Here is a 72,089-nt window from a genome sequence, read left to right on the forward strand (position 1 = left end):
AATATCACGACAGCTATCCGTCATGTAGAGAGTGCCAATCTTCTTTCCTCGGCCAACTACCATAGCACCTTTCGCCACCTTCCAAGACCCATTACCAAAGTTGAGATCATATCCCTCATCATCAAGCTGACCTACTGAAATTAGGTTTCGCATCAGCTTTGGAACATGTCTAACTTTTGTAATCTTCCACGAGGATCCATTTGACATCTTCAAATTAATGTCTCCCGTGCCAACAACGTCTAGCGGCTCTCCATCGGCTAAATAAACTTTGTCGAGATTCCCAGCCACGTAGTTTGTCATTATATCATGATGTGGGGTGGTATGAAAGGACGCTCTTGAGTCAAGCACCCAAGAGTCTATCGGGCTGTCAACCAATAGCAACAACGCATCGCCAATGTCTTCCGTAGCAGCGTTGATTCCAACCCCCTTGTTGTCCTCCTTCTTTGGCGCCCTGCAGTTCTTCTTGAAGTGACCTGGTTTTCCACAGTTCCAACACTCAAATGTTCGTCCTGGTCTGGATTGACCCCTGCCATTCCTTGACTTCGATCTGCCCCTATTTCGGTTGTAGTTTCTGTCATAATTTCTGCTTCTGTTTTCAACATTAAAAGCAGAACTCGTCGATGCCTCTCCAGAATCTGTCCTGCGCACTTCCTCAGCAAGGATACGATCCCTAACATCGTTGAACTTTAGTTTTTCACTACCGACAGAATTACTAACCGCTGCTCTCATTGGCTCCCAGCTATTTGGTAGGGATGCCAACAAAATTAGAGCTTGCACTTCATCATCGAAGTCAATTTTTACCGATGACAATTGATTTACAATGGTATTGAATTCATTTACGTGTGCAGCAACATGAGCATTTTCCATCATCTTTAGATGAAATAGTTTCTTCATGAGAAATACCTTATTATTTGCTGAAGGTTTCTCATACATGTCAGACAATACCTTCATCATATCAGCGGTGGTCTTCTCCTTTGCCACGTTGTGAGCAACGTTCTTCGACAGCGTCAGCCGAATGACTCCCAGAACTTGTCTGTCGAGGAGATTCCAATCTGCTTGCTTCATCTCCTCTGGTTTCGGACTCAGAGGTTCATGAAGCTTTCTGCCATATAAATAATCTTCAATTTGCATTCTCCAGAACGCAAAGTCTGTACCATCGAATTTACCGATGTCGTGCGTCGTACCATCTTCGCCTCCCATCGTTTCTAAATCATAACACAACCTGTTGCTCTGATACCAGTTGTTAGGATTTGAATCCCAAATCCGACATTTGTAAGTAGGTTCCCAGGAAAGATTGGAGGGTCACAGCTGGACCACTTAAATACCAACCTCCTTAGACAGAACCTACTTACGCCGTGATGTAAGCGAAAAATAAATAGCACACACAGATTTATAGTGGTTCACCCTCAATGTGAGAGCTACGTCCACGTTGCTGCTGCAGATCTTATTAAAGAAGAAATATTACAAGTGTTTACAACACTCAACCTCACAACCCCAATCCCAATTACACTCAAGAATTTTACCACAGAAAATTCTCTCAAAGACCTTCTCTTACTTAGGCCTTTCACTAAGAGTATTTCTCTTAGATTTCTCTCTCTTTGGGATGTGTTGTCTTCTTCAATTTGGTGTGTTTTACAAATGAACCATAAGCTACCTATTTATAGGAATGAATTTCCTATGATGAGGTAAGCGCTTACATCACGACTATCATGAGGTAAGCGTTTACATCACGACTATGTGAACAAAAGAATTGACTTGTTTGGCCAATTCCACACCCAACGAAATGAACAGGGGGTTCCAAATGAACATCACAAAAATAAGAATAAGAGTATGAATATATTTTTTTCTTCCTTTTTTTCTTGAACAAAATAAAAAATCTTCTTTATGTGCTGTCTTTTGCTTTGTCTATTTTCTCATAATATCATCTTTTAGATTATTAAACTATTCCATATTATCTGTACGTAACATCCCTTTCATGCATGCATGGGAGACTTCTAACGAAACCGTATTGTCCATTCGTCCAAATAATAAATTTTCGGTATTAATTAAAAGCCAAGTGCTCTTTTTACCTATCCAATTTGAATTACCTTGTAGGTAGATACATTTAACATGGTCAGCATATATCCACTCGACACTTCAGAACTAAGTCAAAGAACACGTTCAACATTATTGATTGGATATGAGCCGAGGAGCCTGATCCACAATATAAATTGGATGAACTCAACCTTTTAGATATCGTTTGCTAGGAGGTATTAGAGAAAATAATCCATGCATTAGCTTTGTTTATTAATAATCTCTTGTTTGGTATACTTTTTCAACCTATGTATAACTAATACAAGTATTAGCATGATTAAAGACGAAATTGCCCTTAAAGTCCCTCAAAGTTAAAGAATGTGGAGGGTATTTTGTAAACAAAGGAGTAATTTTTAAGACATTATGCAATGCATGTTATTTTTAATATACCATTCTAAACAGTGGATAGAAAATAATCTCAACATAACTAATGTCTGCATTACTAACGCATGCATTACTAATACACCATAGTCAACATTATTCTTATATACCCTACCAAACGATCCCATTAATTCTTAGCATTATACACATTGTTCTTTCAAAATTATGGATTTAGAATTTAATATTTATTGAAATTTAAGTAAATTTTTACTTATAGATTTATGTTCAATGTGAATATTGAATTTAGTTGAATCCGTTGAATAAGGCTGTATCAACCCCTCTGGATATTAGTCGGTTCATGAATTACAACAATCATTCGAGACAAGTTCACATCCTCCCATAATTTTCTGCGGTTTACTATAATCCACCCAACCAAAAAGGTCGAATTTAACAGTTAAGATTTTATTTTAGCTTTTTAGTTTTTCTGAACTATATATAGAACATACATTCCAGACTTCTAAGATGAATCTTGATACAAGTACAAAGGAGCGAAAGAGAGTTGGATTGGAGGAGACACAGAGGGAGGCCCAATAAGGTACAGATCTTGGCCCAATACAGGCCAGAAGCAACCCATGATGAATTCGCAACAATTTTTTGCGCGGACTCTTCTTCTTTTGGGGCACTCTTTAATTTTTGTCCCTCAAAATTGGTGGTTTTTTATTTTTATCCTTCGCCTAATACCCCGAGGTTTTAGGTTCGAACCCCAGCTCAGTAAAAAAAGAAGAAATTTCGCAAGGCAGAGGTTTGGATTCACAAGGCAGATTTTTGCTTGAAGGCAGGCAGAATTTTGAAGGCAAATCAAATTAAGGTAGAGTTTGAAACTCTGCCTGAAGCATGCAAAACTCTGCATTGCGAATTCAAATTTTACCTTGTTAATTTTTTTTTAATTTTTTATTAAGCGGGGGTTCGAACCCAAAACCAAGAGATTTTTAGCGAAGGAAAAAAATTAAAGGCCACCAATTTGAGGGACAAAAATTAAAGACCACCCCCAGCGAAGGGAAATCCTCAAGTTGCCCAATTGGCAATGTTAAACATCAGATATAAGTTTCGAAGAAATTGCACGGTTGTACTTTAAATGAGCCGGTCTTTGGTTTTTACCCTTCATATGGGATGGTACTTAATTTTTTCCTTTCAAAATCAAACTTACGCCTAGCGAAACATAAGTTCTTTAAAGGAAAAAGTCATGTGGGACATAACTTGTGTGATATTATAATGTGAAAATATAAATTCATGCCTAGCGAAAAATTATTTATCTTGAGAGACAAAAATTACAGACCGGCACAAAATAGGAGCAAAAATGCAGATGACTAATATTTTTAACCACGTCACGGGTTAGGACAAAAGGAGAATAGTGATGGAAAGAATGAGCAAGGAAATTCACTTCTGACTGAAGTAATGAAAAAAAGGAATATTTCCTAAAGAAAATTTCCCTTCTTGCATTTTCTGTCACCTCCCTACCCTCCATGTGTTTCTTGGATTGGAGAGCTCAAACATACTTGTTTGAAGCTTGGAGAGGGCGAGTGTGTGTGTTTTGACTATAGAACCAAAAAAGATTGAAAAAAATAAAATTAATGAAAAGAAGTTAAGTTCACCGGTTGAAACCTATAGCAAGAGAGTAATGCCTAAGATCATCTCAAGATGTAACATATATGTGAATATTAACTACAATTTCAAAAAATATTAAATTTTGAATTTATAATTTTAAAAAGATAACCAGTTTGGTGCTGAGAACCAAAAGATTAAACCAATCAAATTTAAATCTTGTATCTGACTGTTACTTTTAGCAACAAGGTGAACAAACTCGATCGGTTTCATAAATTTATAAATTTGATTGTAATAGATGAGATTCCAGCATAACGAATTTTATGCATTTGGTAATCAAAATGCCAACATGACCATAAGTTCAACATGGAGAAAAAGCCTACCAAGTTTGTTGGAAGTTTTTTCCTCAGAATTGTTGGAAAATTAAGAGAAGATTGAACAGCATCTCAATTGTTTTTGTGCGGATGTGGCCTAGATGGGTTTTGATTAACCAAAAAGAGAAAAATGCAGCAAATATAATTTGGCCATCTAGTTTACAAAATATGTATATAGTATATAGGTAGTATATAGTTTATACTCCCTTCATTTCATAATAAGTGACTTTTTAGGCTTATGCACAGTCTTTAAGAAAGTGCTCACTTCTAGAAAATTAGGAGTGTTTTTAACACTAACTTACCCTTAATTAAATGCCTAGAAATAGAAAAGTTTAATGATTCTTGATTATGTAAATAAGGGTCATTTTTGAAGAAGAATATCAATTTCTTCTTGAAATCCTAAAGCAACATTTATTTTGAAAACAAATGAAAAGCCTAAAAAGTCACTTATTATGGAATGGAGGGAGTACTAAATATACATATAATAGACATACCTATACATATAATACTCATGTAATATCCGTACCTATACCATATCTATACAACTAAAGTGTATAGATAATGTATACTGCGGCCATATTTGATAAACTAGAAATGTTTCTAGATATCATTATCTTGATTTGATCTTTACAAATGTTTGATGCTTTTTCCCAATGATAACCACTTATATCTTAAAAATTACTTCTCTGTGATTTTAGTTGAATCAATTAATGTTGCGTTTGAGATGTCGTTAAATGTGCTATGAAGAAAACTATTAATTTACTATTTTGGTATTTAGTCCGAAAGAAAAGTAAATGGCAATATGTTTGTAATATAAAAGTTGGACAGAATTAAACTCACGCATGATATTAAAGACTTTCTTCAATCCCGCTGATTTATGAAGCTTTGATTTTGATGTTTACTTAAGGGGGCCATTGAACTAGACTTGAGCCCACATGTAGTCGAAAATAATTTTTCCTTAAATTCAGTAGAATGTGATTGCGACCACGTGTGATCGAAAAAAAAAATTCGACCTATCGATTAGCGACCTACGCGTGTGGTCGAAAAATTAGTCGAAATAAAGGCCTTTTCGATCTCGTGTGGTCGAAATTTTTGGTCGAAAATCCCGATTTTTTTAGTAGTGAACAGATGTCCCTTTTCATTTCCATTTCTCCTTAAGGACATGATATTTATGACCAATTATAATTTGAATAGACGAGAATATATATATATATTGTATTTTATATACTTAAGGACATGTCATATATTTTTTATTTTACTAATTTTGTTATATAAATGAACATCTAATTAAAAGGGTATCGAAATATAACGGGGCGTAATACCGATCCTTTCTTTTGACTTTCATTAGGGATGACTCCACAACATTTACGTGAATACAATAGTTTCGCTCAAGTCGTGCTATAATTTGTGAATGTGAGTCTTGATGCAATGACCAAAAGATCCAAAACTCTTGCATAATTATAGATATATTGTAGAACCAGATATATAGCTGCATTTTTAGCTAATGAAGGGGCTAAGAAGCAATTTCTTAATCGCCTTAGAGTTTAATAGTTCCTCTAGTGTTTGCAAAAGAGGTCGTGTGCGCAGATATATTAGGAATTACGTCCAAGAGAAATTTCGGCTTGTAGTAGTAATTTGGTAGTATTAAACAAATGCTACAATCCACGCAGGAAACACCACTACTCCCTTATTTTGAAATATTGGTGACATGAGCTTTTTTTAAACCAATATTATTCAGTTAACCCCCCAAAAGTTAATTATATACTAATTTGAATTCGTTATAAAAACTCAAATATTTAAAATTTTAAATTCGCCTCTATCTTTCTTGCATCTCCTAAAAAACATATTCCAAGAATCATGCAGGAAACACCACTGCTCCCTTATTTTTGTAATATTGCTGACATAAGCTTCTTTCTAAACAATATTATTCAGTTAACCCTCAAGAAGTTATTTATATACTAATTTGAATTGGTTATAAAAACTCAGATATTTAAAATTTTAAATTCGCCTCTATCTTTCCTGCATCTCCTCAAAAATATATTCCAAGAATCTACGGTCAAGGGTCTAACAATAATTAGAAGGATGTCATAATCAAGAAATCTAGAACTACACTTAATTAGTTGCCTAACCCTATCCGATCAATAGATTAAGACAAAATTTTGAGAGAGGCAGAGATTGTTTTTTGGTCTAACGTTAATGCATAAATTAATTTACTCATGGTAACTTCTGCAGTTTAGAAAGGTAATTTCGAATTGAGACAAGTCGTGTCCAACAAAGTCGAACCATTCAGTAGACAATCCTTCATTTGTTTCATTTTATGCAATGATATTTAATTGAACACAAAACAAATGATGATACTAATTTGACTTATATATTATACTATTAAAATAAATTGGAGAAAATATATAAATGAAGAACTGAAAATTAGTTTGATAGAGCTAATATTACTTGGAGGTTTAAAAAAGGTTAAAAATTTGAATTCTTGAAAATACTAGAAGAGTAGAAGTAGTATATAAGTAAAATAAGGCCAAATATTTTGAATGTCTGAAAATGATAATAGTTTCATATAAAGTGGGAAAAAACAGTATATATATTGCTAAGTTAAGGAAAGAATATTGGAATAACATTGAAATATCCTTTGATAAAGGAGTAACACAGGCTCAAGTTAATGCAACTCTATGTGAAAAAGATTAGGAGCCCGTTTGGATTGACTTATAAGTTGTTTATAAGCTGTTTTCAGCTTTTTTTGAGTGTTTGGCTGGCCAGCTTAAAGTCATTTTGTGCATAAAATAAGCCCAAAAAAATAATTGTGCCCGTTTGACTTAGCTTATCTAGAGCAGCTTATAAGCTGAAAACAACTTATAGGCCAAAAAAAATAAGTTAGCCTATCCCAATTTTTTTTTTTTTTTTTGCTTATAAGTTGTTTCCAGCTTATAAGCTGCTTATTTTAAGCCCATCCAAACAGACTCTAGTAGTTGTAAGGCTGAATGAGTAAATATAAATAAATAGGATAAGATGCAAATTTAGGAGTATTGGGTGGTATTAAATTTCATAATTGTGGTGGAAATACTTAAAGTTGTAATCAGTTAATACAAATGATATTTAAGCATACAAAAATAGGCATCGCAAGGCTCATTATGCAGCGGTACCTCCTGTAATATGTGTTGGATTCGAGGGTCAGATCAAATAAACTCTAGGAATAATGTACTTGTATCCCTCAATTATTGCTACAGTTTAATTTTAGTTATTATAATATTTGGCAAAACATATTCATCTCTTAAATATACATTTTTTAGTTCCGTTATATAGAAATAATATGATTTTTATTTATTTATAGAATCATATATTACTGTTAAATATGGAGTGATCGTCAAAATATATAATAAATCGGAAATCAAATAATTTTAGATTTAATAATTCATTAAATATATAAAGATTTATTTACAGATGGACCAAACATGCATATATAAGTAAATGAAGGATTAATGTTCTTAATAGAAATCACAAAGACTAATACTTCTTTTTTCCGTAGACATACACTGATACGTACGTACTAGAATTTATTGATATTTGAGGGAATAAAAGAAAAAAAATCCCTAAACCGAAACACGGCAGGGACACCCAAAGTTTGTCTTTCTTAAATGTTTAATATTTTTACTGAAGGAGGACTTTTCTAGATACTTACTTGGCAGAAACGACTCAATCCAACATTTTGTTACTCCCTTCGTTTTAATTTATGTGAAGGTGGTTGACTGGACACGAAATTTAAGAATGTAAAGAAAAAAAAAATTTATAATTTAAATAAATTATAGATATTGTGTGAATGTAATCATTTTATTAAAGATAAATTAAGAAGTGTAAAACTAAATTGCTACTGGATATAAAAATTTGTCATTCCTTAAATTAAATACTAGTAATAAATAAATATAAAATAATGTAATGTAATTTGATACGGAGCAAGTCATAGCCGCCACTATTCCTATCTCCTAAAGTCCACTCTGTTGAATTTTAATCCCCCCCTACGGGGTAGGGCTTAAGTTCGTGACATTGCCTTAAAATGACACCAATTTTGATATATACATACACTAGTTACGTGAGGTCCGGAAATCCAAGATATAAAAGTAGATATTTTAATTAAAGAAATATAATTTATGTTAGTAATAATTAAATTTCATGTAAGTATATTTTTAATATATAAAAATAAAACTTTCATTTCACTCCTTTAATAATTTATTAATTTTTGAAATTATTTACTTCAAATCAAATGCGGAGCCAGAATTTGAGGTTTATTTCTGGATCCTAATTTTTTAAAGTTATTTAGTTCTAATTTAATAATCTATACATAATTAATGAACTTTTAAGACATACGTGCAGCGGATGGGGCTATTCCTCCCTTAATCAGGGATCACAAGGTCAAACCTAGGTATGAAAAAAATCTTTGGAGGGAGCGCTTCCCCGAATGGGCGCTACGCAATGCAAATTATCTGGATTAATCAGACTCAAATGCGGATATCAGGCACGGAATAAAACACCAAAAACAGGGAAAATGAGGGAGGAGGTTCGATAACTTTTGAAAAGTAGACCTTAAGAACAAAAAGAAAATTGACTTTAAGAAATAAGATTAGGACCTAGAAGTAACTAATTGAAAAGTTTAAAATTTTATCGAAAACTTTTGTGAGAATTACGAAAGACTCTTAATTGTTCCTTATATATAGTAATAATATTGTATTGAATTATACTATCCAATTTTTATCCTTTCAAGAATCGAATATAATTTGTGTGAAAACTTGATCTCCTCATTTCCTCTTTTCAAGTCTGCATAATTTGAAAGAACATATGGCATCGAATGAAGTACTCTTGCATTCTGCCTCGAACGGATTGATCTTACTTATGGAATGAGATCGAATTGCCTCTTAAATGCAGCAATTATATACGGTCAGTACTTTTTATAACGGCATCTGCATATAACTGAATCTCTCTATAACAATCAACTTTTTTTCGAAACCGATTTTTTACGTTATATTTTACATCTCTATAACAACATTTCACCTATAATAGCAACAACCAACTTTATAACAGTACTCTCTTTGTAAAATTACCCCCATATAACAGCTATCTTCTTTTTTTGGTATTATAATAATTAACTATCTTTATAAAAAATAGAATATCTATGATTACCAATAATAAGTGAAGAGATTTTGACCAAATATTTGATCATTTAATACACTATTACACCAAAAAAATACCATATGAATATATATATATTTTCATCATTAAACAATTTTCCTTCATTATACAAAGTGTGATTAACCTTAGAATTTGGCAATTAAAAATGAAAATTAGATTTTATGCATTTTTTTTGCTTATAACAGTGAAATATTATTTAAATGTCAATGTTGTTATAGGTGTATAATAGTCATTCTCTATAACAGCTGAAAAATTTCGGACCCAACGATGCTGTTATCGAGAGGTTTGACTGTACTCTATCTCTCCCAATTTATGCGATATTTTTTGTTTTTCAAGATTCAAACGGTGTGAATTTTGACTCACATTTTAAAAAATATCTTTTCATCATATTGACATGAGAAGAATTACAACGTATAATAATATTTTTCACATAATTTTTAGGGTGATATATAGAAAAAAGACTTTAATTTGATGTATTAAAAATACTTTTATAACTTGTAATTTTAAATATTACATAATATTTGTTGCTACATTTAAAAGTAAATGAATAGTTTAAAGTTGAATATCAGTTTTCAAATTATAAAAATATATCCTTTTATTAAAATAAATAAAAAAGAAAGTAGTTCGGTTGTTCGCTTTTACTTGTTTAAAGTGAACTTTGGACTCCCGTTAAGAAATAACAAATGAGGTACCTATCTTACGTAAAATATTGTTTTAAAAAATCTTGGGAATGAGTAGTTAAACCTTTAAAAAAAACTGTTTTTCTCTGTAAAATGAATAAATAAAAGTGAGAATTTTTTTCGGCAAAGCCTCAAATATGCCCCTAACCTTTGCGAAATTGTACACATTTGCCCGTCGTTAAAAGGTTGGTGCAAAGATGCCTCTAACGTTTTTTTTTTTGCCATACATGCCCTTGAGTTAACGAAAAATATTGGAGGGTATATTTGTTCAGTTTCGCAAACGTTAGGGGCATATTTGAGCCTTTGAAATTCTTGAATATTATGGCACAAAATATCATTGCATTCCAAAACATAAAAAAATATTTGTAATTACAATTCATCCACCATTGCATTACATCAAAAGTATACAACTAAAAGAGCATATGCAATTACAACCATCTTTTAAAGACTGTTTTCACAAATAAGAGCACCATTTCCCCTTTTCAAAAGATTTTTTTTTTACTGATGATAATACCATTTTTATTTTTCAATTTGTTTATGATCTGGATAGTTCTTTATGGATATTTTTTTGTCTTCTCAATCCCAATATCTACACAATAATGGATGCAACAATTACTGCAATAAAACATAAACATAAAAAAGAAGATAACTTACATTAGATTTATGACACATGAAAACAATTCTCCCGCAGTGCTCAAAATTTTGATAATAATAATAGAAAGAGTATCACATTTTAAGCATTTATACGGTTTCTTACATAACATTCAATGTGGTTTGACCCTTTTGTGAATTTCACGCATGACCGAAATTTAGTAAAATTATTTGAAGTCCATAAGTGAGATGGAGTGCAGTAACTCCACGTCCACAAATCCTTCCACAACTCCACATCCACAAACCCTTCCGCAGCCATTTGAAGAACGCGAAGCTTCCGACATTTCATAAACAAGTGAAAGAATAAGAGAGAAAAGTGAGGGGTTGTACGATAAGTGTGAAGTTTCAAAATGCTGTTGAAATAAATCATTGGCTAGCATAAAGTGCACTACAAAAAAAATTGAGAACTATTTGTGCCATGATCTTCAAGAATTTCAAAGGCTCAAATATGCCCCTAATGTTTGCGAAACTGAACAAATATGCCCTCCAATATTTTCCGTTAACTCAAGGGCACGTATGGCCAAAAAAAATGTTAGGGGCATCTTTGCACCAACCTTTTGACGACGGGCAAATGTGTATAATTTCGCAAAGGTTAGAGGCATATTTGGACTTTAACCGGTTTTTTTTTTAGTAAAATGAACCAGTAATAGTCAACGTTATCATGCAAAATGAAACCAATGTAATTTGATTTCATAACCCAAATATGAGTCGACTTTTCAAACTATTTCGGTCTAAGCAGCATAACAGTAACATGGCTATCGCCCAAATTCACGGACGCACGCAAATAAGAAAAATCCTATAAAAACCCGTCACCACTATATCAGACTACATCAATCAAATTAGTACGTAACTCTTTTGGAAATGGAAAAGTTAACTACTCTTTTGCTGATTCTCTTCAGCATAGCCTTAGGTGCCAACGCACAGCAATGCGGCAGGCAAAAGGGCGGAGCCTTATGCAGCGGAAACTTGTGTTGCAGCCAATATGGGTGGTGCGGATCGACACCCGAGTACTGCTCACCTAGCCAAGGCTGCCAGAGTCGCTGCAGTGGCGATGGCGGTGGTGGTGGTGAAAGTGCGCAAAATGTTCGTGCAACATATCATATATATAACCCGCAGAATGTTGGGTGGGACTTGATGGCCGTTAGTGCATACTGTTCAACTTGGGATGCTAATAAGCCTTTGGCGTGGCGGAACAAGTATGGTTGGACTGCTTTCTGTGGACCTGTTGGACCTCGTGGCCGAGACTCATGCGGCAGGTGCTTAAGGGTAAGATATATATATATATATATGGAGTACTCTAATTTTTTATGATGATCATTGATCATATAACCGTCAAAGTGTTAAACTTCTCTATAATAGTCGTTCTCTATAACAACATTTCACTATAAGGGTCAAGTTTTCTTTGAAACCAATGACATTTATATTATGTTACACTAAATGTTCTCTATACATCTCACTATAGCAGCTAAAAAATATTTGGATTGACAACGTTGTTATAGAGAGGTTTGGTTGTATTACCTAGGAAAATTTGCTATATAACGCTAACCTTATGTGTAATTATATATTGACTTTCACGACTAAAGCTAGTCAAGAAGAAAGCAATTGTTATATATATATATACACACACACATCCCTCGTTCATAATCTAGGTTGTGTTTACGTTCTTATCTTGTTGTGAACCACTAAGATAGATCTTGTGAAGTACAATCATTTTAAGCTTTATTTCCATCAAGTAGTACTACTTTAGGCTTTTGTGACAACGTATGTTACGAAAATACACCCTAAAATTCTGTATTTTGAATGATCTGGAGATCAATTTATTTAATGGAGTACTATGTTTAGTATTTTATTTGCGAGCTATTGTATAGGAGTTGGGTTTACCTTACCCTATGCGCAACAAAAGGATAGCTACCGCGGGTTCTTATGTCATAAAAAAAAAATGCGGCTGAGGGTTCCCTCGTCATAAAAAAAATGTTTAGTATTTCATTAGTTTCTAATTAACAATATATTACTCAAGTACTCAACTAACACCATCACGAATTATATATATATATATATACACAGGTGACAAATACACGCACAGGAGCTCAAACGACAGTGAGAATCGTGGATCAATGCAGTAACGGTGGATTAGACTTAGACATCAACGTTTTCCGACAGATCGACACAGATGGAGTAGGAAATCAACAAGGCCATCTTATTGTGAACTACCAGTTTGTTGATTGTGGTGATAATTAGAATGTTCCTCCGCTATCTGTAGCTGATACAGCATCATGAGAAGCCATATATGGCCATGTTTATTCTGATGAGTATAAAATTCATCTTTGATCACCCAAATAAATGTAAAAGTACGAAATGAAATAAATAAAGTTAAGACTTGTTTGAAGCTTGAGACGGGGGTGTTTTGACTGTAGAACCTAAAAAATAAAATAAAAAATAAAGCCATAAAATTAATGAAAAGAAGTTAGTTTCATCCACTTGAAAGTTGAAACCCATAGTGTGGAACAAGGAAGTAATGCCTAAGATCTCATGAGGGTGTCTAGTAACACCTTTTAGCAAGTTGCGGAGGTATCTATGTGTGCGCAGATTGCGCGGGAGAGGTGGATTACTATTTACCACACAGGAAATATAAATCGCAATAGACAAGTCTGGTGCGACAAGCTCTGAGAAGGCTACTAGTGAGGGGAATCGATCTCAAGTCTCCTATGTGGAAATCACTCACCCAACTAACTCAGTCAACTATTGTGGGTTACTAAAATTTACAAATAAATAAAAAATTTAGTCAATAATTTGAAAAGGTATAATTAATGTAGTGCTAGGCATCTAAAAGTTGAATTCGCCTGTGCCTTAGCAACAAAACAAACTCGGTTCATAAATTTTTGAATTATGTTCTAATAGATGAGATCCCAGCAGAACAAATTTTATGCACTTGGTAATCAAAATGCCAACGGGACTATAAGTTCGAGATAAAAGCCCACCAAGTTCATTAAAAGTTTTTTCTCAGAATTGTTGGAAAATTGAGAAGAAAATGACAAAAATAGTCCCTTAAGTATGACTTAACCGTTTGGTCTTTTAAGTTTTTCAAAAATTTAGCACTTTTAGCTTCCGCTAAGTCGGACTTCATATGTTAGATTTGGCGGGAACTATGAAAAAAATGGGATTTTACGTACCAATATGTACATTCGGCCAAACTTGTATACCAATATGACTGGAATATACAAAACCTATAGACGGATTATGTATATTATATGAATAATATATGTATATAATGCGTACATTATACAAAACCTATACATTTGGTCATATTTTTGAACTAGATCACCCAAAGGCACTGGGTTGTAATTTTTAAAGAAAAAAATTAGCGGGAACTCACATTTAGAGGTACACTTTATGTTTTTATTTTTAATTTATTTCTAGAGTATGGTGCACTTTTTTGAGGTGTAATTTCTACTATTATTTTTTTTTTTAATCTTTTTAGCGTCTAGTGTAGTTTTGGGTTGTGGCATATTTTAGGGCATAACTTGTGTGATATTATAAGGCGAAAATATGAACTTATGCCCTAAAAAAAATTATTATAAGGGCCAAAAATTAAAGACCAACACAAAATAAGTGCAAATGAACCAAAGTTTTTTCCTCAGACTTGTTGGAAAATAGAGAGAGATTGAACAAGCATCCCAATTGAGTTTGTGGCAAATATTAGTTGAGCTTAATACAAAAACCAATGTAATTCTTTTTTTTTTTTTTTTTTTTTTTGTGCGGATTGCCCTTCATTTGGGTGGTCTTTAATTTTTTCCCTTCAACTTGGCGGTCTTTAAGTTTTGCCCCTCAAATTGGCGGTCTTTAAGTTTTGTCCCTCAAATTGGTGATCTTTAATTTTTGTCCTCTGCCTTTGCAAATTCTACCTTAATGTAGAATTTTGGACAGAATTTTGCAAATCTGCAGGCAGAATTTGGGCCCAAAATCTGCCTTAAGGCAGAATTTGCAAAGGCAGATGCCAAAAATTAAAGACTATCAATTTGAGGGCCAAAAATTAAAGACCACCCAGCGAAGGACAACCCTGCAAATTGCCCATGTAATTCAAGCTGCCCTGTTGGGTTTCTTAGGCCCATTACAATCTCTGTATAATGAAAATAGAAAATAGAAAGCATTTCGAAATATCTTTTTCTGATTTGATCTTTATCAATGTTAATTTGAGGCATTTCCCAATGATGGCCACTTATATTTTATAATTACTTCGCCTTGATTTAGTTGAATCAAATAATGTTATATGTTTGAGATGTCATCAACGTGTTACTGAATATATCCTCCTCTTAAATTATTTTTGTACTTCTTTTGTGTTTAATCAATAATAAAAGTAAACGTATATATTTTAAACTTGTAACATAAAAGTGGGGAAGAATCAAACTCACACATTGTGTGAAAGACTTTTACAGAAACCATGGGACTATAAATTGCTATTTTTGATGATTACGTTAGGAGTCTACTTAATTTGACTTAAACTATAGCGATTTAATACTAAATGTGCACTTTCATTTTGCATTTCTCTTTAAGAAAATGATATCTCTAACAAGTTGTAATTTTAATTTAAATAAAAAATAATTTACCAATAATTCAAGTATTTTATTACCAATTTCATAATTTATACTTATCGCTTATGATTATATATTAAAAAACATTTGTAATGGACGATCTCCTCTTTCCATTTCTTAGAAAAGCAAGTCCAAGGGTCTAATATTCATAAAAAGATTGAAGCATATCATAATCAAGAAACCGAGATGTGTACGCTACTTATTTGCCCAAACCTTATCCAATCAACCAAATATTTAAAACGAAAGGCAGCGAACTTTTTTGGTCAAACGTTAATGCATTAATTATTTGCTTCTGTACTCATCTTAGAAAAATATTTCGAATTGAGAAAAGTCGGACCATTGAGTAAATAATCCTTCATATGTTTCATTTTATGCTATGATATTTTATCTAACACAAAATTAAGTTGTTAATGTGGCATCTATATATAAAATTTGATTTTTTGAACATTATAAAAGTAGCATATAAGTAAAATGGTGTCTAATATCTTGATGGAATATCCAAAAATAGATATAATGATATATAAAATGAAAAGAAAACAATAAACTGCATGCGTTAAGAAAGAACATTAGAATAATATTGAAATATGCTTTGATAAAAGAAGTAGCAGCCTCAAGTTCATACAACTCTATGTGAAAAAACTAGTAGTTGTAAGGCTGAACGAGTAGAGATAAACAAATTAAATCGGATAAGATTCAAATTTAGGAGTAATGGTATACTCCCTCCCAATTTATATGTGGGTGTTTGACTGGATATGAAGTTTAAGAAATAAAGAAAACTTTTGAATCTTGTAGTCTAAAACAAGTCAAATAAAATTTTGTGGCTAGAAATCATTTCATTAAGGGTAAAATGAGAATTTTAGAGTTAAATTATTGTTAAATATAGAAAAATGTCATTCTTTTTTAGAACTGATTTAAAAAAAAAAGAAAAAAAAAGTGTCATGTAAATTGGGAGGAGAGAGTGTTAAAGTTCATAATTTGGGTGGGGGAATAAGCATATACAAAAACAGGCACTCGCTCATTTATTCAGCGGTACCAACTACTTATAATGTTATCGCATTTGTGTGGTTAGAAGAAGAAATAAACGTAAGGAATAATGACTTGTCCCTCAATTATTATTAAATTTTTGTTCATATAATATTCGGCAAAACATGTTGAACTTTCAAAATAATTATTTTATGTTTTGTCCCGTTATATAAGAAATATGTGATATTTACATAGGGCCGGCTCAATAAATTTGGTGGCCTAAAACCAAGTTGCAATATGAGGCCTTAATTTTTTTTTTTTGTCATTTATTCCGATGACAAATGTAGATGACCCAAAAAGATCTATATTTAGAGGTAATATAAAGATCTAAATGAGTTTTTTTTTTCAACACTAATATCAATCATGATTTCAAAAAGAAATTTATACTCGTTCCATCCCAACATACTTATCATATTTCTTCTAAACAATCAAATCGTATACATCTTGATCAACATTTTTAATTAAGATGTATTTTTTCATCATATTGATTATGAGAAAAGTTGCAACTTACAGTACTTTTCGTATAGTTTTTCAATATCTGACTTTTAATGTATTGAATTAATTAAATCTAATTTAGCTTCGAATATTAATCAAATTGACTATCGAGAAGTGAAAGATACCAATTATTTTGGAATGGAGGAAGTAAATATTTCAAAGTTTCTACATTATACTTTTTAATAAATTGTTTTTAAGAAAATAACATATACACATTTTATAATTAGAAAATGGGCCCCCCAAAATTTGGGGCCTAAAGTAATGGCCTTACCCTCTAGCCGACCTGTATTTAGTAGGCGTTTTGGCCATAGAAACCAAAAAATATTTCATTTTATTTGTAATTTTTGAAGTTGGAGTTAGAGTTGTGTTTCGTTATAGTTTTGCAAATAATATTTGGTTGTTTGAATGTACTTTTTCTAAAAAAAACACGAAATATGATTTGTACCCCGAATTTCTAAAAATAAGCAAAACCACCCAAAATAATTCATAAACATATCCAGTTAGTTGAATCAGAACAAGTAATTACACAATTATTCAAAACAATTGATAGTAAAAATAACTTTCAGCAGAATGAAACTTCAAATTCATATACCACAATCCTTCTCCTAACCCATCAACCCCTCACCCCCCCCCCCCCCCCCCCCCCCCCAAAAAAAAAAAAAAAGGAACCAAAACCTTTGAGGAAGAGGGAAAAAACAAACTCTTTAATCAATTGATGCAATCAATTACCACTAATGTATCGTCATTCATAAGATTTGAGCACATTTATTTTTATTGCATATATATGAAGCTAGAAAGAGTGACACTGAAAATAAGGTTTTGATTGTTTTTCAAATTTCAAATACAACTTCAAGTTATATTTGGAATTTTCATGACTAAACACTAGTTTTTGAAAAAAGTGAATTTTTTTCATATAGTTTTTGAAAAAAGTGAATTTTTTTCATGGCCAAACGGGTCGTTAGATTATATCTAGAATCATATTACCTTCAATTATAGAATCATATATATCATTACTATTTTAACATAACATCGATCGATTATATAAATTAATATTTACAAATACTTCGTTCCTTACATTTTCAAAGATAGACATACATATCAAATAAATGTTTCGATAAACTTAAATAGAAATCACAAAAACTAATATTACTAATTTATATTATTTTTAAGGGATTAAAATAAAAAATGTCCCTAAACAGAACCGTCATGGTAGGACACCAAATTGCATCCAAAGTTTGTCTTTCTTAAAGGTCAATTATTTTTTATTGAAGGAGGACTTTTCTAGATACTTACTTGGCAGAAATGACGCAGTCCAACACTTTTGTTAATAGCCGCCTCCACGTCATGCACTTTAAAAGCCGCCATCAGTCCTACTGCTGTAAATTCGTGACAATGCCTTTAAAATAGTACTGGAGTATGACTTACTAATTACTATAATACTCCATTTTCATCTTTTGAAGACGTCGATTACATATCTTTATACCAAAATGAAGTAATTATTTAATGTCAAAATTCTAACTCAAGACTTCTTACCGCGTACATATTATTAGTGGGGAGATGGTAGATATTCCGTGGGAGACAGTAGATATTCCGTAAATTAGTGAATTTGCGTGAAAACTTACCTGATACCACAATTATATAAAAGAAAAAGTTTTAACTCAAGATCTCAAACGGTGTGAGTCTTATAAGCCGCCGTAACATGGCCAGCATCCAAAGTTCACGGACACAGGCAAAACGTAATTTTTAAACAACAATATAATTATGTCCCAAGAAGCCTATAAAATCCCATCCACTAGATCAAACATGAAACAACATCAATTAAATTACAACTCTTTTGAAAATGGAGAAGCTAACTACTCTTTTGCTAGCTCTAGTCCTCTTCATCATAGCCGCAGGTGCCAACGCACAACAGTGCGGCAGGCAAAGTGGTGGAGCCTTATGTAGCGGTAACTTATGTTGCAGCCAACATGGGTGGTGCGGATCGACACCCGAATACTGTTCACCTAGCCAAGGCTGCCAGAGTCGCTGCAGCGGTGGCGGTGGAGGTGGTGGTGGTGGTAGTGGTGGTGGAAGTGCGCAAAATGTTCGTGCAACATATCATATGTATAACCCACAGAATGTTGGGTGGGACTTGATGGCGGTTAGTGCATACTGTTCAACTTGGGATGCTAATAAGCCATTGGCGTGGAGGAAGAAGTATGGTTGGACTGCTTTCTGTGGCCCTGTTGGACCTCGTGGCCAAGCCTCCTGTGGCAAGTGCTTAAGGGTAAGATATACACCTTCCGTCCGCTTTTATTTATCCATAAAAACAAAATTTTATCAGTTTAAGCATGTCAAGAGTAAAATATTTTTTTTTTCTTATTTTACCTTTTAACGTTAACTACTTATTTCCAAATCATTTCTCAGGTCTATTGAAATCATACACCAATTAACATTGATATATTGATGAAATATACACTTCATTTTGATGATCATGCTATTAGCTAGTACGAATTTGCTTTCTCATAGAGTAGTGGTACTAGGCATTTTTTTTTTTTGAGTTTAAAATGATTTCTTTTACTGAAAAATATGATGTTAATTAAAATATTTCTGGATGAGATTGTTCAGCCTTCACCGGTTTTGGAAAATTGATATTCTGAAATATTTAGTGAAAGGTTAACTCTTTATTAGAAAAGTCAATTTGATGATTTTCCTGCAATTAAACTGTCTATTCGATAATCTTCTGAGTAATTAGTTTGTATTTTAGATATGTATTGACTTCAAGACCAAAGCTAGTCACGAAGAAAGCGATTATTATATATAGAAAATTATCCCTCTAGACAGTCTAGGTTCTATTGATCTTATCTTAATATCTTATTGTGTGCTACGAGATCTCGTCAATTACAACTGTTATAAGCTATATTTCCATCAATTATTACTTTTAGGCTTGTTTTGTGACAACTTACGTCGTGAAAATACACCGTAAAATTCGTAAGTTCGAAGCATCGTGACTTTTGGAGGTCAAAATTAGTACTACTATGTCTAGTATTTTAGTATTAATTTATACACAATATAACTCTATATATACAGGTCACAAATACACGTACAAGAGCTCAGGCGACGGTGAGAATCGTGGATCAATGCAGCAACGGCGGACTAGACTTGGATGTTAACGTCTTTCGACAGATCGACACAGACGGAGTAGGAAATCAACAAGGTCACCTTATTGTGAACTACGAGTTTGTTAATTGTGGTGACAATGTTAATGTTCCTCTCATGTCTATAATTGACGAAGAATGAGAAGCTAAATGGTCTGTTTAGTCTGATGAGTATAAAAGTCATCTTTGAAGGTTCAAATAAAAGTAAAAGAACGAAATGAAAAAGAAAATAAGGTTACTTTGAAGGGGTACTCATGAATGTCTTCATTTTGGATAGAATGGGTAAAATTTGTTTCATCTCTGTGATCATTGTGTACTCGACTATTTTGAATTTTAAATAAAGAATTTCAAGTACTCTTGTTTGGATATCGCATTGGGACGGTATTTGTTGACCTCGTATTGGATGAAACGGATTGGGATCCCTCTGTCCCAATTTAAGTGTCTTATTTTTTATTTTGGTCTGTCCCAAAAAGAGTGTCTCTGTACATATTTAGTAAGCTGACATTTCAAACATCCTATATCATAAGTTTAAAATCACAAGATTCAAGGACATTTTAATACATCATCATATAAATCTTTAATTTAGAACCACAAAATTCAAAAGTCTCTATTTGTTTATACCAGGTCAAACTAAGACACTTAAAATTGGGACGGAGAGAGTAAAAAATATTGTTCTTCAATTCCAAATGAAACGAAAAAGATTACTATTTTTTTTTTCATTTTTTTCTAAGAAGAAAAATAATAGGGAAAAATTATTTAAATTCATTAATTAGAACTAGAGCTTTGAACTTAAGTCTAACAATAAAACTGTAGAGAAAGAACTTTTCAAGAAAATTACTCATTGGAATGTCTAATTGGATCACAAGTTCAAGCAGCATACACATAAATTAATGTCAATTGGTCAAGGACGAATTAAATAAAAGCCCGAATTAAACCTTTTTATCAATGAAATCGCATTCCTATATGTGTCCCAGATAAATAACCCGAGTGCAATGAGTTTTAAGTCCCCTCTAGATCACATGAAAATTTGAGGCATTAGATATGAGCGTGTAGAAGAAAAAAAGAGGAAAAAATAACAAGTAGGGAGGTCAAAGTTACAATTCTCTAGACTCTAGTCAAATGTACAAGTAATCAAAGCAGGAAATTAATTAGTTGACTAATTAAACTATTTACCTGAATATAACTCCCAAACACCAAAATGTTATCTACATAAACAACTAATAAACCAATAGAACTAAGTCATTTTTTTTGGAAGAGATGTAACATTGGAGAAAGTACTAACTAGGGAAGACTAACTTGAAATGCAAAAGAATGTACTCCTCAAAAGATTGAAAAGGGACGAGTGCTTTTGTGTCCTCTTTAATATTGTTTGGAAGTACCATTTTGTTAGTGGTGAAGAATTACTACCGGTTTGATGCCGAGTGTCATTTTCAGCTAAGTTAATCTCACATGTAATTTTGGTTGGATGAATAAAATACACCTTTTTTTTTTTTTAATGTAAAAAACTAAGAAACTAGATGGTCACATACTTTTACAAGAAAATGTCAAATTGGGCAACAGTAATAGCTTTTCGAACTTGTGATACTAACGGTTCATGTAATTTGCCTTTTTAATTACTAAATTCAAGGGTCTTTTGGTTCCCACACTAATCATTTTTTTTTTGTGGAGATCGCCCTTCAAAGTCACTTGTCTTTAATTTTTGCCCCTCAAATTGATGGTCTTTAATTTTTGTCATTCGCCTAATACCATGAGGTTTGTGATTCGAATTCCGGCTTAGTAAAAAAAAACAAAAATCGCAAGGCAGAATTTCGTAGCAAAATTAGGCCTATTCGAGCAAAAGTTAGGCTTTAAGGCAGAGTTTTGCAAAATTCCAACTGAGTGAAAAAATTTTTGCTAAACTCTGCCTTAATTAAGTAGAGTTTGCAGTCAAGCCTGATCAGGTAGAGCTTGATTGCAAACTCTACTTAAGACAGAGTTTTAAACTCTGCCTGAAGGTAGCAAACTCTGCCTTGCTAATCCAAACTCTACCTTACGATTTTTTTTTAATTTTGGACTGAGCAGGAATTCGAACTCGAAACCAAGAAGTTTTTAGAAAGGACAAAAATTAAAGACCACTAATTTGAGAGGAAAAAAATTAAAGACCACCCCCAAATAAGGAATATCGTTCAAATTGTCCCACACTAATTAGCAGGTATTAAAATATAAGAACCATTATATGATATAAACGATAATCATTTTTTGCAGTGAATAACAATGCAAAGATCGTCATGCAGTGAGTAACAATATAGAAATTGTCACGCAACATTTATCTGTATAAAATAATCTCCTTCAGTCTCAATTCGTGGCACGGTTTCTTTTTAGTATGTTCAAAGGAGAATTTAATCTTTATATATTTAAAAATAACTTAACTTTAAAATTCTCATTTACCCTTAATAAGATGATCGTTAGCTACACAAATGTCTAGCTGTGAGTTTTTTAGATCATAACTTTTAAAAGTTTTTGTTTTCTCTTAAACTTTGCGCCGACCCACATAAATTGGGAAATATATAGGGAGTATATAAATGTCGCGTGAGTTATGCTGGTCTTAATAATGAAAAGAATTTTATTTCATAAATCAGATATCTTATTAATTTTTTAACCTAAAATAAGATTTTTTTAATTAATAATATGTATTATGAAACTAACTACAAGACGAATTAAAATTTATTTATGAAGTAAAAAGTGAAATTTAGTAATCAAATATACAAGTTAATGACGCTGAATAATGAAATAACAAACAAACTAAAAGTTAGAAAAAAATAATTTTCTCATATAAGTAATTTTATTAATAGCTTCAAAAACATAATTACATAATTGAGAATAAAATATATAATTTCTATATTAAAATTTAGAAAATATTTCGTTAATGGAAATCAAAACAAAATACATATAAGTGAAAGAGATGGTGAAACTTCAAAGCACATAATATCAAAAAAAAAAAAATCATATAAGTGAAATTAAAATATTTTAATTATGCTTTAAATTTACTTTAATTACCATTTTTAGAATAAGATATAACTTAACTTAACTTAAGTTCATTAAGTATGGTTAAATGATTTTTAGACTTGAGGAAATAAATTACGCGTTTCGAAACTTACCATATTTCGTTCAGTAACAAATCAATTTTGTTAGTTTAGGAAACTCTTGCACCTCATCCTTTACAAAATCGGACAAGGTTACCGTGTATATGTTAATGTATATAATAGTGCGCTTAGTTACTCTCTTTACTACTCTCAATATATAGATCACCTTTCTTTCATTAGCAGTAGAGCTTAGGGTTACCACTTCTTGTTCATTGTTACATTAATCTGATCTCTAGAGTTTAGTTACTTATGGCGATGCTTTGTCATAATTCTCAGCCAAAAGTACTTCTTGGCACTGAGAATATGGCATATGGTAGGAAGAGGAAGATTTCAATAGATGATCATCATCATATTCTTATTGATGTTATGAAGTTGGAAAAAGATAACAAGATCCTTAGGGCCGCAATGTTGAAGAAACGGTACGCTAACGTGATCATCGAATCCCAACAACTAATTCTTGGTGAAGCGTTCGACGGGGAAGAGATGAAGAAGAAAGCTAAGCTATGGGAGAAACAGTTGCAAGAAGAGAAAGCCAAGTCACAGCGGAAAAAAGATAGAGAAGCGGCTCGAATTGCTATTGCAAGCATAAAAATGACAGTTGATTTTGATGATAGTCTTCAAGCCGGAAAAGAATTGTTGGCCATCATCGGTGCTGCAAGTCAATAGTAAATTAAAGAGTTTCATGTTTACTAGAAAAGAAAAAATATTTGTCAAGATATGTTGTTAGTAATTCAGTGTCTTTCTTTGCTTCTGTGAAACAAAATATCATATGTAAAAATATATGGGTACGGAGGAGTGCTGACTTGTGGTTTAAACAGATCACTGTTGATATTAATTTGTAGAATAATGTATAGTACTATTCTATTAGTTTAGTGCAGTACATGTTCTTATCGTTACTAATATTCTTGAAACAAATCATACAGGGAAATACCTGGTAATATTATTCCAGAAACCTTTAATATTCTTGAGCAATTTTCATATAATTTAAGCTATTTAACTAATCCCATCATATATCAGTTTCAATTTAGGCATATGAGTTATAGCGTTGCAGCTAGGCAGTTGATCCAGAGAAACTTTCCAAAAGGACTTCAAATTTTAGTTGGATTCAGTCTTTTGTCCAAGCCATAGCACTTTATTAATTAGAAGTTTCTGTTTCCTTAAAAATGTACAGTATATTGTTTGTGGTTGCATGTGTTACAGGGCCTAGAGGTCTTATAAGCTTGGCCAAGGGGTGATAAGAAGATGATGCCAGACAATTGATATGCATGTTTATTGTCACGGGCCGCCTCCTTCATAGTGTCATTGGTACACTAATGGCCCGTGCGGCGCCCGTAGTCCAGGCGGACTACGAGCCAGCCTAATGATAGTCCCAGGACCCATGGCACGACCTTGTGTCCATGGCTTCGGAGGCTTAGCTTCAGCGGTGCTTCTGGGTCGATGTCAAGGCCTTGGCCTTGCCTTGCTCGTATGCCCCTGTGGCATGTTTCATATGTTGGGTCTTCGCCTGCGCACATACCTGGGGTTGGCTACGGACATGACAGTCCCTCACCTGGTGCTGAGCGTCGCTGGTGCGCGCACAACCCAATCCTCAGGCTTGACACTGGTCTGGTGCCTGTGCACCTGGGCGGTGCGACGCCTGAGTAGGGCGACTCCTGAATCCTTGGCCGGTGTCATGTGTGTCCTTTGTAGTATGCCTATGATGAGGCTTTGCCAAATGTAGCCCTCGCGACATACTTCCATCTTGCATGGTGCAGCGTCGCCCCACGACTGCACGTCTAGGCCAACGGACCCTTGCTCGCTAGGCTGAACTGAGCCAAGCTCACAAGTCAACACACGAGGCTCTTAGGAGAGGTGCCTCGAGTGTTCAATCGGCACAAAGGGCTTTCTCATTCTCAAGGATAGCCCGCAGGGCATGGTCGATCCATACGTCAAGCCTCCGGCTCTTGTTGGGCGCCCAATGCTGGCCTGTGGCCGAGCGCCGCCCATAGAGTTGCGTAACTCGTATGGGTACCTAGGACCCTTTGGGGATGCCTAGGCAGGCCCTTGAGGTTGGCCCCCAAGGATGCTCACTTGGTGCGGCTTGATGGTGGCACGCACGGGGGAGGCTGGCTGAGCTGAGACACCTGTACCCCCCCTTATATATGCTTTAAAAATAAAAGCCCAAGTTTTAGCACTGGACATGATTCTGCCCGAGAATCATACTTGGTCTTTCTCAATGATCCGAGCTCCAAATGAGGCGCCGTCTGTTCCTAACTCTTTCTCTTGACTTCCTTCACTCCTCCATGAAGTTTCATCTCATTCCCATGCTCGTGGAACGCGATATGGCCTTAGGGAGCTTTGACACTGACACTGCTCCTTGGCTAAGTCAAGTCCTTAGGTAAATGATGTTCAAATGACGCCAAACGTGGTAAGCACATTCAATAAAATCCTAGGAAGGGTGTGTTCACCCGAAATCCCAAGATTCCATCCATAGCTTGGAAACGCTCGGGACTGACATTCAGGCTCGCACGGGGTCACTCGTGCGTCGACGACCCGTGGGCTCATCCCGGATGCTTGTGGAACTTCCTTGCTACTCTTAGGATATGCAATGGAGCATATCTATGATGATTGTGGACTCCCGTCCGTCGGCACCCATGTTGGTGCACGTCGCCCGCGCGGCCGATACTGCCTGTGGGCTGACACTGCCTGTGCGGCTGACACTCGTTTGGCCCGCTCAGGGCGCGCGAGGTTACGGGCGCCGAGGCACAATGAAGGCAGCCCGTAACATTATACATGGACTCGTTGAAGATAACATTTAATTTCTTGTAGCAACAAATATATGCCATCTTTCCATATCAATAGAATCCTGAAACCTTTTCTTTCGAGAGGGATATATAGCTAGCCTATAAAAGACATAGGAATTGGTCTGTTAATTAGATTTTACTTGTTCCTTTTGATAAGAAAAGGTAATTAAGAGGAGTAGAGGACATATGTATTGTAAGAACTAGACATTCACTGCGTTACTGAGTTTGAATGGGCAAGTTAGATTGAAAAAGAAGGGCCTAGAGGCATAAAGCAAGTACTTGTGTGTCCTCTATAGCTCTATAATATTTTAATTTGTTGTGGTGTACTAATAGCATTAAAACTGATGCAAAATGCCTATTTGAGCTAAGAGAGATATGAAATTATTTTCGTTCACATACTTAACATGAGAATATCAAATGTACGTCCTTTACGTGTTTTCTTAATTATTCTTACGGTATGTATATAACACCTAGTAATCCTATATCATGGTTATGATTTTCTGTTCTTGTGTATACTGTTTGTTTGATTTTGATTTCAATTTATCAGTTTTATGTTTTATTGCTTTTGAGAATATGAATTAGTGTAAATTGAATCGCTTCTAATATCATATCAAAAAAATTGAATTGAAAAAATCGAAACCGAACCGAACTTTAAAAAATTGAAACCGAAAGAACCGAACCGAACTAGTTTAGCTTGGTGTTCGGTGTCCACCTTCGAAAAACCGAAATCGAAATAGCCGAACCGAAATTTGATAAAACCGAACCGAAGAACCGAAGAACCGAACGCCCACCCCTACTCAAAAGGTCATATAAACTATCTAGCAAAGTCACGTTTCTTTTATTTATAACAGAAAAATCACTTAACTATGCTAATAACATTCAGCAATCAAATGTGTTACCAATAATTATCCTTTTCTTTTTAATAAAAATAAGTTTTTTTTTTTTTTTTTGTATATATATATATATAAAGTTTGCACTAGTAATGAAGATTTTTATCACAAACCAAATGAGCGCACAGAAAAGTAATTTTCTATGGTTTCGAGCCATGTGATCATGATCAATGAATTTATTGAATTTTATATGTCCTACAGATCTAATAATCCACAACTGATCCACCCATATTTGGTCCACTCTTTTCTTGACAAAAAGTGGAGGCAAACAAACAAAGCATAGCAAAATCCTAAAAATGAAATTGTGAACTGAACGAGCGTCTGCCACGTCAGCTCCGGCAACAATGAGATCCAGACCACCATTGACTCGTCGAAGATCACCTATTCATTATCCCCAAGATAACCCCATCTATCATCCTAATAATGGTACTCTTTATAACCCAATTTTCAATATCCTTTCCACTTTCCCTTAACTTGTCTGCTGTAGATTTTTTTTTTTTCTGTTTTGGTATATGGGTTTTTGTTTTCTAGTGTGTTTAGCTTGTTTTTGATCTGGGTTTCTGCTGAGAAGTGTGGAAGCTTTTGCATACTTTGTGATGGAAGAAATGAACTTTCTTGACACCCAAGGGTGTGGCGTAGTGGTTAATGAAGTGAGTTGAAAATCGTGCGGTCTCAGATTCAATTCCCAGTGATTTCTTCCCATCTGTCTGGACAGAGTTATTGGTACCTGTTGCTGGTGGGAGGTATCCTGTGGAATTAGTCGAGGTGCTTGCAAGCTGGCTCGGACACCATGGTTATCGAAAAAAGAAAAAGAAATGAACTTTCTTGATATCTGTTATGGGGTCTATAGTTAGCGAGTTCCAAGTTTTGTAATTTTTGCATTTCTAGCTCTCTACATTCTTGAGATCATCTATCTCGGGTGTTGTTATGATTGCTGCATAAATAGGTACAAATGTGGGTAAAGGTTTAGTGATGAAAATTCATGCCAGCAATGCTTAAGTCTTTTTGTTGGTATTACCGAAATACACTGCCAATAGGAGTATCGATGATTGACTAGGAAAGCGGGAGAGTATTTGATGAGGGACTACTTATTAGGAGAAAGGAAAATTCTTTGTTCTGACAGAAAGGGATACCTAAGAGACTTGAAAATTTCACTTTCATCGAGACCTGTTGGTCTTAGACATAGTTGTTAGATCATGATATGTATTGTGCATCAAGGTGACGGTTATTTGAATCGTGTATTGTGTTGAAATCGTATCATAAGATGCAAAACATACTAAAAGATACATAGAATTTACTGGTTTTGACAAACTGTTAAGTCGGTACTAGATCAGTCGAGTTGAGCTTTGTACACCTGTTGTTAGACCATTTACAGCTATAACCATTGATTAAATATATCTAGCGAGATAAAGGAGGTAATTATAGTTGCAATTGAACTTGTGAAATTGATCAAGGCACACATGTGATTAAGTTTCTTTTTCTGTCATCTGGTTTTAATTTGTTGGAGCCATTAGTTACTTTATTGAATCTATTGTTTGAAATGACGGGTCATGTTCATCTTTCGGTTTGTTGCAACCTTCCTATTCAGACCTGCTATAGACTTTGTTTTATCTTACAGTAGGGACCTGTCTCTTAATTTATGGGTCTAAACAAGCCAATCTAAATAAGCAAATTGCCATTTTAAGCGCTAATCCAACTAGGATGGTTGTTATGTTGAACTCTTTTGGAAAAGGGAGATAACTTTGAGTTAAGATGTGAGCTATGATGGCAAACGGAGATTATGTCAGTAAATGGTATTCTAATGTTAATGTGCATGCTCACTCCTTGTTGAAACAAAAATATTGGCTTATTTCGAGATTCAAGCATTATTAATCCTTATTATCGCTCCTTGCCCATGCAAAGACTCCTTTGGGGTGGGGGGTTTTTTGGTGGTGGTGGTGGTGGTGGTGGGGTGGGGGGGGGGGGGGATGGTGAGGTGAGATGAGAATGATATGAATAGCAGAATCTAAAAGAGGATCAGCTTGTCAGGGGAAAAAGTTCAAATAGAAAATATGATTTGCATGCACAGACCAAATTCTTTCACATTCTCTATCTCCATATTGTACTTCACATTGCGGGAGGTCGTTAATACTTATATCTCCTTATCGGAGGATTTTCTGTACTCTTTAGGAATTATATTTATCATGGAGCTAGCTCTAGAATAAGCTCACTGGATAAAAACTAAAAATGGTCTGTGCCACACTTTGTTTAGACATAGGTTTCATTGTAACGTTCCATTTTGTTGAAGAATTAAAATAGGGGATTGCAGAGCTAAAACTCATTCTTTTTCTTCCTCATCTCTTGCGTACTTCAGATTCCCCACCTCTCATGCTTATTTTAAGCTTATTAAAGGTTTGAAAACTTTCGAAGTGGTCCAACACATCACTTCAGCTATTGTTTAAGGCACATTTTGCTGTATAAGATTAGGTAAAGTGAGATTGATCAGATTGGCTTCTCTTTTGTATGCCCTTTTGTGGAACAAATTTCTACATGGTTCCTAGTCATTTAGTGCAACATTTATCTCAATTCATTTTTGATAAGGAAACTTTAATAAATGTTAGTATCTCATCTCTTGGTTTGATAAAGAAATACTTCTTTGAAAGCTGCTGGATTCATCAGCAGTTCAGCACTGACTCTAGAGTTAAACTTAATGCTCGGACTCATTCTGGCAAGGGGATGAATTATAGCAGAAAAATCATTATTTCATTACCTATAAAATTTTATTAGCCATTGTAAAAACCTTATATAGACGTTGCAAAAGAATGTCAGTGTTACATTCTATAGTTGTTTACCAATGGCTATGTTAGCTTCATATTGATACTGAAGATGTGTGTTAGCTTTGGCCATTTTTGATACCAAAAGTATATATGGACCTAAGATTCAGATTCCATCTCACCATAATCAACAAGTAAAATCATAGCAAGCTCATTAGTATGATTGTTTTAGTTGTAACTGTTTTGAGATGATGGGATGAAGGAACAGCAGTGCGTTTGACGGGGAAGAGATAACACATTGATGTTATTGGTTAGGGTTTCGCTTTTGATTTTGGGATAGAATCACATGGTCTGCATGTATTGAACCAATTCCATCCTTTTGTCGGGCCTTGATGCTTCTTTAACTTTTAGTTCTAAGTCCACTTTGCTAATTACTCTTTTCCTGCTAGGCTTGTAGTTGTATACTTCTATGTAGCATGCTTATACACATTCCGGTGAATTATTGACTTTTACATAACTTGTACTCACATAATCTTATACAGCAGGCATAATATATTTAAGTTGGAGTGGGAAATCTGAAATGATAGGGATAATTCTGACAAGCATAATCACTATTCGAGTATTTTTTTGATCAAGAAAGCAAAAAAGCAAGCATTCAGAAACAGTTTGAGTATTGTTTATATACAACCTATTGCGTATGCTTAACAGTGATGCCGTGGGTTGTCGTCGATATTACATTTATAAGTAGTTCTTCTAGCTAATGCTGGGCATAAGATTTTTGTTTCCTCTTTCTTGAGAACGTTGGATAGTGGAGAGTGCTTATACGAGGTCAAGCTAAATTTAACTGCTGTCACAGTTTTTGCGGTTTAGTCTTGTTTACTGCAAGTGTAATGTTAATTCTTGACTTCTTGTCCTTAGAGAAAGATATTAGAGAAAGATTTGTTTTCGATTATTTTGTCCCATGGGCCAATCTTCTCTGAATTTCATTTATGCGGGTTCATCAACCATCAGAGATTCCTTTCTTGTAATAAACACATAATAAAAATTTTGGTTTGTTGTTAAAGATCACTTGCATTTGTGTTTGTTGGCATCTTGCTCATTGTTTTAGTTGATTGATATGTCTGCATCAAACCGTGAAACCGAACATGTAAATACATCTGCCCATCTCCTAGCATTTTTTGTGCTTAACATTAAATTTTCTTGATTATTATAGGATTGGACCAAAATGACCTAGATAGTGGGGGAAGGAAGACAAAGCACAAGGGGAAAAATGTTGTATGGTCTCCGGCAATGGACAAGTGTCTGATTGAAGCACTTTCTATCCAAGCAAGAAATGGAAATAAAAATGACAAATGCTTCAATGAAAATGCATATAACGCTGCTTGTCTTGCTGTTAATACGCATTTCAGCTTGTCCTTAAATAATCAAAAGGTTGTTAATCGTCTAAAGACTATCAAAAAGAGGTACAGCATAATCAGGAATATCCTCAGTCAAGAAGGATTCTCTTGGAATCCAAATACAAATACAATAGACTGTGAAGATGATGATCTTTGGAAGAGATATGTTGCTGTAAGTTTTAGTTTGTCATGATCGCTTTATGTTCTATACGTTTTATTAATTCCTTTCTTTGTGTTTTGACGTTTCCCTTATCAATAGTAGTTTCGTACCTCTTTAAGTTCCATATAAAATACTTTAAGTTGTTCCGCTAGTCTGATGCCTTTAAATATTATCTAATTTATCTGGTATGTTATTAGGCACATCCTGATGCTAGGTCTTTCCGAGGGAAGCAGATAGCCATGTATGAAGAAATGAAAATCGTATGTGGAAATTATCAAGCTCCTAACCACTGGGCTAGAATGTCGGGCAAAGTGACTGGAAATCCAGTTATAGAGTGCAAGTATGAACAGGAATCTGCTTCATATCTATCAGCAAGTTCAGAGCATATGAACGATTCGGATGGAACGGAGACACAGTCATCTGCTAAAGAACCAGTATATACTGAAATGCTTGCTAATAATGAAGATGAAGAAGAGCCCGAAGCTCAACCTGAGGGTCAAGCTGCAAAACGGACTCGTAGCTCAGGGACTCTTCAAGATGCAATGTTGGCGATAGCTTCAAGCATCCAGCACTTAGCTGACACAATCGAGCAAAGCAAGCATGCCATTGACACCCCTGCTCTTTTGCAAGCTGTGATGGAAATCGAGGGTCTGGAAGAATCGAAGCAAATGTATGCTTTCGAGTTTTTGAATGAGGACCCTGTCAAAGCCAGGGCATTCATGGCATACAATAGAAGACTCAGAAGAATATATTTGTTTCGACTGTTTGAATGGTGGAGATAATGTTTTGATGGTCTATTCTACTTCTTGGTTCTCTCTTTTTGATGGATGAGTCCATTATATTTACTCTTTCACATTTTGTTGTGGAGTATTCACTGAAGAGAATGCTGCCCATACATAAGAAGTGTACCCATATTTAAGCTGGCACAGAATTGTACAGGAATGTTGTACTATGATTCTTGTGCTGCTTACTGAAAATTTTATCAAATAACTTGCAACTTTGTACCAGAAAAAATATGGTACCCTTTTGTTGTGAAGAAATTCCTTTTTGCGCTGGACCAGCGGATTCCACTTAGTGATGTGTACCATTTCATATTCCAATACTTGTTCTATTTTGTTATTTTCTTATTCTAATTATAAATTATTATCATGGTCAATATATTGTGAAAGCCCACTAATTAATTAGCTTCTTAATAAAAGATGGGATTATCTTTAGTCCCTTAATAATACTTCAATGCATTAAGAAACATACAAAACACGGATCTTATCCTCTTTCACTAGCAATCTTCCACTTTCAAAACCCATTAATCTTGTATTTAACATACATAGAAATTAGTGCATATAAGTGAAAGCGCATCTGCAAAAATATTGGTACATCCTTCTCCTTTATCGTTAAGCCATTTTATTGTAAAGTAAATGATAACTCCATATTATCTGTGTGATCAATACCGAATACATACATTTGTCAGATCATGTCAAAATTTAGCCTATGTTTTAAAGCTAAAGGTCAGGATCCTATTCAACATTGGTCAGATCTTACTCGACATCTAGTTTATGTTTTCATATCATCAAAATTTAGTCCTTGTCCTAAAGCTTTAATTAATTTGGTACCTACCTTGTAATCCAACGATATATACTTCACCCACTTTAGATGAATATTTCAGTATGGCTATGGATCACCCTGTAGTTAAAATTATCATTTCTAGTATGTACTCCACATGTTTCGAATTAAATGTAATTTTGTAAACTTACTGGTTTCTTTAGAATAAAGCAAAATTTGCTTAGAGAAAAGAAAAAAAAAAAAACATATCATGCATTCATGCATGTAATTCTTTTCGTATAAGATGTGTTTGAAACATTTCCATTTCATAAAAGTGCAAACTTTTGTTACCAGTGGAAAATGTCCCAATTATCTATCTTATTCCACACGGTCTTTTATCTCGTTTTCAACTGATCAACCATTGTAATTGGACATTTTCTTGGCGTTAGTCCTTTACCAGACAAAACAGCCTCTTGTTTCTCTGTATACGCGTACCCAAGAAGACTTTTCTTCAGCAGAAATGACCAAATTAAGGAACAGTTTTGTCCAAGTTCTAGACAAGATTTGAAAAATCAAATGGTGGGACTAGACTACATAGTAAAGAAATCGAAAAGTATTGAGCATATTCTGGAAAAGATCAGCGACATATTAAGATTTTTGTACTTGGTTCTATATGTCGATGCGTATGTATATTGAAAAGTATTTTGCAATTTAAAGCTTTTTAAATTTCAATTCATTTTCCACCTACTAACGTTCTAACAATATATATAACTGATTTCAATCATTTTTGAATTGGTCCAATCGATATATTAAAGTCTATGAAAAACTTCGCATTCATTTAAGGGCAAAAAACATTTAAGGGAAAATGACGATATTTTTTAGTTTTAAAAATATATCAATAGATTTGTTACAAAATCTATACGAATCAGGTAAATTAAAAGGAATTAAATAAAACACATTAAATATACTGTTTTTCTTATTTTATCCACTTTTCTCTCTCCATTCAAAATTAAGAGATATTGTTCCCTGATTTTCTCCAACTTTTGCTCTTTTATTTCATCTACTTTTCTCTCTCCATTCAAAATTAACAGATATTATTTCCTAATTTTCTCCAACTTTTACTCAAAAAGTCCATTCTAATCGGTATTTATTTATGTATAAAGTTCATACACCACAAAACATATATGTACAATTTATGTAGGCGATATGTATAACTGTATAAATTCGTTATAATTTTTACATATGAAACATGTATAAAAGTCGTATATATATTTTGATTATGATAAAGTACACTTGAATTGTATAAAATATTATCAAAGTATGTATAAATTTTGAGAAAATATGTATAATAAATTTGTAATTGATACAAACCAGATTCCATACAAAGTTCATACACTAGAAAATAAATATGTATAAATTTTTGTATGCAATATGTATAACTGTATAAATTCGTTATAATTTTTATGTATGAATTATGTGTAAAAGTTGTATGTATATTTTGATTATGATAAAGTACATATAAATTGTACAAAATCTGATCAAGGTATGTATAGATTATGAGAAAGTATATATGTATAATAAGTTTTCTGATTCATACAAACCATATTCCATACACATTTCATACACTAATTCATATCGAAAATTTATTCGCATTTCATACACATTGTACTGCATATATCCAAATGATATATAACATATTTCATACACATTTCATACATATCTTAGTTTTCAACATTGTTGAAAACTACAGTTTATATAATATATAAAGATTTCAAACACACAATGATCACACATATCTCAAAACGATACAAACCAATTTTTATATACAATTAATACACAGGTTAGTAACAAAAAAAATACTTTGTAATATTGGGTTGAAAATTTATTTTAGGAGAGAAGATGAGTTTTAGGTTTGGAAATGGTATCTATCATAGAAGGAGAGGGGGAGAGAGAGAGAGAGAAATCTTTTAAAAAAGAAGAAAAAGTTGATGGGTAACTATCCTAAAATTAAGTTCACATTTAAAATCATATTCTTTTCCTTAAAAAAGGCCTAAAATTGTGGGATCCTATTAAACCCAATTTTGTATACCTTGTAATTTTGTTGGTATATTTTGTAAATAAAAAAAAGTATTCTTATATTTTGTAATATAGAGTCCTAAGTAGTATTATTAGGTTATTTTCCCATTCATTTAAATTACATTCATGATAAGCAAAGAAATTAATGAAGAATTAATTCAGAGAATATGATAAAATCAAAGGCGGCGTTGCGCTTACATTAATAGCCGCATGTTTGGTTATTTATAAGAGAAAACATCATCTTTAATTTGGCCTAAACATTATTCAATAATAATAATAAAAGTGACTATTTTAACATGTGAACAGTGAACTATATGGATACTTTGCATTGATTTACATAGCGAATATATTTAGATGAATATATTAAGATTGAATTTCACTCAATAATCATACATTTAGGAATAAATTGACATGATATCAAAACACGTAACCAAATTAAGTTACTGGATGCGATAATATGAGAAATTTGAGAAGTATCCATGTGGTAAAGGAGGTTCGTTTTTTGTTCTTTTTTTTTAAAAAAAAAAAAATTAACTAAACGATATTCGAAATTTACCGATCTAATTAATCTGAATTTATGCCATAAATAAAAATCTACTATGGGAGATTTTAGCTGTAAGCTCATTCTGAGTTTCGTTCCTTCCCCACATGGTTTCTAGTTCTTGTTTTCTCGATCAAGACCGGTGGTTAAAATTGTTTGCTCATGGGCTCTAACTTAACTAGTTGATCTTTAATTACTTAACGGACCATTCGAGCCGTCCTTCGACATTTTCTTTTGACTCTTGTGGCTCCCAAACGAACTAAATAACCAAGTAAAAATGAGAACCTTTTAGTGTTACTTGCAATTCCAATTCAAATAGTAAGACGAAAAGATTGAAAAGTACGTTTTCCTAATAAATCCAAAAAGTATTAACTATGAGAGAGTTCCAGTCTTTCCACAACTAGTACATGAAATTAAGAACAAAGACTTTTCTACGTCAAGTGGCATGTACTGTCTATTCCCACGCTAGCTAGTTAGTTTCCTTATAAATAAGGCCTATTTATCCTTCACCATTAATTCACAGATCAAACCCACAAGAAATTAAAATCACAATGGAGAGAGTTAACAAGTTGTGTGTAGCATTTTTTATGATCAGCATGATGATTGCAATGGCCTCGGCACAGAGTGCTACTAACGTGAGAGCAACATACCATCTTTACAATCCGCAAAACATAAACTGGGATTTGAGAACAGCCAGCGCTTTCTGCGCTACTTGGGATGCTGACAAGCCTCTCGCTTGGCGCCAGAAGTATGGCTGGACCGCTTTTTGCGGTCCAGCTGGTCCTCGTGGCCAAGATTCATGCGGTAAATGCCTGAGGGTACGTATCTGTATAATTTTATACCATCAGATCACCTAAATGATATATAATTATGTACTATATAATTATCTAAAAGGGTATATTTTAATCACAAGCACACTTTATGCGTTTGAATTTAATGACAGGTTATACATTCATGGAATATAAGGTTCACAAAGAAACGTGAATTATTGTACGTAAAGTATTTGAAAGAGAAATTACTGAAACTTGTTAACGGTTTCAGCACATTTATTTAAACATATTAACTGCTTATTTATAAAATTAGCTTCACCAAGTGGTTTTTAGCACTTGATGCTTAGCACCTACATTAAATCAGCTAGTCCAGCTCTGAAAATACTTAATCTAGAATTATATGCCCAATCAAATTACCCCATGTATGGATGACTAATTTAAAAGTTTTTCTTATAAAAGATTATATAAAAAGATATGTATGTATGGTGAAGCTAAACGGCAAGTTAATGTGTTTGTGCAGGTGACAAACACAGGAACAGGAACACAAGCAACAGTGAGAATAGTAGATCAATGCAGCAATGGAGGACTTGATTTGGATGTGAACGTGTTTAACCAATTAGACACTAATGGATTGGGCAACCAGCAAGGCCACCTTACTGTCAACTACGAATTTGTCAACTGCAATGACTAAGCTACCTCTTCCACAAAATTAAAGCACCATCATCAATAATATAAACCACGATCGAGATTGATGTTTAGAATAAAAGGGACTGAGCTTTTAATAGTAGTATAATTTTATGAAAGCTTTACACCACGTACTTAATTGTATGCCATTCACGATTAATAGAATAAAGTTATTGCTAGTACTTAATACTATGAAGTGGATGAATACTTGTGTATGACTTGTTGTCTTGATTCTATTGCGTGGGCATTTCCCCTTTCCAAAGAATTGAAAGAAAAGAAAGTGTAAACATACTAGTAATTCTCTGGAAACACTAAGACAAGTACACAAATTACTACAGTTGAGGAATATTAATACTCCCTTCTCCAAAAGCATGAAGCCTTGAAATATGGATATCACTAAGACAATAAAAAATTTAAAATAAGTAAAAATAAGAGGGATATTTGAGGTGAGATTAGACTGATTGGTGCCCAAATAGAAAGAAAAAAATCAACTCTATTTGTGTCACTATAAGATTATCTCAGTATAAAATTAATTTTATACTTGTATTTTTCCCTAACTTATACTCATTTAAGCTATTCTCTTGTACTTGATATAACATGAAATCAAATTAAATACCGAAATCATAATATGGCTAATTTAAGTGCAATATTTTTTATATTATTATCCTTGCATAACTAACCGGAATTTTAAAAAACTAACTAATGAACCAAACGATCCTGTTTTAATTTTTTAAAGACTTTAATGATTCATATCACTTGGGGACATGTTGGCCGTAGTCGTGGACTGTTAAGATTATTTCTACTTTAGCTTAAACAAAGAAGAAGAAAAAAAAAAAAAAAAGAAACAGGACAATTCATCATCTAGCTGTCACCCACATCCTCCATTGTTGGTATAAAAGGTAAATAAAAAACACAACCAAAAGAGAAAATATGAAAGAAGGAATATACTGAATCAAAATCCTTCTTCAAATATTACACCAAATAGCCATGTCTGAAAATCTTTCCAATTATGGCACACTTCCAACATCCACGTCACCAACACCACCCCCACCGACCACCCATTCGGCCAGAAAACCACCTCGTCCACCTCTACCACCACTCCGACCACCACCACCACCACCACCACCACCCCCATCCAGATCCGAAACACCCACGCGCCGTCCATGGCGCGTGTTCTTCGATTACACCCTCATTTCCCTTCCTTACAACTACACCGAAGCCATGACGCGCGTGAGACGCAACCTTAACTACTTTCGCGTAAATTACGCTATGGTAATCCTCGTTATCCTCTTCATCAGCCTTGTTTACCATCCAATCTCAATGATCGTGTTCTTGGCTGTTTGTATAGCTTGGTTATACTATTTCCGTGAAGAACCAATCATAATTATGGGTACCCAATTGGATGATCGTCTTGTTTTGGTTGGTTTAGGGTTGGTTACTGTCATCGCCTTAGCGTTTACTCATGTGGGGGTTAATGTTTTGGTCGCTTTGATTATTGGGTTTCTTGTTTTGGGCCTACATGGGGCTTTAAGAGGAACTGAGGATTTGTTCTTGGATGAAAATGAGGCTGCTGAAGGTGGGTTGCTTTCGGTTGTAAGTGAAGAACAAATCAGGTCTAGTTATAGGTAGTGTATTAATGATATGGGAAATTTGAAAGAAGGGGTTTTTATAATTGTTCTTGGATTACATTGGGTGAAATGGGGGTGATGAGTTTGAGTGAAGGAACATTTCTAATTTTAGAGCAGATTTGTTGCTTGGAGGTGTTTGCCTACATAGATAGTCGAAAAGGTGATTCTTTTTTGCCCTCAACACTGGCTATGATTGCGAGTGTTACTTTGTTTTGATTATGATACAAATGAGGGTCGATCAAAGTGTTGCATTGTGTTCAATTAAAATTTTGGCTAGTTTTTTCTGAATCTATGTATCCATTAAGTAATCTTTAGGTCAATTTTTCATTGCCTATCCGAAAGAAGTTACATTCCTTCATTTATTTGCCTCCAATTATGATAACCATTAAGTAATCTCTATATAGTACATTCTACTGCAGCTTCAAATGATATGGGAAATCAGAAAGAAAGGATTTTTGATAATTGTTCTTGGATTACGTTTGGTGAAATGAGGGTGCTGAGTTTGAGTGAAGTAGTGGTTGCAAAGTGTAAACGTGCGAAGGAACATGCCTAATTTGTCTAATTTTGGAGCACATTTGTTGCTTGGAGGTGTCTGCCTATATAGATAGTCGAAAAGGTGATTCTTTTTTGCCTCAACCCTGTTTTCGAGATTTAGTGGAATAGGGGCTATGGATTGGGATTGTTACTTTGTTTTGATTGTGATACGAATGAGGGCCGATCAAAGTGCTGCATTGTACTCAATTAGAAATTTGGGTAATTTTTGCTGAATCTATGTATCCATTAAGTAATCTATAGGTCAATTTTTACAAATTTTCGTTGTCTATCCGTAAGGAAAAGTTATATTTCTTTATTGATTTGGCTCCAAGTATGATATCTTTTCTCTTGATATTTTGTTGTTTGGATATATAAAATCAGCAAATGTGAATGCAAGAAGGCGTGATCTTTACTTTTTACCTTCTTCTCAGGCTGTTATCCTGGTTCCTTGTTTCTTCATGTTCCCATTGTTATCCGTCTTTCTATCCGTTTGAACTTTTTAGGCTTCTATCTTACGATTTATTTATGCATAGCTAGTTCCTAATCTGATCCAGTAGCTCAACTTTGTGCCATTGGCATGTGTTTGCGGAGTTAGGTGTGTGATTTGCTATATATTGGCTGGATTATTTGCCTTTTACTCTGTTTCTGATAATTTGTCCCTTAGCTCTCTTTGTCTTGCCCTTCTCCTTTCCCCTTGCCAGTATTATAAGTAGTGTTCTTCGGTACCTATTAACATCTACACGAAGGCTCATGCAGATCTTCGAAGGAGTAAAGTGGATTGCTCTTGAAACCTTTGTAGTGGTTTCAGTATTCCCTTGGAATTGTAGATTGTGGATAATGATATCATTCATGTTTATATTTGCAGTCCTATTGTTTTACTACCGTGGGTTCTGAATTTGTGTCCTTATTTATTCCACTCAAGAGTCTAGTAAGCTGCTATCGATATCTAAGGACCACTCCCCAGACCAAAAAATATCACTTTATTTCTCATGGTTCACGCATGTATCTGTGTGATCACGAATATAAAATCTGATTGTCACGGTAGTTAGCAACTTGAACTAGGAAAAAAAAAAAAGAATAGGCTACTGTTTCATTTAAATATCATAGACCTGGCAGATCATTATCAAAATATCATAGACCTGAGAGCTCATAGCTGAAAATTCCAAGGCGTATGCAACACACTGGGAAATTTCTTGTTATGGCCTTTCAAGTTTTGTTAACCTTTTTTGTCTGTAACGTATCACACTCAGGGGAAGTTAACCTGATCAGTGTTGAGAAAGAAATCTAACCCTGTTGCTGTTTATGCTAATGTGGCCTTGCATATGCATGTCCCATGTTGAAGGAAATTACGAAATACATCTATATTCCAGTTTTTACCGTAATTTGCATCTGGTATCACCTTGGTGTATGAAGGAATATGCTTAGTTTTCCAGCATATCATACTCTTATTGAATAATCTAAATGTTGTGGCATGTCAATTAGACCAAAAGTAGCTGGAGTAGGGTATCAATTATGTATTTACATATTTGTGTCTAATTTGAGTACACATTTAAACCAGATGTTTTAGTAAATTTGAGTACACATTTGAACCAGATAGAATCATGTTTTAGTACCTTCTTTTTTGCAAATTAGGAAGATCCATAATATGTAGGCATCCCAGTGTACTTTGGAAGATATAAAGCAAGTACCTGGAGAAATGTTTTTTCTTGGTATGCCATATTCGGAGAATATCAGTTTGGAAGATGGTAACTTTATAAAAGTTTCGTCTTCTGTTACGGTTTTGATTTGTACGTCAATGTCATATTTAATTGACGTACAACTCTTCAGAAAGAACATTCACATCATGTAATTCCGTTGGTTAACATGATTTAATTTATGTGCTTAGTCTGTCAAATTTAGAGATTAGAGTAAGAGCTGTTATATACTCAAAGGGAGAGAAGGAATTACATTGAATGTTTTCCCAGAATATAGTAAAAAGTTGATCCTTTATGTCAGAGTGGCTTTATCAAATCAAAGCTCTGAATCCTCTGATATACTCAAAAGTTTGATATCTACTCTGACATAAATGCTCCATCAAATTAATGACTTTAACTAACTTATGGTTCCTGGCAGGCGCTTTATTTTGCTCGTCTGAACCCAGTGGTTTTCGTTTTTAGAATTACTGTTATGTTTTACATGATCATTCCGATAGCACCCTTGCTATTTCTTGCAACTGTTCCAGTCACACTGCTTATTTTCGGTGATTGTATTGGCGGTACTGTACTTTTGATTGTTCCAGTGGCACTGTACCTCTTTTGGCGACTGTTCTGGACTTCTGTTGATACCACACCTCATTTCCTGGACTCTCCAACAGTATCATGTCTCTGCCGTCCATCCATTCTTCTGGCCATTTTCCCAGCAACTTGGTCGACGAGCTGCAACTTACGGATTTGTCTAGCTTCCATGATTATCTGTTTTCTATATTTTAGAAGTAAATTGTAGTTAGTTTGCAGGGATGAATGGAGAAGGAAATCATCATTGGTTCTACCTCCTATTTCTCCTGAAGTATAGATCTTTTTCCCGAAGGATTAGAAAAAATGGACATTGATTTTAAAGGAAAGTATCAAAAGATTAGAAATGTTAAAATTTTAAGTTAGATATCGTCCCATGTTTGGCAAGTATTAAACTTGTATAGCATATTTGTATTTGACATCAATAAATAGGTATGCCTTGTATTTATCAAATTATCAAGTCGTCAATGCTATGTACATCTTAATTTTTCACAGCTACGTTAGCTGATGGAAGTGTACCAACAGATAGTTTATGTTCAAGCATGTATTATATTCTCTGGTGAATGCAAATACGCTCTTTCAAGGATCTGGCAATCAATGTTCCAAATGTGTCACCATTTTTCATGTTCTGTGTGCATTGCAAGCTAGTTACAGACGAACTTGATCAAGTTCGGTAATTCATTAGATCGGTTTGTTCACCATGGCTGGTTGAACCTCAATAGCAAGTACTTCAGTGCATTTACTAAAAACGAAATGGTAGCAACATTGTCATTGAGATTTCTTCTACTCCTTGCTGATGTATTTCCCCCCCATGTTGTGGCTTGCATAGAAGTGATATTTAGCAATGCTAGTGTTGCTCTGAATCCCATGTTTGATATTGCCTTCCTCACATGGCTATTGCTATATTACCTTTAAAGGATTGACCAGGAAATTGAACACAATTCTTGCTGAAGCTGCTCTTAACACATTCAAGTCTTAACAAATTCGTCATTGTGATATCAATGTTGCTCTACCCGAACCTTGAGGACAAGGTTCTTTTCGAGGATCGGAGTACTGTTGTGAACCAAGCTGGCTTCTATGGGCTAGAAGTGGTACACAAGACTGGTCCAGTTAAGATTATTGGGCCAAGTAAAATATTGAAATTTTTTATTTGGAATTCAGGCCCAATTAGAATTTGGTTAAAAGGGGCTGGGAGTTGGAAGGAACGGTTTATGCGTATTGTTGAGAAAAGTCTGTATTCCCTCATCCCTTTCATCTATCTATGCTCGTTACAGCGATTTCCCTTTCAGTTCATAAATTCCGTTGTAATTCCAGTAACAACTTAGTGAAATACATCAATAGCTTATTTGGTCTGAAATTCAGTTTGTTTCAGTGTATCTGGATTTTTCACAGCCACGTTAGCTGATGGCAGTGTACCAACATAGTTTATGTTCAAGCATGTATACATTGTATTATATTCACCAGATAGTTTATGTTCAAGCATGTATGCATTGTATTATATTCTCTGGTGAATGCAAATACGCTCTTTCGCACACTGTTACAATATATGTCACTGAAGGGTGATTTGCTTTGTAAACTTGAATCAAGCGTCATATATCTACAGGTTGTCAGGGTGTTTCAAAAAGGAATTAATTAAGGACGCAAGTGTGTGATCAGCCCATGTAACGATATCGGGGGTGAACTTTTCTAGGAGAGAGTTTGGTACTAACGATATCAGTTGTTAACAACTGATCAGTTCCCATCTTTCTTGGGCACTATGGTTCCTAAAATCCTATGACTTGTGGGAGTCATATAGGATTCGCTTGTTTTTTGCTGATTTGGTTTCATTTATTTCATGCTACATCTGAACTAGCTTTCATTCTAAAAGTTTATCACAACAGCTAAAAAATAGTTACATGTACCGATCCATAAAGGGTGGGATTGGCGCCCTGAAAATAAGTAACATTACCCGCTAGAACAAAGTTAAATACACGGAAAAAAAAATTACACTTAGTGTATTAAGTGTTAAATTCTTGATGAATAGAAATTACATGGGAAGCGTGTCTGCTAGTACCCCTCCAGTCTACCTTGTACAAGTATGGGTATATACTATGCAGGTAACGGTACGTGTATGACGACACATTGGCAATGTGATTGATGTGTTATCTACAAATACCAATCCGGTGATCAGCTTCAAATTAATGTAAACTAATGAGAACTTACAACTCTTCAGCACTGACTAATTTCTACATTGATATTTTGTTTCACAAAGAAAAAAAAAAGAACAAGAAATCGTAAGTGTCAACATATCATGACGGCAAAAATATAATCAATTCTACAGAAGACATACAAACTCCTTTCACCTACGATTTGTAGAACCAATGATGGCCAACAATTCTTTTTCGGCTTGAAGACCATCATCAAAATCAACTGTACGTTTCATGCTTGCAATAGTTATACGAGCCGCTTCTCTATCTTTTTGCCGCTGCGAGTTAGCTTTCTCTTCTTGCAACTGTTTGTCCCACAACTTAGCTTTCTTCTTCATCTCTTCCACATCGAACGCTTCACCAAGAATTAGTTGTTGGGATTTGATGATCATGCTAGCATACAGTTTCTTTAACATTGCAGCCCGAAGGACTTTGTTATCTTTTTCCAACTCCTTATTAACGTCAATAAGAATATGATGATCATTATTCGTCGAAATCTTCCTCTTTTTGCCGCATGCCACGTTCTTAGTTCCAAGAAGTACTTTTGGCTGAGAATTAAAAAGCAGCGCCACAATACCGTGATGATCATCCGTTGAGATTTTCCACTTCCTGCCACATACCATCTTCTCAGTGCCAACTAATTTTGGCCTAGAATTAAAAATCATTGCCATAACGTAATTAAAACGAGATCAGAATGTAACAATAAGTAGTAACCCTAAGCTCTACTGCTAATGAAAGAAAGATGATCGATATATTGAGAGTAGTAAAAAGAGTACTTAAGCACACTATTATATAGTACCGTTAACATAGACACGGCAACCGTTTCCGATTTTGTGTAGGACAAGGTACAATAAGAAAGTTTCCTAAAACTTTTATTTTTCATCGAGTTTCCTAAAACTTTTATTTTTTTCCACCGTGTTTCCTAAAACTAACAAAATTGCCGACTAACTAGTTACTCAACCAAATATGGAAACTTTCGAAACTCAATTAATTACTCATAGCTAAAATCATTTTACCATATTTTATTTTTTCACCTAAGATCATGTTATTGTAAATTCAAAGTACAGATAAAGTACTCTATTCCTTTTATGAATGTTAGAGTAACGTTATTTTTATGATTATTCTTTTAATATTAATAAATATATGTTAAGTTCACTCTCTTTCTTTCTCTATTAATTGGGCGTGTAGATCCTGCTTTCCACTAACGATCGAGATATTTTTAAATTGTAATTTAAATTATTTAAAACATAATAAGTAGAGAATCTTTAAGTATTTATTAAAAACCTACATCTTTTAATTTTTTTTTTGTATTATGTACATTAATTAAATATATATTTTAAAAGCTCTAACTTCTTTATATTCTCATTGTGTAAATATATATATTTTTGAGTTATCGTCACTATTAATAAATTACTTATATGAGAAAATTGTTTTTATTCTTGTTTATTTATCCGCTCGTCCATTCATTACATATGTTTGATTACGAAATTTCACTTTTTTTACTTCATAAATAAAATTCAATTTGTTCTCTATATATAGGTAGGTCCATAACATATACTATTAAAAAAAAATATTTTTGGTTAAAGCATAATCAATATGATACAATTCTGTATCACTAATAGGTCTGGTTTATGAAATGAAGCTATTTACATTAAGAAAACTAAATTATCTTACGCTAATAAAACGTTGCACGACAATTTTCAAATTGTCACGTCACTCTATGACAATATATGCGTTGTTATTCACAATTCAAGTGGAGAGGGTTCAAATTTCATTAGTTGCATAGTATCTTTTTCCCCTTTACCCACCCCTCCCCTGATGTAATAAATATATAAAGAGTACAAAAAGAAAGTATCACAAGTTCGGAAGGCTATTGTTGCCCAATTGGATAGTCTCAAAGTTAAAAGCATGTGACATCTAATTTCTTAATTAGCTAAGAATGCAATTTTGCATAAAATCCAGTTGTAGTTCTACACCACGTACAAGATGGTACTCACATATATTAAAATAAGAGAACACAAAAGCACTTGCTTTAGACCTCTAGGCCTTTTTTTTTTTCAATCTAACCTGCCACTCAGTATTGCAAGTGATTAGTGAATGTCTTCTTACTACTACAATATGAACTATTAGCTACATACCATCTTGGTGTCAACCCATTTTATTCTCATCTTAAAAAAAAAAAAAAAAAAAGCTTCGACTGTTTATGCTATATATATGTCCCCTGAATAATCCTTTATTCAAAAGGACAAGTCTACAATCCAAGAGCCACAGCATGCTTGAATAGTAACACATGCAACCACATTGTTGGGAAAGTAGGATAGTCATTTCCTTGGCGTTTACTTATGTGGGTCTCAACGTTTTGGTCGCTTTGATTATTAATTGGGTTTTTTTTTTTTGGGCCTGCACGGCGCGTCAAGAGGAACTAAGGACTTGTTCTTGGATGAGAATGAGGATGCTGAAGGTGGCCTAGTTATAGGCAGTGTATTTTAAGTCCCAGAGCTTGAATTTTGATTTTATTGCAGCTTCAAATAACAACAATAACAATATGTGTAATCCCACAAGATGTGATCTGGGAATTATTACAGCTTCAAATGATATGGGAAATCTGAAAGAAGAGAATTTTTATTTGAACAAGGTCTTTTACAACAAAATTAATCCAAGTTAGTTCTAAAAATCTTTAATGTAAGATTTGAAATGACGACGAAAAAATACGACTAAGCGAAACAGTAATAAGTAATTAAAATAGCCAAAAAAGGAGATATAGAAAAGCTCATTTGATCTCCGAATTGTTAGATATAATATGTATATAGAAAAGGAAAGCTCCGAGTTGTCAAAGTGAGTGCACGTAAATAGTAAGCTAATCGCAATGAACGTAGGATCAGTCAAAGTGTATTCCCTAGAGTTTCGACGGATTTACAAACCAGAGATTGAGGGGTACATATAGGTTTGACCTAGTTAACTAACTACCCCTAACCCCTAGCCATGTCATAGACGTTGTTGGCATGAAGGTCGCAAATTCTGGAAATGGGGTAAGTCACGATCCACCGAATATCGGAATGCATGGCTATCTCCAACTACTGATCTCCGGGCGTGTGAGCTGACTGTCTGATTTTCTGTATGCGGCATGTATCTGGAATGAGATTCGAGGCTCGAGCAACCTAGAACTAATTCGCACACCGTTCTGACTTTTCAGACACGAAAAATGGAATAAGTCATAATTCCCCGAAAATTGGGATGCGCGGCTATCTCCAACTGTCAATCTCCGGGTGTGTGAGCTGACTGTCCGATTTTGTGTACGTGGCACGTTTTCGGAATGAGATCCGAGACTAGAGCAACTAAGAATAATTCACACAGCATTCTGACTTTCTAAAGCACTCTCCGAATCATATGTTCATACTGATCTGATCCACTGTCGTCACGTGTCTCAATCTAATTGCTCGTCGATTTTGACCAATACAACTATGCTTCTGCAAATATAGGTTTTAAACCTTAGGCTCCACTGTTCGAAGCCAAAGTTACTGGAATATCACGACTTTATCATGGTCATTAGACACTAGATAAGCATTTAAATTTATTATAAATATCTTCAACTCCTACGTACTTCATCACTAATAGAAAATTTATAACCTACCACTGATGTAAAACAACAAAGGCAGGTAAAGCTGACTTACATTGCATTAAAAGTTTGTATTTATAATGGCTGAACTGTTCTACTACTTTTAAATTTTAAGTTCAACTAATATTGATCGATAAAAGAATTTTTACAGTATTAAATCATCTTCACTTGTTATAGCAAGTGACTGGATTTATTTTTAAGATAATTGTTTACCCCTAAAAGAGCAACAATTGAATTTGTACGCGGTTTAAAGGATACGTGACTTAAGCTTAATAACGAATGTGGAGAATTAGCAAGTGCGAGTAAAGAACGAAGGGAAAAAGCAAACAAAAATGGAGAGCCTGAGTTCGATATGGTGAATCCGGTGGGAGAAGATCCTTTTTCGGACTATTCTCCTTAGGTCCGATCAGGGAATTCCTTCCTCGGACTGTTGAGCGGCTAATTAAATCTTAGAACGGAACAAAATGATTGAAATATTGGGGCCTTGTATTTAACGAAGAGGAGCTTCTATTAGCCACTAGAATGTATTGTAGAGATTGTGATGCCCTCTAATGGAGCTGATACATGTTTAAATAGTATAAGAGTCCTACTCGAATTAGGAGGCACGATCCCTCACGTGGATAAATAGTTGCGATATAGTTGGACACGTCCGTTGGTGGCGCGATCTCCGGCGATAAATTAGGCGAAGATAGCTTTCTGCTTATTTGGGTTTATCCCATCGAACATTCTTCGGGTTCTATCTTATGGACTGTTTAGCTCGGTCTTACCCTCAGGTCGATTTCATGAACCTAATAATAAAACGGACCTTCGCCAAATTGAAGAGAATTAGGTTCTCACCGTACACAGATAGTCCCTCCATTTTTCAGAGTCAAGAAATGGAACCAGGAAATGGATCGAAGAGACCCTGTTATTCTCGTATTGAAACCCCACTACGATCGAGTAACCGCATACGATCGGGTAATCACCCGTGATCAGATAACCACCGATCGCGAGCCCGAGCATAGTAATGTTGTGTCGTTTCATGCTTTAGTAACTTGCATTCCGTAACTCCTTTGGTCTTCCATATTCTACAGTTACTAGAAGTTACTAGAAGTTTCTAGAAGATGCTAGAAGTCTCTTTAACTTCAACTTCCTCCCTATATAAAGCCATGCATAGCATCACTTCTTAATACTTTAAAAACTTTGGCCTGGCTCTGTTTTAAGATGTCTTCTCCTTCATTGTTGTTAACCGACGTTGTTTATTCTCATATCTCTCCCACATCCCCCACCGAACCAACTCCCGAACCTTCCGTCATGACTGACCTCGAACTTCAAGCGGCCGAAATCTCTCTGGATCGGTTCAATTTCGAGGATGATTGTAAGGTTGGCCATCACTACAACCATGTGAGGAAGTTTGCATCCTTGGTTACCGAAGATACAGTCCCTAGGGTTCGACGAGAATGCGACCTAGGCGCCAGTGTGGAGATTTTTCCTGTCGGGCAGAGAGTACAGATTGATCACCACATCCCAAGTTATTCCCTTGTGTATACTTACCTATTCGCCATCGGATTTACGCTCCCAATTCCTCAAGTGATTGAGGATATGTGACGATGTTATCGCATTTGTGTATGGCAAATTGCTCCTCAAGTGTGGTGACTCATTTATTGCATCGAGTTTCTAGTTGGTATGGCCGGAATCCCGTTTACTTTGAACCATCTAATCCATATTTACATACCTCGGGTCATTCGTAGGGGTATTATACACTTGATCCCACGGGGCCTTCGGGGCCTAATTGACCCCGAGGATGACTATGATCGGGGATGGTTACATCGATTCGTCATTATGAGAACAACCCAATTGCAACGTGCTAACACCGTTCCTTTACCGGAAGAATGGAATCCCGGACCAATTGTTGTTGAACCCGAGCTCCTGCCTGGGATATTCGAGTGGTTGACCTCTGTGTTGGGCGCTGCCGAGCACGTAGGCCGATCCTGGAGAGACTTAGGCCCGATCGTGTGGAGGGCCAAGAATCATGGTAAATTTCGATCCTTCATATGTATTCTACTTTGTACATACGTTCTCATTTTCTTGTTTCTCATGTCAGGGCTTCCTGTGAAGAAAGCTTCGAAGGTAAGGGCTGCTCAAACAAAAACCGAAGATGTAGCTGAGGGAAGCTTAACCAGTTCGGCGAAGGTACCGAAGAAAAGGGTCATAACGGAGGCATTGGTTGGCAGTTTGGGAATCGGTGCCAGGGTAAGATCTCGCTAGATTTTTCGAAGTGGGTCTTCCGGGGAAGGTTCGGCACCAATAGTGGAGATTGATGACGACGAGGAGGCTGTGCCCCCAGCTAATATTCCCCCAACTGGGACACCTGAGAATTTTTTCGAAGAGATCGCCGGTCTTCGAGGGAAGAATGACAGACTGAAAGCAGCTTTATCGGGGAGTAGTGAACCCAAGATCGATGAAGCATAGAGCTCGAGGTTTAGATTTTGTTTTGTTCAATCCTTTTGACTGATAGTTATAGTTATGTACGGTCATTTAGACTGGAGTAGGTTTGCTTAGTTTTCCTTTCTGGCTTCAGACCGATGTAAAATTTTATATTCGGATGTTTAATGGACCCATTTTCATGAATGGTTAACTCGATTTCCATTACCGAACTTCATTTCGACATATGTTACGGAACTTAATTTCTCTCGGAGGCTGACTTGAACGACTTTCCTTGGGAAAGCGCGGGAAACACGAAACATTGCATCACGTCACTTTTCTGACAAGAAGGACGCGCTGGTTCCCAGTTTGCTGTCTCGTGGAATATGTCACATTGTGACCGGTCGGGCAACAGACGCCGAATGGGAAACGTTTTTGTTCCCTCATATATAACTTGGTTCCTTATTTCTTTCACTTCCACCATTTCTTTCACTTCACTTCCTTCCTTCCTTCCTCACTAACAGAATCCTTTTAACGATTCAACTCCACATTTTCCCCAAAAGCTCATGAACAAACCTTGGTTCTTCGCCTGTTCTTGAAAAACTTATGCAAAAGCCTCTTGATCTTTATCCCCTTCTTGTTTGTTGCTTATTCATTTGGTTTCTGAAATATTTTCATAATGAGTTCCGGGCAATCATCGTCACGAGAAAATTCTCCATCCGATTCCTCTCGTGCCCCTGTTTGCAAAGGCCAAAGTTCCTTACGAACCCCGGGGACAAGACGCGATGCCATCGGCCTTCAATTTCAATTTCGAATTTGCTTCAAAAAACCCACAAAGGGAGACACTGCTGACTGAGGACATTATGTCTGCTGTTATCCTTCAGCTATCACCGATGCTCTTATACCACAAGTTCGGACTGACTGTGGTTGGGAAGAGAGTCCAACATCTCCAGCTGCCGGCGAGTGGCGATACGACCCTACGGAGATTGTGATCCCGAGCAACGATGAGGACATAACCACATATAAGTAAGGGTATTTGAGTGTGTACACCTTCCCTTTTACGTTTAATTTGGACGCACCGATTAACGAGGTCATTCTAGATATGTGCCGAACTTATGAATTATGTTTAGGACAAATTGGACCGAATGTTTGGCGTGTTATTACATGCATTCGATTCTTGGATAACAAGGTAAATGCTCCGTTTACGCTTGATCATTTGATTCGGCTTTATTCTCCTCGTTTCTTTCGCGGGGGAATCGTGAAATTGCTGAAACGTGCCAAGTACCCCATACTTTCCAGTGTGGTTGATAAGGATCGGGGGTGGTTGGTACGCGTGAAAACCGAGAAGATTATCCTTCCCAGCTATCGTCCCTTCCCTGAGAAGTGGAACAAGCGGCGTAAGCCATTCTAACGTTTTGCCCTGTTGATTTTTTTTTTTTGCGCTATCACTTATGCGTTCATTTTGCTTTGCAGCCCGGAAGTGGATTCCTCAGTTTAGTGAAGACCTCGTGGACTGGTTTGAGAGCCTCGTGGCTCAGTTCCCCCATAAACTGCGATACTGGGCCGAACTGTCGAAGGACAGATGGGTGGTGAAAAGTCATGGGGGTGAGTTTTATTCGACACTTTTGAATAAATTTTTTGACTCCATTTTATTTGTAGTGAAACGGGACATGACTCAATTGAGGGATCCTCCTCCTCCTTCTCCGAGGAGAAGTTCAATGTTCGATCCGGCTGATTCCGAACAACTCATAGTCGAGGTGGCTCCAATTAGGAAGCGGAGTAGGCCTTCCAATCCCTCTACTAAGGCCCTTAAAAGAAGGAAACCGTCCACGGCTCGAGGTGAGCCTTCGCAGACACTAAGATATGACCAGGACGATGATTTCGTGATTGCCCGCTGGGTATACCAAATTGCTCCGGCTAGTCCCACTATGATCGGCACGAAGTTGCCACCGGTAACCATCATACAAGGATTACCCGATGTTGCATTTCAACAGCCCTCTCGGAGCCCGATCATGATTTCCGGCGATGTTATCCCTATCGATAACGATCACCCCGGGGGTGAAATAACTGCGGACATTGCTGATCTTCCCGAGACCTTTTCCCCTGTCGGGGAAGAGCTTGAGCGCATGTTGGGTGAGGCCCCGCTGGTAGATGCCGTTAAGGCTGATCCTACGGGTTTTAACCTGCCAATTCCTCAAGGCAGGAGACGGCCTCTGCACAGTACTGATTCGGGTTCTGGGCCTTATCTTATAGGCATGTTTCCTGCTCCGACTGTCGATTCGAGGAGGACGAGATCTATCTTCGTCACTGTGCCCGAAGACACTCACTTTTTGTCTCGTCCGGTTAGCGTATCTAGCTACCTTCATCTTTTGGTGTCCCAAGAGGATCGTGAGAAGATGGATGAGGTATCGTGGCTGTGTCTTATGAACGAGAGTATGCATGCCAGCAATCGGGTATGTATCAGCCTTTTTTTTTTTTAATTTTCTCCCCGTATAGAATGCAGGCCGTGGTGCTAGCTCACGAGGGGTTTCTGCGGGTTTTAAGAGAATGTACCGAGTTGCGGAGTCAGCTTGACGATGCCCGAGGTCAGCTTGATGCTCAGGGTCGTGAAACCGATAAGTTCAAGACCCTATTGCTAGATGCAGAGAAGAGGCTTTCGGAGTCCCAGGGTGTCTCTGTTCTTTGGGCCGAGCAAAATGCTGTTGAGGCCGATCTTGATGACGCCAAAGTCGAACTAGAGGTGGCAATAACCGAACTCGCCATTGCCAGGGAAGAAAACCTGCGAGTGGACAAGGATCGTTTGGCCATGGAGGCCGAGGTCTCTTCCGAAGCCTTTGATGAGCGAGTAGCCGTCATTTCAGAGGTAAGGCAAGAACTTGATATGCTTAAGGCCGAATTTGGCAAGTTAACGACCGAACATAATACACGAGGTGAGGCTCTTAGAACGGCTCAAAACACAGCAGATGATCAGGCTGAGGCTGTGAAGGATCTCACCACCTGACTTGACCAATCTTTGGTCGCTCGTCGCAGTATCCAAGAGCACGCCGTCGCCGATGTAGAAGTAACCACCAACCATTCTATTCTCAAAGCCGAGCATATGAAGTGGTTGACTCGGGTCCACACCCTCCGTGAGATTCAGGAACAAGGCCTCAAGGGTAATGAGGATAAGATTGCTAAGGTCGTAGAACTGGAAGCTAAGACGAATAGGGCCTTTAACTACGAAAGCTCCGGAGAAGACCCTTCGAACTCAGAAAAACCTGCCTCCTCGAGAGAGGAGTACAATAACCCTTTTTTTTTTACTCGGCATATTTTAAGCCAATAGAATTTTGTAAAGATCCGAAAAATCGTGGGCCAATGTAAAAACTGACTTGACCTATTTTGGCCTATATATATATAATTAGAAAAGAAAGTCCAGACTCTAGTTAACAAATTTAATCTAGAAAAATTACCTACAAAGACGGAAATAGAAAAGTTAGTTAAAGTTATTACAGAAAAACCAAAAGAGATAGAACTAAAGACAACCCAAATAGTCTCTAAAATAACGCAACAGGTAGAAGTTTTAACTAGTGATATTAAAGAATAAAAAAAGACAGTAGAAGAACTAAAAGAAATCACTCTTTCATGAGTAGACCAACCTTAGCTCAAGAAGAAACTTCAAAATTAATAGAAAAGTCTATACCTTTACCAGCAGACTATAAAGATTATATACTAGCATGTATTGTTGTCTTGACAATCCTTACAACAACTCTCTTCTTTCTTTTGCAGGTTTATTTGGTCTGGAGTAGAGATCTTCTTATGTCTGATTCTAGTTTCAGTTTTATGAGCTTGTACTGGTTTATGAGTAATATTTTTTAGAAAAATTACTCCATCTCTTGTATCATGCAACTTCCATTGTTACCTCTCTCCTTCTTTAAACCATGTAAGTTTATTTACTATATTTTCTGTACTAATCTCCCTATTATGTAAATTATTTTGTGATTATATGAATATTATGTTTAAGTAATTTCCTTATCATCATGAATTTGTTATTCTTAGTTTATGGTTATTCTCTTAACTTCTTAATAACCTCGATGGATTAACCTGTAAATTCCTAGGTTTTAAAGAGGTTGTTTTAATGTCCAAATGATAAAGGACAATGTTGGCCGTGATTAAAGAAGACTGTTATTAAGAACAAAGGTTAAGAGAAAGAGATGAACAGTATAACAAGATTCGTGACTGAACAAAAAACAATGAAAATTTTGGGAGATAGACAGAAAATTAATTAGAAATATAACTACATGATAAGAAGAAATATAGGAGTGAGGAAGTACCGAGTAAGATTGTTAAAAATTTATTTGAAAACAACATTAATTTCCTGCTTTGTCCTTTGAACTTTTCTTATTGAAAGAACTTATTGAAAAGTTTACTACCCCCCTCTAAGTTTGGTATCAGAGCGAGAAATTTTTTGGAACCTAAGACTCATCTAAGACTATATGAGAAGACCTTTTTCTGCTAGAAGAAGAAAGCAAGCACCTGTACCTACTGTTAGACAAGAGTTAATGCGACAACACCGTTTTGCTAAACATATAAGTTTTCACTATCGCATGATCTACATTACTCGAAAAAGACTAGTAAACCTTAGAAGCTCAAGAAAGTTCCTTACCGAACACATAACTATTTAGACACAGCTTATAGAGAAGAACTGAATAATAATACAGCAGTATTAGGTTTTCAAAATAATCTCCTTTGGGAAATTCATTTTACCAACGACGAGATATTTAGAACTGAAGACTATATCAGACAGCTAGAACAAAAAGTAAAGTTTATGCCTTTAGGTTAATAGATGCAAGATCATTATTTAGAAGTCAAACAAGAATTAAATAACCTATTCCCAGAATATATTAAATTAAGTAGTACCAAAGAAAACCAGTTAAGACTACAAGAATTAATAGATATAATATCAGGATTAGAATATAAGTTACTAGGATATATAAAATCTAGGAAGACCTCAAAGAACCAAAAGCGATTTAGACCATATTAATTGTATGAGAACACTACCCTTTGTTAGACAAATAACTATCAATCATTGGTATTTATATAGAGATATAGAGAAAAGACGAGAATATAGACAAGTAGAAAAAGCCTTAAGTGCATATTTAGAAATAATAAATTCAGAAACATTATCATCACTAATAAACAATAGACTCTTACAAAGTCAGATTAACGAAGAGACAATCTCTGCTATAACGTGGGAATTACAAGGTATAAGAGAAGATATAGAAAGACTTACAACTAGTATAGAGTACCAGAAGAAAGTTTGTAAAATAAAGATTCCGTTAGGGTAATAAATAAAGCTAGAAAAATAGATACATTAAAAAATCTAAAATACTTAGACTTAAGAATATACCCAGAAAAGAAATATAGCGCATTAAAAGATCATAGTATTATAAAGTGTAATTTCAATAATGGAGACCATATATTACATAGTGAAGACAAACAGTTGAACACATTAGTGGATTTAGTCATAAATTTTTGTGAAAACATACAAGAAAATAGTAAAGACATTACTAGAATATTAGAGGTGGTAGAAGCATCCCAAACTAAGCAGAAGAAAACTTTCGAAAAATTAGAACAAAATCTCGATTACTTAAAAACACTAGAATTAGAATTAGAAAAGAAAGTCCAGACTCTAGTTAACAAATTTAATCTAGAAAAATTACCTACAAAGACGGAAATAGAAAAGTTAGTTAAAGTTATTACAGAAAAACCAAAAGAGATAGAACTAAAGACAACCCAAATAGTCTCTAAAATAACACAACAGGTAGAAGTTTTAACTAGTGATGTTAAAGAATTAAAAAAGACAGTAGAAGAACTAAAAGAAATCACTCTTTCATGAGTAGACCAACCTTAGCTCAAGAAGAAACTTCAAAATTAATAGAAAAGTCTATACCTTTACCAGCAGACTATAAAGATTATATACCTAACGCTAAATCAGATCAAATAACACTACAACAAAATATTACTATAATTTCATTAATATTGGAAATAATAAAGAAAATATAAATAATAGTTCCAAGGTCAGAATTAATAAGTGAGCGCGTTCGGTTGTTAAGTGAACAACAAAAAGAGAAAAATAAAGAGACCTCTAAAAATAAAGAAGTTGAAGAATTAATAGACCATTTAAAAAAGGTAGCAATAACACCTCAAAAAGAAAAAGTCAAAATAACTAGAAAAGCACAAAAATGGACCTTCTTCCAATTAGATCAAGAAACAAAGGAGGATCAGAAAGGCAAGAAAGACCAAGAGTAAGTTTTTTCAGATAATAGAATAGGTAATAATTTCTTATCAAGAATTTTAAGTAGAAGAACACTAGAGGAAAACAACCAACAGTTAAGTGAGGTAATAGATGTAGACCGAGACATACAGATTTTCCAACAAAATCAATTAAAACTATTAAATCCAAAGACTTTATACAACATAGGACAGTTTTCAAGAACATCACAATTATATAGACATTATAGAGAAGAACAGTTGTCAGCCATAGGAACTAAAGTTACTACTATAAATCTAATAAATCCAGAAGCTTTAAGACAAATAAAAAATACTGGAAGGACGCTAATGCATATGGGATTAATAGTAATAGGATTAACTAGAAAAAATTTAGGAACTAAAGTCTTAATAGTAATTTACGATGATAGATGGTCAGACATGAAGAAGTCAATAATCGGAATAACAGAGGTAGATATGACAAATAATAGAGGAATTTTATATTAGTCCAGACTTTATAATGAATTTAGCAGAATTTGGAAAACATATAAAAATAGGAAGACAGACTAAATGATACGAAGAAATGTGTAATGTCTATTAATTCTTCAACTTCTTTATTTTTAGAGGTCTCTTTATTTTTCTCTTTTACTTAACAACCGAACGCGCTCACTTATTAATTCTAACCTTGGTACTATTATTTATATTTTCTTTATTATTTCCAATATTAATGAAATTATAGTAATATTTTGTTGTAGTGTTATTTGATCCGATTAGCGTTAGATATATAATCTTTATAGTCTGCTGGTAAAGGTATAGACTTTTCTATTAATTTTGAGGCTTCTTCTTGAGCTAAGGTTGGTATACTCATGAAAGAGTGATTTCTTTTAGTTCTTCTACTGTCTTTTTTTTAATTCTTTAATATCACTAGTTAAAACTTCTACCTATTATGTTATTTTAGAGACTATTTGGGTTGTCTTTAGTTCTATCTCTTTTGGTTTTTCTGTAATAACTTTAACTAACTTTTCTATTTCCGTCTTTGTAGGTAATTTTTCTAGATTAAATTTGTTAACTAGTGTCTGGACTTTCTTTTCTAATTATATATATATATATATATATATATATATATATATATATATATATATATATATATATATATATATATATATATATATACACACCATTTGGTGATTCGTTGCAATTTCATTCACAACTTTTCATATCGATATGATGAGCATATTTTTTCATTTTGAGTATGTATTCCCCTAGGCCGATTTGGCTCGGGCCTTTTTAGGTGAGTATACAGAAGCAACCGGATGTATAAGTTAAAAAAGACGGAAATATTAACCGAAGTGTTCTCTTTATTTCGCAATCATAGTAGTTATAGAATCTGGGGGCATTCGTTGTGATCCACCCGGACATGACTCATTAGGTCGTTTGGCTATCTTCAACTGATCTCTACGGACATGACTCATTCGGTCGTTTAGCCCTTACAAATAACTTATTTGTTTCCTTGGTTCCACATTTCATGGGGTCATGCTCTAGCCCCCCAGTGTTTGACCTTCGAAGTATGAAGAAGAGAGAACACTATCGCTGTCACCGAGAAATCCCCAGTCCCGGCTCCAAGCCAGTCTTCAATATTTCAAGAAACACGCTGTACGTCGTTGCCTCGTTAAAAACCTCACCGAAAATATCAAATTGGGATAAAACCGGACTAAGGAAAAAAAAGTGCGACACGTGTTTTCCTTTAATATTGGTTCGCCTTCCACAACCTGTATAGGTTAGTTTTAAGAAACTTAAACGATGAAAAAGTGAAATTCGTACCTTAGAAATAGTATCTCTTTAGGTATGTCACGTTTCAATTGTTCGGTATCTGTTGTCTGTCCATCATCTCTAGCTGGTAAGACCATTTTCCCGTTATCCGGGTGACCTTGTACGATCCTTCCTAATTCGGCCCGAGTTTCCCCTCGATGGGGTTCTTCGTATGTAATGCCATCTTTCTGAGGACTAAATCCCCGATTTGGAAGCATCGGAGGTTAGTCATTTGGTTGTAATATCTTCCCATTCGTTGTTTTTGGACTGCCAGACGGACTAAAGTGGCTTCGCGCAATTCTTCCGTCAAATCCAATTTTATAGCCATTGCTTCGTCATTTGCTTCCCTCATGGCATATTGGAATCTGAAGCTGGGCTCGCTTACCTCCACCGGGATTAGAGCCTCTGTGCCGTACACAAGAGAAAATGGTGTTTCGCCGGTACTTGACATCGGGGTTGTTCTGTACGCCTATAGTATTTTGGGGAGGAGTTCTTTCCATATACCCTTGGACTCATCGAGGCGCTTTCTCAGGCTCTGAATGATAGTTTTGTTCGTGGATTCCGCGTGTCCGTTCGCACTTGGGTGATACGGAGTCGAGACTATTTTCTTTATTTTCAATCTCTCAAGGAAATCGTTTACCTTGGCCCTTACGAATTGACGGCCATTGTCACAAGTGATTTCGGTTGGAATGCCGAAATGGAAAACGATATGGTCCCATATGAAATTGATGACCTCTTTCTCTCAAATTTTTTGAAATGTCTGAGCTTCAACCCACTTAGAAAAATAGTCAGTCATAAATAATATAAAACGAGCTTTACCTGGTGCCGATGGTCGAGGTCCAACTATATGCATTCCCCACTTTATGATGGGCCATGAGGAAAGTATTAGATGAAGCAATTCACCCGGTTGATGTATCATCGAGGCGTGCCTCTGACATTGGTCACACTTGCGAACGAAGTTTTTCACATCCGTTTTCTTGTGATCCCAATAGTATCCTGCTCGAATAAGTTTGTCGACTAGCAATTCGGCTCCAGAATGATTACCGCCTGTTCCCTCATGTACCTCTCGCATCGCATAGTCGGTTTCACGGGGACCTAGACATCTAGCGAGGGGGCCATAGAAGGAGCGTCGATACAGCTTAGCATCGACTACGCAGTACCTTGCTGCTTTAGTCCGTAATGCACGTGATTCCTTCGGCTCCGAAGGCAGCTTTCCATCTGCTAGACAATTCATGTACTTATTCCGCCAATCCCAAGTTAAACTCGTAGTATTAACTTCGTCGTGGTTGCTTTCAATAACTGAATTCATTAGTTGGACAACAACACCCGAGCTAAGTCCTTTGGCTTCAACCGTGGAGCCCAGATTTGCTAGGGCATCGACATCTGTGTTTTGTTCCATCGGAGTGTGCTGGACCGTCCACTCTTTGAACCGATGCAAGACTATTTGAATTTTCTCCAAATATTTTTGCATTCTATCATCCTTAACCTCGAAAGCCCCATTGATTTGGTTTACGACCAGGAGGGAATGACACATCGCCTCAACGACCTCGACTCTCAATCCTCGGGCCAACTCTAAACCTGCAATCAAAGCCTCATACTCGGCCTCATTGTTAGTCAATTCGAGAAGGTTTTTATAGATTGACGTATTACTTGTTCGGTTGGGCTTCTCAGTACAATACCAAGCCCGGACCCTTTTATGATGGACGCACCATCCGTATAGCTTCATACTTCGACTGATTTAGCCGAGGTTAGTGCTAGTTCCCTTTCAACCTCGGGTATCAGTGCATGCGTGAAATCCGCCACGAAGCCTCCTAAGATCTGAGACTCAATGGTTGTTCTGGGTTTATACTCAATGTCATACCCACTGATTTCTACCGCCCATTTTGCTAACCTACCGGATAACTCCGGTTTATGCATTATATTTCTTAACGGGTAAGTTGTTATTACACATATGGGGTGACATTGGAAGTATGGTTTTAACTTTCTAGATGCACTCAACAATGCTAATGCAAGTTTTTCAAGGTGGGGATAGAGCTTTTCGGCGTCCCCTAAAGTTCTACTAACATAATAAACTGGAAATTGTGTACCTTTCTCCTCTCGGACAAGTACTCCGCTTACTGCTATCTCCGACACGGCTAAGTATAGGTATAATTGTTCGTCGACCTTCGGTGTATGTAACAAGGGCGGGCTCATAGGTAACGTTTCAACTCATCCAGGGCTTGTTGACATTCGGATGTCCAAATGAAGTTACTCCTTTTCCGAAGCAAGGAGAAAAAACGATGACTTCTGTCAAAGGACCTGGAGATGAATCTGCTTAAGGCCGCGATCCTTCCCGTCAATCTATGCACACCCTTCACGTTTTCAACTACCTTGATGTTCGCGATAGCTTGTATCTTATCCGGGTTGATTTCTATTCCTCGGTTCGACAACATGAACCCTAGAAACTTTCCCGATCCTACTCCAAAGGCACACTTCTCCGGATTCATCTTCATCTTGTACTTGCGCAGGACATCGAAAGTTTCCTGTAAATGCTTCAAATGGTCATCTGTTTCCAAGGACTTAACTCGCATGTCATCAATATAACCTTCATTTGTTTTCCCTATCTGTTCTTCGAACATTTTTTTAACTAGGCGTTGATTGGTTGCTCCGGCATTTTTTAATTCGAAGGGCATTACGTTGTAGCAATAAGTTCCCTATCGAGTTATAAAAGAGATTTTCTCTTGATCCTCGGGGTTCAATCGAATCTGATTGTACCCGGAGTATACGTCAAGAAAACTTAGGAGGGTGTGTCCGGTCGTCGCATCGATCATACGATCTATGTGAGGTAAAGGAAAGGAATCCTTCGGACACACTTTGTTTAGATCTTTAAAGTCTATGCACATTCTGAACTTGTTACCTTTATTCGGTACGACGACAACGTTGGCTAACCAATCCGGGTATTTTATCTCCCAAATGGATCGTATTTTTAATAATTTTGTTACCTCGTCTTTAACAAACACATGCTTAGCTTCCGACATTTGCCTTCGTTTCTGTTTGGCCGGGTAGAAGCTCGGATCCAAGCTCAAACGACGAGTCATTACCTTCGGTGGGATTCCTGTCATGTCTAAATGGGACCATGCAAAAAAATCTTAGTTAGATTTAAGAAATTTAATTAAATAATTTCTGAGCTCCGGGATGAGACCCGTGCCCAGGTATACCTTTCTATCCGGGAGGTGGACGAAGAGGACAACTTGCTCTCGTTCTTCTACTGTGGACCTCGTTGCGTCGGATTCATCCGGTAAAATGAAGGATCTTGGAATACCGAAGTCATCGTCTTCCTCTGCCACCTCGTTCAGTGATTGCTATTTGGTCCCTTTGCTTGTACCCAAGGCATTGGCGCGGCCATCTGTATCTGCCTTTGGCTCATTCGGTGCAGCTTCCTCGACTGCGAACATCTCTTTGGCGGCGGGTTATTCCCTCCGTATGATCTTTATCCCATCGAGGGTCGGAAACTTCAGCATCTGGTGCAATGTTGACGGTACTGCCTTCATCATGTGTATCCACGGCCTCCCAAATGGGGCGTTGTATTTCATTTCCCCGTCAATGACATAGAACTTGGTGTGCTGCACAAACCCGGCTGTACTTACGGGCAGTGTGATTTCTCCCCTTGTGGTTTCACAGGCCATATTAAAGTCGTTCACGATCTTGGCTGTCGGTATAATTTGATCCAACATGTCGAGTTGTTCGACGACCTTCCCTTGGATGATATTCGCCGAGCTACCTGGATCAATTAAGATACGCTTAATGTGAGTTTTATAAATAAGTACAGAGATTACCAGGGCATCATTGTGAGACTGAGTAATGCCTTTGACTTCCTCGTCATTGAACGAAATGAATCCGTCCGGTACATAGTCCCTGCTCCTTTTTTCCCTCGTGATAGAGAATCTTGTTCTCTTCAGGATAGGTCCTCGTGGTATCTCGATCCTACCAATGATCATGTTGATCGTATGCTGGAGTTCTTCTTTCTCAGCTTTTCTGTCGGCTTCCCTATTTTTATAGTTGTCCTTGCCCCATTCACTCAAAAATTCTCTTAAGTGCCCGTTTTTGTGCAACCGGGCCACTTCATCCCGTAAACCTCTGCAATCGTCGGTCTGATGTCCGTGGTTACCGTGGTATTAACATACCAACTTTGGGTCCCGCTGGGAGGGATCAGTTCGAAGAGGATTTGGCCGTGTCACACCTTCTATCTTTCCAATTGATGCTACCAGGGTCGAGGGGTTGACATTGAAGTTATATTCTGATAACCTTGGATTTTCTCCTAGATGCGAGGTAGTCGCAAAGTTGGTTTTGTATTAGAGACCCCTGCTTGATGTGCCTCGATCAATCCGTCTGTCCCTATGATCGACACGTCTGTCTCCTCGATTACCGGAGTTGGTCTAGCTTTTCTCAGATCTGAAACCAGGCCTCATAGACGGGTAAGGGTACCTTTCCGGTGGATTGTAGCCCGGTTCAAATATTCTCTTCGGTTTATCACCCCTCACCCGGTTTACGGGACCTAGTGGAAGCCCGAGCTGATCATCCTCTGCCCTGATTTTCGACTTATACCTGTTATGCACATCAGCCTAAGTCATAGCACTGAATTCCAACAAGTTTTCTTTCAATTTATTAGAAGCGTTGGAACTCCTCGAGTTGAGCCCCTTTGTGAATGCTTGGGCGGCCCATTCGTCAGGGACCGGGGGTAACAGCATTCTCTCCCGCTGGAATCTAGTAACGAACTCCCTAAGCCGCTCATCTTCCCTTTGAAATATTTTGAATATATCTGCTTTCCATGCTTGCACCTTAGGTGCCCCTACATGAGCCTTCACGAAGGCATCCGCAAGCAACTCGAATGAGGGGACAGAGTGCTGGGGTAGTGAACAGTACCACTGCATTGCCCCTTTAGTTAAGGTCTCACCAAACTTCTTCAAACTCACTGATTCGATCTCATCGTCCTCGAGGTCATTGCCTGTAATGGCACACATATATGCAGTGATATGTTCTTGAGGATCGGTGGTTCCATCGTACTTCGGTATATCTGGCATTTTGAACCTTTGCGGGATCAGCTTCGGTGCCGCACTGGGAGGGAAAGGTCTCCTCACGATATATTTTGTTTCTTGTCTAGTGAGGACCGGAGGTTCTCCCGGAATTTGATCCACCCGAGAATTGTAGTCATCCATTTTTTTCTCGTTGGAGTCTATTCGTTTAGTCAAGGCTTGGAACATTCTTACTGTAACACCTCGTGCATTCGGGCTAAGATTTGACTCATTAGACGGGGGTATAATGAACCCAATTTGAGTAGTGTATAAATGGTGTTTGAAACCCAATCAAGACATGAGACGAGTCCTTGAGCAAAGGAAAGTCGGAAGCTATCCTACGAAGCGTGTTTTCAAGTGAGTTTGCCCCATGTCTCAATTAAAATGAGTATACGGAAACATCTGGGAGGAATTTGGGAAAATTTCCTTCTTGAAAGTTGTAGATCTTTGAAATACCTTTCCAACGGTATATTATGGAGATCAAATAGACGTCTGTACAAACAGTTATGCCCGTTTTACTAAAACAGTGTTCTGCCGATTTATGGTGGAATATACGGGCCGTGAAAATTATACGGGCCATAAAATTAGTCTAGAAGGCCCAAATCACTTTAATTGATTTACAATGGGATATATGGTCCGTAAAACTTTTATGGGCCATAAAATAGGGCGTAAAATGGGTCCGACAGCAATTTTAAAACTTCATTTTAAGGCTTTTTCACTTTATTCTTCACACCCCCAAGCCCTAGAACGACCTTCTATTCTCTCCCATCATCAAGAACACCAAGGTAAGCCTATTCTAATCATTCCAAGTCAATTCTAATATATATATCCTTGTAATCAAAATAAGAAATCATCATTCCTAACCTAGGGGTTTCAAGAAAATCCATCTCAAGGTTCAAGATTCAAGATTTTGGAAATCTTCTTCAAAGTTAAAGTCTTTGATTCAAGTTTGGTGTATTACCAGGTATGTAGAGTTATTATCTACGTGTAAGAACATCATTGTTCTTCCCCACGCCTCATAATCCATAAATTATGAATCTTTACTAAAACTAGGGTTTCTATACCATGCTCATGATAACCCTAGGTCCATGTCCATGATTATATTATGTATGAATTATTATAATTCCATCATCGAGTTCTTAATATTTTCTTATGATTATTGAGAATCCGTCCGTAATTCATGAAAACCCATATCTTATATTCCATGGGTTCCTGCATGCATGTTTTTAAATAAAAATGCTTATTTCATGAATATCCTACATGTGTACAAGTTTTCATGCAATTGTATTATATAACTATCTTCATGCCATGACTCAAGATACATACATCTCCTATCTCATATTACCATGGTGACATACGAACGTCTATGATTAGGTGCATTCCAACGGTATATTATGGGGGTCAAACGGACATCTGTGCAAAGAGTTATGGTCATTTTACTGAAGAGACGCAGTGCAGTCCATACGTAATACGGACCGTATTTCAAAATATGTCTAGTATTTAACTGAGTATAAAATTCAATTTTCCAGAACAGTATATATTCGTCCATATCAGTTCAAATAATTATTTTTCATTCCTTCAAGCCCTAGAACGATCTCCTACCCTCCTCCATCATTAAGAACACCAAGGTAAGATTTTGGAAATCTTCTTCAAAGTAAAAATCTTTAATTCAAGTTTGGAGCATTACTAGGTATGTAGGGTTGCTATCTACGTGTGCGAACATCATTGTTCTTCCCCACGCCTCTTAATCCATAAAGTATGAATCCTTACGAAAACTAGGGTTTCTATATCATACTCATGACAACCCTAGGTCCATGTCCATGATTATATTATGTATGAATTGCTATTATTCTATCATTGTGTTCTTAATAACTCCATATGATTATTGAGAATCAGTCTGTAATCCATGAAACCCCATATCTTGTATTCCATGGGTTATTGCATGCATGTTTTTAAATAAAAATGATTATTTCATGAATATCCTACATGTCTACAAGTTTTCTTGCAACTATATTATATAATTACTTTCATGCCATGATACAAGATACATACATGCTATTTCATGAAACCATGTTTACAAGTTATTTCATGAAATCATGATTACAAGTCAAGTACAAGTTAATTCACGAAAATCATGGGCTTCTTAGCCAACTATATCATGTTCATGTTTTGGGAGTTGCATGAACTACCGAGAAGGCTCAGATAACCCGAAACTACGTAGCCACCGTAGGACAAGGATCGCTTTGCCCAGTTAGGACGATTCCTTAATTTTACACTGAATGGATCCATCAGGCACGTTACCACCTTATACCCTGGCAAGGTATGGGGGCTCTGCTGGTTCGGCGAGGTACCAGACTCCACGTACCCACGTGGTGATATCATGTTGTCGGTTTATGAAATGCTCTCCTTACTTATCATGTTTTACTTATATTATATATATATATATATATATATATATATATACCCATTCTCATGCTCATGCTCATGTTCATGTCCAGGTTTACAGTTTCAGTTCCAGTTCTTATCATGTTATTTCATTCAGTTGCTTTATATACCAGTATATTCAATGTGCTGAAGTCCCCTTTTATTGCTCGGGGGCCTGCATTTCACGATGCAGGTACTGATTTATAGGACGACACATCTGCTCAGTAGGACAACATTCGTATCAGCTAATTGGTGAGCCCTATCTCATTCGGGGTTTAGTCAACTCTTTATTTTCTGATTAGCTATGCATCTAAGGTATGCTGGGGGGCCTTGTCCCAGCGAGTATGTTTTCCATGTTCAGACTTTTGTTAGAGGTTTCATAGACTAGACAAGTCAGTTATGTCATGTCACACTTTCGGAGTCGTATAGCCATTTTGACTCATTCATGTTATTTCCACACTCACGTTTAAACAAGTATTTTGATTAAGTATTATAACTTATTGCATTTTATAAAGGCTCATCATGCATTCACTTTATATTCCGCTCATGTTATGCCTCATGATGATTCAGCAAGCCATGTGGCTCGCTCGGTCACATGCAGTAAGGCACTGAGTGCCGTGTTTCGCCCAGGCTATGGTTCGGGGCGTGACACAAATAGCCTGAAACTATCTAGCCACTGTAGGACAAGAATCGCTCCACCCAGTTAGGACGATTTCCTTAATTTGACACTGAATGGATCCATCAGGCACGTTACCACCTTATACCCTGGCAAGGTATGGGGGCTCTGCTGGTCCGGCGAAGTACCAGACTCCACGTATCCACGTGGTGATATCATGTTGTCGGTTTATGAAATGCTCTCCCTACTTATCATGTTTTACTTATGTTATATATATATATATATATATATATATATATATATATATATATATATATATATATATATATATATATATATATACTCATGCTCATGCTCATGTTCATGTCCAGGTTTTGAGTTTCAGTTCTTATCATGTTATTCCATGTCCCATGTTATTTCTTTCAGTTGCTTTACATACCAGTACATTCAATGTGCTGACGTCCCCTTTTATTACCCAGGGGCCTGCATTTCACGATGCAAGTACGAATTTACAGGACGACGCCTCTGCTCATTAGGATCTGCACGTACCAGCTTATTGGTGAGCCCCATCTCATTCGGGGTTTAGGCATTGTGTTTCTTTATTTAGTTTTGCATCTAAAGGTATGCTGGGGGCCTTGTCCCAACAAGTATGCTACGTGTTTCAGACTCATGTTAGAGGTTTCATAGACAGGACAAGTGTCATGTTAGACTTCCAGAGTTGGTTAGCCGGTTTGGCTCATTTATGATATTATCCGCATTCATGACTTAACCAAGTGCTTATGTTTAATATTATGACTTACTATGTTTTATAAAAGCTCGTCATGCATTTCACGTTATATTTCCGCTCATGTATGCCTCATGATGATTCAGCAAGCCATGTGGTTCGCTCGGTCACATGCAGTCAGGCACCGAGTGCCGTGTTATGCCCAGGCCATGGTCCGGGGCGTGACACTTACTACATCAAACTGCTCGTCGATCGGCCTGTCCTGGCTCTCACCGACCTCGACTTCCCTCTAACCTGGTCAGAAACTCTATCCGGATCCTGTGTCAGCGCATCGCTGAGGTCCCTTTGGAGTCGAACAATGGCCTCATGTTGCTACTGCATGGTTACATTATGTTTCTGTAACAAATTGTAAATCAAACGTACGTTAATTTCCTCCGTTTATCCTCCGGGGGCTCCATGCCTATCCGCATCAACACACTGGTTTTGAACGGGTTCATTATTGATCAGATCGGCGGGTGCGTTATTGAGTGGTACCCCGTTGAGGTTGGCTTCGTGTCCGCTGGATTCATCTTCGTTAAGATGAACAGATCGGCTTGGGTTCGACATTGTGTAACCTGAAATCACAAAAACGATCAAAATAAGTGAAAATCGTTTATACAAGGCTGTCACTATTATCCTTAGCCCCACGCGGTGGGCGCCAAACTGTTTACCCCTAAAAGAGCAACAATTGAATTTGTACGCGGTTTAAAGGATACGTGACTTAAGCTTAATAACGAATGCGGAGAATTAGCGAGTGCGAGTAAAGAACGAAGTGAAAAGCCAAACAAAAATGGAGAGCCTGAGTTCGACATAGTGAATCCGGTGGGAGAAGGTCCTTTTTCGGACTATTCTCCTTAGGTCCGATCAGGGAATTCCTTCCTCGAACTGTTGAACGGATAATTAAATCTTAGAACGAAACAAAATGATTGAAATATTGGGGCAAAGTTATTTAACGAAGAGGAACTTCTATTAGCCACTAGAATGTATTTTAGAGATTGCGATGCCCTCTAATGGAGCTAATACATGTTTAAATAGTATAAGAGTCCGACTCGAATTAGAAGGCACGAACCCTCATGTGGATAAATAGCTACGATATAATCGGACACGTCCGTTGGTGGCGCGATCTTCGGCGATAAATTAGGTGAAGATAGCTTTCCGCTGATTTGGGTTTATCCCATCGAACATTCTTCGGGTTCTATCTTACGGACTATTTAGCTCGGTCTTACCTTCGGGTCGATTTCACGGACCTAATAATAAAACGGACCTTCGCCAAATCGGAGAGAATTAGGTTCTAACCGTACACAATAATAAAAATAATGTACAACTTTAATTCCTTCATCGAATTGTATATATGTCACCAGATTTGTGCAATTCACTGCCTAGTTAAGTCAGATATATGTGTACATTAGGGTGGCAAATGGACCATTTGGACTAAAGTTGAGCGGGTCAAGATGGGATGAACTTATAGATGGGCCAAAGCCCAACCCTGCCCAAAGCTTGTTTGAGCTAAGATGGGCTGGGTCAAGATGGGCTAAATGAAAGGTCATAACCCAACCCGCCCAATTTAACCCACCTTTTCAACATTTTGAAAAAACTAAAAATATCAATATTCTTTGATTACAAATATTCTCTCGTTCATGCTTTTCTAAATAAACGGTGCTTTGAAAATTAATTTTGAATACTTTTTGGATATAAAAATCTCAGACGTATGCTTTTGCTCAAAATAATAAAGATATTCACTGTAAATATTTCCTCATAAGTTATTCTAGTACATAAATTATATTCGAAATTATTTCAAAAAGTAAATCAAAAGAAAAGTAAATGTTAATTAACGTAATGAATAGTGATTTTGTCAGATTCCTCTCTTTTACCCCTTTGCCTTATGTATATATTTTTATGGTTGTCTTGTACAAAACTAGGAGCAACAAACGTGTGTCGGATATAGGTGGGTCGAAATTACATTAAACAGAAATGGAAAGCATAGTCCCTCAGAAAAAAAATTAAAAACTTAAAAATAAGAAAATAAGAAAATTACTAATAAAATTTTTAAAATAAGGAAATAAAAAATAAAAAATAAAAATATTTTTTCTAAAATAATTATAAATAAACATATTAAAAAATAAAAATAATTACAAAAATAAATTTAAATAATAATTAAAAAAGAAGTTAATCATGTTTTGTAGTTTTTATACTTATGAATGGATGACAATTGATAGATCAGTTTGGGCTCATTTAATGGGCTAGTTTGGGCTGATGATTTGTGATGGGTCAACTTAGGCTAGCGCAAATCAGCTATTCTTCAATATCACTTTAGTCCAAACCCATTAAAACTTAGGCGAATTAGACGGATCAAATGGATTTGGGCAAGTTTTGCCGCCCCCAATTTTCTATAGCTTTTAATTGATAGTCTTATTTACTACCTGAGTATCAAGCACACGCTTCAACTGTTTGAACAAATAAATTTAATCTATGTTATCATGAACAACTAAGGAAAAGAAAAATGAAGGTGAAAGCACCGCTAAAAAATCTCTATTTTCTCATTAAAAAATATTCAGGGGTTACTTTTTACTAAATATCGATGGAAAAAATTTAAACAATAGTACTTTCACACTGAAAAATTAAAAAAAATTCCAACATTTCGATGAAAATCTGTTTTTCATCATGTGTTTTTTCAGTGAGTTATTTCAGCAAGAATAAAGTGAAAAAATTATATTTTATGATATAAATTTTTCATCGTCGGTGGAAAAAACTTTTTTTTTTTTTCTCGTAGCGGAGAGGACACAACAAACGACATAAAAAGTCTTCGACAATCGTGATCAAGTTCTGGTGCTTTCTTTTTTGTCCTTCACCTGGCTTTTAGCTATTGGCTGTGTTGTAGATCTCGCAGTCATTATTGAGGTTCATTTAACACGTGCTAATTATTGTACCCACAACTTTTCTATCATCATTGGATTTATTTGTAGTAATACAGTTTAGGTCCCTTTCTAGCCATAGATTTTCCTATAAAAGGAATGATTTTTTTTAGTTATTAGATTATTTATTTTATTAAATTTTGATATCGATTGGGTGTGGGGTACAAAATTAGCACTGTATTTTCACGAAAATGCCTCACCAGTTACATGCTTTAAGTTGAAAGTCCGTAGTGTACATTTGTGAATCATGCACAACGGAAAATCTCCAAGTACCGCATGTATGAGCACAAAAACAATAAAGGTCCTTTGGTTCGCGAATAACTTGTAGATTGGAATTAAAATGTGAAAATTAGTAATATGAAGATTATATAATAATGAGATTATTAAATAAATACCTTTTTTTTAAGATGTTTGGTATATTAAATTTAAAATGGGATAAACGTGGTTCAATATAAAATGAGTATTTAGTTTTACAATAGCTAGATAAACTCGGATAATTGTTATCTCAAATTTTAACTTGACCTTCACAAAGAATTTTGGGAGAAAAGTTTTAGAGTGGGGAGCTTTTCCATTTGTTACTTTATCCCGTGAATAGCTAAGTTTGAAAATATTATCCCAACATTGATTGTGGTATAAAAATAATAGGCCAAACCATCGACAACCACTTGTGGTTGTTCGGATTTTTCACCGGAGCACCTCAAGTAACCCTTGTTCCATTTAGACACCTAAGGTAAGGTTCAACTGTGTCATTCAGATACTTTTTGCACAATCAACCAAATATGTAAAATGTGTATAACACACTCGCCAATGACGTGGCAAAATGACAAATTAAGTTATAACATGTGGCGTTTGATCAAATAATAATATTAAAAATAAATTTTGAGAAAAAAAATAATATTTCAAAAAAGAAAAAAAAGTCTCTACCCACCCAATCATATTATACACGCACCTAAATAATTACTCGTACAAAAAAAGGGTTTCTCCTCCATACCCCTCCTTTTCCGTCCACCACCTCCTCCTTCCCTTCCCTCTCCCCCCCCCCCCCCCCCCCCCCCCCGCGCCCCCCATCACCTCCATGGCAGAGAAGAATGCAGGGTGAAACAATGAAGTTTCTTGTTTATTTGTGCAATTTAGTCTTTGATGAAATCTTGCTTTTATGTTCATATCCATCTGCAAATTTATGGGGATTTTCAGTGATAAATATTAAAAAGGAATTCTTAGGGTTGAAGAGTTTGCTTAAAAAGGAATTCTTAGGGTTGAAGAGTTTGCCCTTTTCCCAAAATATTAAAAAAAGAATTTTTTTTTTCACTTAATTTGTTTTTAGTGTTTTCTGCAAATTATGCGTGAGAATATTTTCATACAAAGCACTGAATGAGAAATGAATTGTCAACAATGAATTAATCAATCTGAGAACATTAAGAACAAAATCAATTACCAATTTGATTTTTTTAAGAATCCAAATGAAGCAAATGTTGAAATGGAATTTTGGTAGATTGATTATTAGGTGTAGCAGTAGTGGTGGTGGAAATGGCAGCAATAGCGATGGTAACAGCTTTGAGTCGAATCCTACCTCTATTAAAGGAGTAAGCTTGCTGATGGTAGAGAAAAAGAATGAAGAAGAAAGAAGAAAGAAATAAAAAGAAAAAGAAAAGGCAATTTGTTTTTTGGGCTCTTCACGCGCCTGTTTGGCATGCAATTCACCCAAGTTATCAGGTCTGCAAAAAGTGTCTAAATGATACAGTTGAACCTTTCCTTAGGTGTCTAAATGGAACAAGGGTTACTTGAGGTGTTCAGGTAAAAAATCCGAACGATCACAGGTGGCTGTCAATGGGTTTGGCCAAAATAATATCAAAATTATAATATACTATACTCACGAAATTATTTATGTCAAAACAAAAGTTCAATCAAACATAAAGCAAATAATTTCATACTTCATGTCGAGATTGTAAACATTATATGTGATGCCAAACAACCACTAAAGAGCAAAGCATATCACATGCCATTCGTCTTTCAAGGTGACAATTTTTTAATGGAAACATCATGAAATGATAAATTAAAGATACTCAGGGTGATATTGTAAAAAAGAAAAGACAGAGAACGATAGTTGAGAAGATTATTAAAAAAAAAAAAAGTGTAAAATAACTTGCATTAAAACCAAAATTACAATGGTGATTTAAACTCTACTATACGGACGAATTATCTGCAGAATATAATATAGAGATTCTAATACAATGAATATAATAACTATTGTATTATTCTAATAAAATGAATAATAACTATTTTCACTTAAATTGCACGTCTGAAGAATTAGATTTGGATGAAATTCTTACTCAGCCAAGGATGTCATATTAAACAATTATGGAAGAAATTTTTTTATTTTTTTTTAAAACCATCTTTAAAGAGGTGTATTTACTAGAATAAGGCGTCTTACTTAAAGGGTATTCTTTGTTAGCGTTAGCGCTCTTATATTCTAGTTCCAAATTCTATGTAATATAGCTAATATGTAAATTCTCCCATAAATCATAAGTAGACAGATCTATTATTCATAGGGGAAAACGAATAGATAATCAAACGTCCGACTAATAATGCCATACTTTTTAGAGATTATTACCAATTTTAATTGCTAAGCATATGTAGCTGGTGTAACTAATATCTTGATTTTCCCATTAAATTATACCTCATTAATTGACTTACTTTTCCTATTTTTCAAAATTCAATATGTAATTATCAATATGATTTATAATATTTTCTTTAATATTTTTTAAATGTGAGATTCACTATCCT

The 72,089-nt window shown here is 35.7% G+C and overlaps 5 protein-coding genes across 7 annotated transcripts; all 5 read left to right on the forward strand.

Moving 5' to 3' along the window:
- The first annotated feature begins 11,709 nt into the window (after positions 1 to 11,709).
- LOC132645299 (wound-induced protein WIN1) lies at positions 11,710 to 13,280 on the forward strand. Its single transcript, XM_060362209.1, has 2 exons — positions 11,710 to 12,154; positions 12,953 to 13,280. Exons 1-2 carry the CDS (start codon positions 11,750 to 11,752, stop codon positions 13,124 to 13,126), a joined length of 579 nt encoding a protein of 192 aa, XP_060218192.1. The 5' UTR covers positions 11,710 to 11,749; the 3' UTR covers positions 13,127 to 13,280.
- A 5,506-nt stretch (positions 13,281 to 18,786) lies between these two features.
- Positions 18,787 to 20,498, forward strand: LOC132645300 (wound-induced protein WIN1-like). The gene is made up of 2 exons (XM_060362210.1): positions 18,787 to 19,261; positions 20,065 to 20,498. Exons 1-2 carry the CDS (start codon positions 18,836 to 18,838, stop codon positions 20,272 to 20,274), a joined length of 636 nt encoding a protein of 211 aa, XP_060218193.1. The 5' UTR covers positions 18,787 to 18,835; the 3' UTR covers positions 20,275 to 20,498.
- A 6,533-nt stretch (positions 20,499 to 27,031) lies between these two features.
- LOC132645301 (uncharacterized) lies at positions 27,032 to 32,307 on the forward strand. Its single transcript, XM_060362211.1, has 3 exons — positions 27,032 to 27,353; positions 30,894 to 31,249; positions 31,435 to 32,307. The coding sequence occupies exons 1-3, from the start codon at positions 27,272 to 27,274 to the stop codon at positions 32,017 to 32,019; spliced, it is 1,023 nt and encodes a 340-aa protein (XP_060218194.1). The 5' UTR covers positions 27,032 to 27,271; the 3' UTR covers positions 32,020 to 32,307.
- Positions 32,308 to 35,897: 3,590 nt separating this feature from the next.
- LOC132645304 (pathogenesis-related protein PR-4A) lies at positions 35,898 to 37,062 on the forward strand. The gene is made up of 2 exons (XM_060362215.1): positions 35,898 to 36,211; positions 36,684 to 37,062. The coding sequence occupies exons 1-2, from the start codon at positions 35,945 to 35,947 to the stop codon at positions 36,852 to 36,854; spliced, it is 438 nt and encodes a 145-aa protein (XP_060218198.1). The 5' UTR covers positions 35,898 to 35,944; the 3' UTR covers positions 36,855 to 37,062.
- Positions 37,063 to 37,704: 642 nt separating this feature from the next.
- LOC132645302 (PRA1 family protein F2-like) lies at positions 37,705 to 41,873 on the forward strand. Of its 3 annotated transcripts, none has more exons than XM_060362214.1 (2): positions 37,705 to 38,635; positions 41,288 to 41,873. In XM_060362214.1, the coding sequence occupies exon 1, from the start codon at positions 37,835 to 37,837 to the stop codon at positions 38,474 to 38,476; it is 642 nt and encodes a 213-aa protein (XP_060218197.1). In that variant the 5' UTR covers positions 37,705 to 37,834; the 3' UTR covers positions 38,477 to 38,635; positions 41,288 to 41,873. The 3 variants fall into 3 exon arrangements, with proteins under 3 accessions (XP_060218197.1, XP_060218196.1, XP_060218195.1); XM_060362213.1 differs by lacking the exon at positions 41,288 to 41,873 and adding an exon at positions 41,122 to 41,281; XM_060362212.1 differs by lacking the exon at positions 41,288 to 41,873 and adding an exon at positions 38,895 to 39,361.
- Positions 41,874 to 72,089: the final 30,216 nt, after the last annotated feature.

This window comes from Lycium barbarum, chromosome 6 (genome assembly GCF_019175385.1).
Source record: "Lycium barbarum isolate Lr01 chromosome 6, ASM1917538v2, whole genome shotgun sequence".
In the NCBI taxonomy this organism is placed as follows: Eukaryota; Viridiplantae; Streptophyta; class Magnoliopsida; order Solanales; family Solanaceae; genus Lycium; species Lycium barbarum.

What these genes read in the sequence shown, in the direction of transcription:
- LOC132645299 (XM_060362209.1), top strand. Translation starts at nt 11,750, where the DNA reads ATGGAAAAGTTAACTACTCTTTTGCTGATTCTCTTCAGCATAGCCTTA. An exon ending in CATGCGGCAGGTGCTTAAGG is followed by an intron (nt 12,155 to 12,952) that starts GTAAGATATATA and finishes ATATATACACAG; the next exon opens with GTGACAAATACACGCACAGG.
- LOC132645300 (XM_060362210.1), top strand. Translation starts at nt 18,836, where the DNA reads ATGGAGAAGCTAACTACTCTTTTGCTAGCTCTAGTCCTCTTCATCATA. An exon ending in CCTGTGGCAAGTGCTTAAGG is followed by an intron (nt 19,262 to 20,064) that starts GTAAGATATACA and finishes CTATATATACAG; the next exon opens with GTCACAAATACACGTACAAG.
- LOC132645301 (XM_060362211.1), top strand. Translation starts at nt 27,272, where the DNA reads ATGAGATCCAGACCACCATTGACTCGTCGAAGATCACCTATTCATTAT. An exon ending in CATCTATCATCCTAATAATG is followed by an intron (nt 27,354 to 30,893) that starts GTACTCTTTATA and finishes TGATTATTATAG; the next exon opens with GATTGGACCAAAATGACCTA. An exon ending in TTTGGAAGAGATATGTTGCT is followed by an intron (nt 31,250 to 31,434) that starts GTAAGTTTTAGT and finishes GTATGTTATTAG; the next exon opens with GCACATCCTGATGCTAGGTC.
- LOC132645304 (XM_060362215.1), top strand. Translation starts at nt 35,945, where the DNA reads ATGGAGAGAGTTAACAAGTTGTGTGTAGCATTTTTTATGATCAGCATG. An exon ending in CATGCGGTAAATGCCTGAGG is followed by an intron (nt 36,212 to 36,683) that starts GTACGTATCTGT and finishes GTGTTTGTGCAG; the next exon opens with GTGACAAACACAGGAACAGG.
- LOC132645302 (XM_060362214.1), top strand. Translation starts at nt 37,835, where the DNA reads ATGTCTGAAAATCTTTCCAATTATGGCACACTTCCAACATCCACGTCA.